At 43.5% G+C, this 72089-nt stretch overlaps 2 long non-coding RNA genes across 4 annotated transcripts; one reads left to right on the plus strand and one right to left on the minus strand.

Moving 5' to 3' along the window:
* Window positions 1-6485: 6485 nt before the first annotated feature.
* On the minus strand, window positions 6486-30256 carry LOC106730139. 3 transcript variants are annotated; one of them, XR_004320852.1, is made up of 3 exons: window positions 30149-30256; window positions 18998-19185; window positions 6486-10484 (listed from the first exon to the last, which is right to left on the minus strand). It is a non-coding gene; the product is annotated as an uncharacterized LOC106730139 (long non-coding RNA). The 3 variants fall into 3 exon arrangements; XR_004320853.1 differs by lacking the exon at window positions 6486-10484 and adding an exon at window positions 16148-17465; XR_004320851.1 differs by lacking the exons at window positions 6486-10484; window positions 18998-19185 and adding exons at window positions 24767-24858; window positions 27104-27194 and having other exon boundaries at window positions 30149-30251.
* Window positions 30158-37392, plus strand: LOC116664350. The gene is made up of 3 exons (XR_004320850.1): window positions 30158-30296; window positions 30400-30552; window positions 37187-37392. It is a non-coding gene; the product is annotated as an uncharacterized LOC116664350 (long non-coding RNA).
* The last annotated feature ends 34697 nt before the right edge of the window (window positions 37393-72089 follow it).

The following is a 72089-nucleotide window of genomic DNA, read 5'->3' on the forward strand; positions in this document are numbered from 1 at the left end:
TAGAGTGATTGGGGGGGAAACGGCTGGTGTTGAATCTGTAATTATTGATGACATGTTAATGAGTTGAGAAAAAGTAAGCTGATTGGCCCAAAGACTTAACATGGAAAGCTCATTGGGGAATAGCAGAAGGTGGGTTGGTCAACACTTGGGTTATTGTCATGCAGTTATCAAGTAGTAAGTGCTTCCTGTGTCAGCAGAAATAATGCCTGAGGGGCAGGCAGGGGCTTGCAGGCGCAGGGATTGTACTTTTTGGGGTAGTCTCTGCAAGGCGCAGGCAGCACTGTCAAGAGCAGCCTCTGCCTCTATCCTCACCCACCTGCAGGACTAATTTCGTCTTTGTTTTGGCTATTAGTGGCATCTTTCAGCTGCAAGTTCCCTTGTATAAAGCATGATGTTTCACAGGCACATAGAACACTTTTACATATTCGGATTCATTTTGTCCAATTTGCAAGAGTCAGAAAAAGACTGTTGACCTCCAGTTATGGATATTGAATGTAATGAGGAAATAAAGAGGGAAGCCTCTTTCTGGCTGTGAGGTAAGCCCTTAGGAGAAGTTTGCTGCCATTCTGTAAAGAGCTGCCATGCATTGTGGCCACTGCTCATCTGTGGAGGCCCCTTGCAGCCCCTCCAGTCACTCTGACCTTCCCGTGCCTCGGCTTGTCCTCCCTGCCGGCACATCTTCCTGCAGTGGCTACTGACATCTTGGCTCTAAGTTTCTCCTATCTCACGGCTTCTCCTGTCTGAGCTCACTCCTGGGTCTCTGAGAGTCTCCATTTCAGCACCCACTTGTCCCCACCGGTGGTGGTAGCACCTTCAAGAGAAAACTATGCCGCCCAGAGGATCCAGAGGATCTCTGTTGGTGGGACTGGCTGTGTAAGTGTGCAAACCGTTTAGTTGTCTCCTCTGGAAAGACTCTCAGCAGTGTGATACCTCCATGAAGACACACATTACATTGTAATGTCTTTAAAAAAATTTTTTTGTATTGAAGTGTAGTTGATTTGTAATGTTACCTTCAAGCGTACAGCAAAGTGATTCAGTTACATATATATATATATATATATATATATGTTTTCTATTCAGATTCTTTTCCATTATATGTTATTACAAGAAATTGAATATAGTTCCCTGTGCTATACAGTAGGTCCTTGTTGTTTATCTATTTTGTATATAATAATGTGTATCTGTTAATCCCCAACTCCTAATTTATCCATCCTGCCCTTTCCCCTTTTCTACATCCATGAGTGTGTTTTTGGTTTGTAAATAGAATTTGTATCATTTTTTTTAAGATTCCACATATAAGTGATATCATATGTACATTGCAATATTTTTATCTGCTTCTGTGTCTGTCTTGCCTGATACACCATTAGCTCTTGGAAAGCAAGAAACACATCTTTATAATTTCTGTGTCCCTGGCACCTACCTCAGTATTCAACATCCACTAGGTGCTCATTAAACAGCTGTGGAATGAAAATAAGGGTCCACAGTTGGTCGGCAGAACTGGGACTATAACCGTAGTCTCCCATCTCCCCACCTTGGGCTTGGACAGTGGCACCAAATGTGCAAATGGCTTTTCAGTTGATGGCTATTACAGAGGCTTTCATCTCTTTTTGTCTTTTGTCAGATGGATTCCTAAGCCAGCACAATCTCACCTGCCACTCAACTCTTCCTTGAAAGGCAGATTGTGTTCAGGTGAGCTTGGGATTTCCAGCTGCACAGACATGTCCACAAGGTGGTGGAGACTCAGAAGGACCCAGAGTGGTTTAGCATGGACCCCGCATGGCATAGTTACAAACAACAGAAATGGGCAAAGAAGAAAGCTTAAGGAAAATTCCAGTTTGGGAAGCTGAGAGGAAGTTGTGGGATACTGAGAGCTTCCATTCTTCTTGCTCTAAGGTTTCTTGGTTTCTGCCACCATTCTGTTATTTAATAATTGTGTGACCTAGAGCAGGTCACTAAACCTTGATGAAATTCACCCATAAATAAGATAATGACATCTCAGTTGTATGCTTCATGATATCTTAATAGGCTCAAATGAAAGTGCTTATAAAAATGCTTTGTAAAATTTGTAATCATGTTGCTCATATCATGCTGTTACTCCGTATTATTTCATGTAATACCATGTCTGTTATTCCCGAATTACTTATCACACATGTGACTTTCCATGAGGCCCCTTCACTGAATTTTGGCTAGTCTTGACAATCCCAACTGAACATTGATTCCCAGGGTGAAAAATAGAGATCTGTGGCAGTCAGGAAAACCCAGAAGTGCCTTTACTCACGTGAAATATAAATGGCAGGCAGACCTTGTGGTTGTCTCTGGGATGGACCAATGTTACCAACTTTGATCTTTATACCTCATAGAAGTTGTCTGCTGCTCTGACTTCTCACCACCAACCTCACTTCAAATAAAGTCAAAAGATATTTACTTATGACCTTGTAGTATGTACCAGCCTAAGAGATAATGTAAGATATCCTGTTTGAAGTCTTAGGAGAAAAACCAGACGCCAACAAGAATAATTATAACCCAAGGTAGACCATAAAAGAGGTAACAACAATGGTCTTTGACAGCTTTGAAGAGGAGAAATGACATCCCACTGGAAGTCTGAGGAATGATTCATGGAGTCTATCTCCAAATCTTTTGGTTCTTGGACCCAGTCCCTTTGAGATGGAAAAACCCTCCAAGGTTCTTACAGAGCTCATGGACCCATAGGGAGAAAGCTTCTTCAGAGATCTTTCTTTCTCAGAGCCTGGGAATAGCACTGTCTGACTGTCTCAGTCTCTCTCTCTCCCTGTGAGGCCCAGGGCTCTGCACAGTTGAAGACTGAAATGCTTGGCCTCCTAGAATCTGGATTGGGTTGCCTCTAGGCAAGCCCCTTAGCCTCTCAGCTTTCTCATCTGGAAAATGGACATAATAATACTTACTTCAAAGCAATGTTGTAACATTTAATTGATGTTTGCAAAACCTTCTGAGATCTGTAGATGAAAGACCTCGGAGAAGAACACAGCCTGATTATTATGCAGGAATTAATCCCTTCATCAGCCTTTGGGAGTTCTCTGTTTATTCAGTCTGTACCCTCTTTGGGGGGTCACTAGACTGCATTTCCAGGTGCAAAACATTCTTACAGGAAAAAACAAGTGGTTCTTGATTTTCTGGTCATCCCCTAGGACTTTTTCAGTTCAACATCATCCCTAGACTATCACCTTCTCTCTTTTTTCTCACTCTTGAGGCAAAGGCCTTGCTCCTTCACACCTGGACAGTGGTCAGCCTGGTCTCACCCTAGAGCATATTGTGGGTGAGAAGAAGCTGAACCATTAAGAAGTTTGTTAACTTCAAAGACTCAATATTTTCTGCTTTTTGTGCTACGGAGAAAATGTCAAGCCCAGTCTTGGAATCAGTGACAGTTTCTTAGACCCTTGGAAAACATCTCCTGTCTTGAATCTGGTCCTGTTCATCTCTTCATCCTGAAAATGAGATGAATGTTCTTGGCCTGTGATTCCATAGTGGGAAGAATGAGCCCCAAATGAAATCTGATCATTTCTTTTGATTTTATCATTGATTTTCTTCTCTTGGTCTTACCTGTCTTTAGATTCCTCAACTATAAAATGAGTATAATAACTCTTCTCAAAAATTTGTCCTGAGGAGTTAATGAGATCGTGTAATTGAAAGCATTTTGTAAAATCTAAAGGATGTGTAGATACACAGAAGTAGGGTATTATCTGATCTGTAATGTGGAAATCGATAGATACAGCCAATACTTAGAGAAACAGATTTGGAGTGAAAATAAAGTCATTAAGATCCTACTCTTTCCGAGTTTGCTGAAAGAATCTCCTTTACAAACTCCCTGTCTGTTGAACACCTGACGTCTGAACACCTCCAGGAATGGGAAGCTTGTGACCTGGCGAAGCGGTCTATTTCATACTCGGAAGCTTCTCACTGATGAAAAGATCTTTCTCTGGCTGAGATGATGTAAGTCTCACTGTCACTTCCAACTGCTTTACCAACTTGTTCCACACCAAGAAAATCAAACCCTCCTTCCCTGTAATGGTCCTTCAGATTTGTGAAATCAAGGATAATGTCTCTCCTGGGTTCTTTCATCACCGACTAAAACTCCTTAGCTGTTTCACTTTTCTCACGGCACTGTTTCCAGGCTTTTCACTATTCTAAGAGGTAGGATCAGTTACTTACCCAAGTAATGGGGAAGCAGAGACTCCAGGGCCAGCAGGAGAGCAGGGTGGGGATGGTTGGATCCCCATGTGCTCAAGATTTCAAGGCACAGCATGGAAAGGACATCTTTATCACACTGACTAGAGCCAGCTAGCTCAGCACCCAACACTGTCAGTGACTTGCACACCGTCCAAGCTGATACTGTTTGAATAAATACTGTGAATGAATAAATGCAGTGAAAGCTTTATTGTCCATAATAGATTCATTCTTTCATTCCTCCAGACTATTCTGAAAGTGAAGTGTCTTTTAATAATTTTCAGCTGTCATATCACTATGCAGGGACAAGACAGCTTTTAGTTTCTTCTTCAACCCTTAGGTATATTGAATTCCTCCAGAGTTCTGTCTTTGGGTCTCATACTTTAGGTGCCCACAACAAAATGGGGTACGAGGGCAAACTGGAGAGTGGTTCAGACAGGGTACCATCCCAAGATCTCTCCTACTGCTATTTGTAGCTCTTTCCCATACCCAGCTTAATAGTGACAGAACTTTTGACCTGGAACAGAAGTGAGGTCCCAAGGCATTGAAAAGGGGGTGGTCTCGAGCCACAAGTCCAAGTGGGAGAGACATTGGATGTCAGCCAGTCCAGACCAGCGCCTGCTGCTTGATCTCCTTCACAATGCCGGATCCTATCTGGTTAATAGTTCTGGGCAATTCTGATATGCCAAGCACTCTGCTAGATGCTTTTACACACAATCTCTTACCTAGTCCTCCCTTCTATGCAATGTGAAAGGTGTCACAATCTCCCAGAGTCAAGGTAGATTTGACATCAACGCTGACCTGCAGTTAGCTTTCTCCTATCTTCCAAGGGAGCATGTTTCATTCATTAATCAAGAAATGTTTGTGAAGACCTCAGCAATGGTACCCAAACTCTGGATTCTTTTAAGCCTATACAGTTATTACAAGAGAATCTCTGAACCCATGTGTGTGCTCAAGATCTTCTAGAGACTGCAAAAGACAGGCATATTTTTACTCATATGTACTTGTATTTCTCAAGTGTACGTGGGCACGATTGTGATTATACAAATAAAAATTTTAAAACCAGGCTACTAAAACCAGGGTGTTTTGGTCATCATAGTTTATTCATCATAAGAATTTTAAAATTAATATACATCAATTTTTGAGTAGTTTTAGTTTTACCAAATAGTCAAGTGGAAAGTACAGTGAGTTCTCATTTACCCCTTTGCCCTTCCGCCCAAGTTTCCCGTATTATTAAATTCTTGCATTAATGTGGTATATTTGTTATAGTTAATGAGCCAATACTGATACATTATGATTAACTGAAGTCCACAGTGTACACTAGGGTTTACCCTTTGTGTTGCGTATTCCATGGGTACAACGTACAGCGACACACATCCACCATTACAGCGTCGTAGAGCATAGTTTCGCTGCCCTAAAAATCCTGTTTCACCAATTCATGTCTCCTTTCCTTTCTCTCAACCACTGATCATTTGACTGTATCTACAGTTTTTCCTTTTCCAAAGTGTCACATAGTTGAAATCATGCAGTATGTAGCCTCTTCAGATTGGCTTCTCTCATTTAGCAATATGCATTTAAGGTTCCTCTGTATCTTTTCATGGCTCATTGTTTTTATTGCTAAAAAAATATATATCATTGTATAGCTTGCCATAATTTGTTTATCCATTCCCCTAAGGAAAAACATCTTGGTTGCTTCCAAGTTTTAGCCATTTTGAAAAAGATTGCTATAAATATCCACGTCTATGTGGACTTAAGTTTTCAACTCATCTGAGAAAATACCAAGGGATGTGATTGCTGAATTGTGTGGTAAAAGCATGATTATTGTTGTAAGAAATTGCCAAACTATCTTCTAACATGACTGTACATTTTGCATTCCCACAATGAATGAGAGTTCCTGTTGCTCCACAGGCTCATCAGCATTTGACCTCCTCAGTGTTCCGGATGTAGGCAATTCTGGTAGGTGTATAGTGTATCTCATTGTTGTATTAATTTGAAATTCCCTATTGACGTATGTTGTTGAGCATCTTTTCTCATGCTTATTTGTAATGTGTATTTTTTTTTTAGTGAGGTGTTTGTTCAGATCTTTTGCCCATTTTAAAATTAAGTTGTTTGCTTTCTAATTGTTGAGTTTTAAGAGTTTTTTGTATGTCTGGGATACCAGCCCTTTTTCAGATACATCTTTTGCAAATATTTTCTCCTAGTCTGTGGCTTATTTTTTCATTCTCTCAACAGTGTCTTTCATAGAGTAGAAGTTTTTAATTTTAATTAAGTCCAACTTATCAATCTTTTCTTTCACAAGTTATGCTTTTGGTGTTGTTTCTAAATAGTTATTGCCAAATCCAAGGTCACCAAGATTTTCTCCTATCTTGTCTTCTTGAAGTTGAATGGTTTTGAGTTATATTTATGTCTATGACCCATTTTGAGTTAAGATGTAGGAAGATGCGAAGTCTGTACCTAGAGTCAATTTTTTTTTTCCACATGTGGACGGTTAGTTATTCCAGCACCATTTGTTGACTGTCTTTTCTCTACTGAATTGCCTTTGCTCTTTGTCAAGGATCAGTTGACTATATTTGTGTGAGTCTATTTCTGGGCTCTCTCTTCTGTCCCATGGGTTTGTCTATTCTTTTGCCAGTGCCACACTGTCTTGATTACTGTGGCTTCATAGTAAATCTTGCAGTCGGGTAGTGGCAGTCTTTCAACTTTGTTCTTTAACATTGTGTTGATTATTCTGGATCTTTTTTGCCTTTCCCTATAAACTTTAGAATCACTCTGTTGATATCCACAAAATAACTTGCTGGGATCAATAATCCCTTGACTGATATTGCTTTGCCTTTATAGATCCAGTTGGGAAGAACCAATTTCTTGACAATATTGAGCTTTCTAATCCATGTACATGGGATATCTCTTCATTTATTTAGATCTCCTTTGATTTCTTTTCATCAGAGTTCTGTGGTTTTCCCCATATAGGGTTTTTACATATTTTATTGAATTTATACCTAAATATTTCAGTTTCGTGGGGTGCTAATGTAAAGGGTATTGTGTTATTAAAATTTGAAAGTATAATTAGTATCAAACTGGGCGTCTGTGATATTTTTCAGGTTAAAACGTGGCCTGTATAATCCACAAGATGAAAAAGTGCTGGCTTATGTGATGTTGGACATGAAGTAACTGACAGTAAGGCTCTGAGCCCCCTGCTGCCAGAGGGTGTCTAATGGTGTTACTGTGGCAATGTCACGGTACCCTGGAAGGAGAAATCTCATTTGTAGCTCAGACTCTAAAAATGAAATAACTTTTTCCATCCAAAAGAGTTTAAAACTCTTCTTCCTTGTCACGGATCCCATAAAGAGGAGTGGGCAACAAACAGTCCATGAAGGAGGTCCAGGTTAGAGGAATGGAGAACTGTGGCAACTCCTAATCTTTTTTTTTTTTTTTTTTCCACTCCCAGAGCAAACTCAAAATGCTCATGGAATAAAGGCAAAAATTCTTACTGTTTCCTACAAGCCTGGAATGGTCTGACCTCCACCAGCCTCTTAAACCATATGCTCCCTCCTCTGCTTAGCCACTCTGGCCTTACACCTCCTTGTCTTTGCTACACTTCTTTCCTGGGGGCTTTTTATATGCTGTTTCTTCCCCTCTTTAGCCAGGTCGCGTGGCACTTCCTTGGTCCTCCCAGCCCAGGCCTTTGAAAGCACAGTGTACTTCTGAGCACTTTCTGCATGGTGACTTTACATTTATTTATGTGATTAGCTGATGACAAGACCATAAGTTCCTTGAGGGGAGGCACTGTTTTGCTCACCATTATGGTCCCATTGCCATAGCTGTTGACTAAATGGATGATTGATGGACATACTACAGAATCAGGAGCTACATGTATTTCTTGTTTTAGAGTACGGACACCACTCAGTGAATCATTTTGTTGTTCTAAAGGGCTCTTCTGGGTATTATGGTATGTAGATACCTGGTATGAGTGGTTCCCTAGCCAAACACTGTAATCAATATTCTGGTTCCCAGAACAGTGGAAACTGAGTCAATAGCATACTGTTGGCTTAGTGAAACTTATGGTGGTTTGGGTAAACATTAGATTCTTTTAAAGTTTATTTAGCAAACATTTATTAAATGTCCATTGTCTATCCCATAGGGTGTTAGGTGAGAACCATGTATGGAACCCTGCAGCTGTGGCCTCTCTCTGGGAAGACTGGTGTGACAGTGTTGGGGGATGTTCATCAATCTGTGCCAAGCTGAATGCTCAGGGGTGGAGTTACGGCTGAAACTCTTGGACCGGACTGTCTTCAGCAGGTCCTGCTCTGTTCCCTCAATCTCCCACCCCTCCCTACTGTCTCAGACTCAGACCTGGCTTGGGGTTTCTTCCACTGCCTGCTGGCTCCCTCAGCACACCCAGCTGGTGACCCTCGCTTGAGTCCAGCTCCGCTCTAGGGTCAGTGGCTGGCCCCAGACAGATGGACTGCATTTCACATTCTTATTTTGCACAAGAACGGTGGGAGCCACACAGCTGGATCACACAGGCCCTGCCGAAGAACTCACAGTCCAGTCAGGGAAGTGACATGCACAGAAATGGCCAGAACACTGTGTCCTAGAATGTTAACAAAAGCAGCTGGGAGAAGGGCAGTGACTGGAACACATGCTTCTGACCTGCCTGTTTGTGGGTCCTGATTGCAGCACGGTGGAGGGGCGGGTGAAGCCGAGGCAGAAGTCTTGCTGGCTCTTAGCTCGTCCTCGGTCGATGAAATTAACTGTGCCTCCTGCTCTAGGTCCCTGGGCCAGTTACTTCAACATCACCTCTTTGAGCCTCAGTTTCTATAACTTTAAAGTGGAGGTGTTATTCGGGGGCAAGAGAGTTGTTGTGAGATTTTAAAAAAAGTGCGTATGAAAGTGCTTCCTACAGAAGAGACAAGCAACGACTGCTGAACATGAGTCCCGCTTGCTGGCAGCCTTTGTAGAGACTGGTGCAGAGGGTCTTTTGGCAACTCCTGGGCCCACCTTTCACAGGATGCTTAGTAGGGGATCGGGCAACCCTCTTTCTCGCCCAGCCATCGGCTGCATAGGACACACTGTGCCAGCAGCAGCCCGGCCATGTGACCTCTTCTCCTTCTTGGCTGTTCCCACTGGCAGGCCATGAATAGCGAGAGACACCCTCCATCGTGCTGAGAACTTTTCCCAAGGAGCCCAGAGGGAAGAATGTTCTGTGTTTTTGCAAAGCCTGACCCTCTTCTGGAGCCAACTCTGGTGGAGATACAGGAACCTGATTGTTTAGTGTGTCCCCTCCGTTGGGGGCCACTTAAGCCCTCTTTCGACACAATGAACGGAAGGCTTCCAAGAGTCAGTAGCCAACACTCTCAGCTTCCAATGGTTGCAAGAGCATCAGGAGTTTCAGGTTTACACGTTCAGAGAGTGTCAGAGCTTGTTTGTCCAACCCCCCTTTTGGGCATGGAAATCGATGCCCAAAGAGACCAAGCCAGAGAAGACCTAGGCCCCCTGCCTTCCAGGCCTGGGTTTCAGCCATGACCCCGTGCTGCCCTCCAGGTACGGAGTGAAACACTGAGCACAAACGTGCATGTGCGATTCCACTAGTGCCCGTTATCACAAAGGATAGAACATTGGATTCACAGTGCCAAAAAAAGTGTGTGTGTGTGTGTGTGCAGGGGGATTTATGAGGTTCTGTAACTGGGACATCCAGGAGGACCTCTGGCACCGGCAGGCTTCTTGGGATCCAGTTTTGCTCTCTGCATCTCCTAGGTCTTCTCTTTTCCCTCAAGAGAGCCACCAGAAATTTCAGGATCATGTACCATGGGGAAATATGAATGCTTCCCGTCCCTGTTTTGTCTGCAGAAATCCCAGGATTCATCCTGATTGGGGTTCTTGTGTCCCGTGCCCTGCTGTAAGCCAATCACTGGGGCCGGAGACGGCAAGGTGTGAAGGGATGCAGCTTGGGCCATGTGCTTCACCACCCCATGTGCTTCAGACCCTTTGGATTGAGAGTGGGGTGCTGCCCAGAAAGGGAAATGGGGCTCAGTGGTTCACAAAATGAAAAATGTCCTCTGTGCCCATGTCCACAGAGCTCCCATGTCAGATAATAAGTTATTGTGTCTATTGTGTTTCAACTCTTCCATCTCCTCAAATTAGGGAGTGCTTCGCTCTCTGGCAAACAGTGCGGTTGTGACAGCAGACATGAACGCAGGAAAGGCTGGGGCGTTTCCTCGGGTAGAATGCAGGGCCAGGGTTTAGGTAATGTCACAGCCTCCTGCTGAGCTAACCCATGTCTTATTCTTCACATGCAAACAAAGAAAAATCAAAACCAATCAACCAATGAATAAATAAACAAAACTCAAAGCTTGATTTTTCAGATTGCTAAGAAAGTCGGACTAAACATATCCCAACATAAAACAGGGGCTATTGTAGTTACGTAAGGAGCTTTCTTGGTGCCTGGAAATATGGAACCTACCTCACTGAGCATCAGTTTATTCACCTTGTAAAAGTCAGGTAATGTCTAACACTTGCAGCTAACAAAGCTAGAACACCACTATGTGTTAAATACAAAAAAAAATTATAGAACGATGTATATACCATTAGAACATTTATATAAGAAACAAACTGCAAAGCACATAGAGGTTTTTCCATATGCACATATAATTAGTTGCATAAAGTGAAGGGTTAAAATGATACTGACAGTACTAATGGTAGCAGTGAGGGGTGGGGGACAAGGAGAAGAAGAGCGGGGAGTAGCAGGGAGTAAGGATTGGGATCAGGAGGGACAGTCAAAGGGACATTTGCTTTTAGATAGTTGAACTTTCTGCTGTAAAAATATACTCACATTCTATTTGTGTAATTTAAATTATTAAAATATAAAATAGTTTGAGGTTCTTACTAAAACATATTAAGTCATTTGAATTAAGAAATCTTTGATTGATAGCTGAGTTTAGAGGGAAAAGAAATGCTGATTCTTTTCGGTTTTCTGATCCTTATGAATGTTTATCCAAAGCCTCCTCCTTAGTTCCAGGTAGTCGTCCACCTTTGATGAATTTGTAGATCTGTAGAACTGTAATGCTAGAAGGAACTCAGAGATCACCGCTGTTCACCTTAAAGAGGCAGGCCACTGGGGACTGAGTCCAGTTACCTTCCTGGTTCTTTTCCAGATGACCCATCTGACAGTCAGGTCAGGGCCCCATGCCTGGGAGTCCAGATCTAGAGGGAAGAGCTAATCATAATGCTTCCTTCCCTACTCTGGTGTAAGTTTTAAATCAGGCAGTGATTATGAAATTATCAGGGAGCTGTCAAACATGATAAAAAGGCTAGAGAGTGATGTCATTGCTCGTATCTCCGTTTTCCTGAGCCTCGGAGTTGATACAATTTGCCCAAGGACTCATAGCTGCAGGACAGCTTTAGCTCAATCATTGTCGCAGTCCTGGTGGCACTTTGCAATGATGCTCATGTGACATCGTCCACAGATTGTGAATGTGCTTGCGTTCTCTACTAGGTGGAGAGTTCTGTGATGCCAAGGACCAGATCCCAGTCATCTTCTCACCCAGCATCTATCTAACATCCAGCAAGCTTTCAGGGAATGTTATGTATGGAACTCTCTGGACTCAGCTTCTCCTCTGAATAGAGTCAGGAGCTAAATTGTTAATATCCTTTCCAGTTGTGAGGGTCTGTGATTAAAAAATCGAGATGTTCACTTCAACAACACTCCTTATCTTCAACCAGATGGTCAACTTCCACCAAGTCTTCCAGAGCTTGGGTATTTCAGCTGGATGAGAAGCTGAAGGGTCAACTGGTCCTTTCAGGTCTGAGGAGAGAGGTTTCTGCAGGAATCACAACTCTGATGTCCTTGGCTGCTGTGGGCTTGGAGGTAATAACACCTTGTGTTTATGTTGCCTCTCGCTTCTGAGAAGCTCGAAGGGCTTCCCAGACATTATCTCACTGTTTCTCATGATCATTCCTTGGCACACCCTGCACCAATGGGTTATATGGTTTTCCCACAAGCCTCCGGTGGCAGAGTCAGGACCAGGACCCAGGTCTGCAGACCTCTCATTGCATTGTGCAGCTTTCAGATGGATGCCCTGCCTCTGCCTCATGGAGAAGAGACAATTTACCATCACTGTTGTAAGAGTTTGGACATCTGCTGGAGAGCCCTGGGGAATAACTCTTCTCTCCTCTCCTGCTCCAGCCTCATGAAGTTGATAATGTATGAGCTGATTATAGAGGAAAACTTGAGCATGGATGACTCATCCTCTGGAGGAATCTGGCAATGAATCCGAGACACCTATTGATGTCAGAGTGGAATATGGGGGGACATTGGAAGCCTGGGTGGTCTTGTAGGCTAGGTAGGTATTGTTCTTCAATAATGCAACATCAGAAACCATAGTTGCACCATCCAGTTCGTTCCAGGATTATTTCCTAAATGATAAAATTGTATTAGGGATGCTGGGGAAAAGGACTGGCCTGGTGGCCAAGAGATCTGGGTTTCATTTAAGCGTTATGTATTTGGTTGCCATGTGGCACTGAGATAATTAATCTCTCTGTTGTTCAACTTCCCCATTCGTGAAAATGGTCCATACCTGCCTCATCAGTTTGTTATACAGAATAAATAAGAGACAATGAGTGTCAGTCATGGTTTTCCAAACACCTGGGATACTCGTGAGTGCCAGGGAATCCTCTAAGCCGTAGTGATGCCAACCTCAGCAAAGATTTGGGGGAAATTAGTTTTATATTAAATAAGGATAAATTTATTATCAAGTAGCAAGCTAACATTGAATACATTTTAAAGATGAATTTCACTTTGCTCCAGAGGTGGAGGAGGGCATGACTGGTCCTCTACCTCCACATCCCACAGGGGGGACTTCTACCTTCTCTGCCATTGGGATGCTTTTCTCCTGGATGGAGAAGTTTGAGAAGTGTTTGCTTAAGTCGTTCATTCCTTTGCTTTTTTCTGAGTTATAGTCTTACATCCATTTTGGTCACTTAGCTGATATTAACTCAGGTTCCTGTAGCAATGACTTCACAACTTAAAAAAAAAATCGTGTCCTCAGATTTTTATCAAGTGTCAGTATAACAAATGGTTGTGTGGGGAATGATTCTGCATTGCCTGCAAAGCCACTGTGGAAGATTTGGTCCCTTATGTTACTTACCGCCTCCTATATAAGGATGCAGATGATAAACCTTTTTCTCAAATTTTCTGCCCAAGAGAAATTTGTCTCCTCTGAAGAATGGGTGTACTTTTGATCAGATGGTAAAAGCCAGGTAACTCATGACTTTTCTATTTTTGCCTTAGCAGTCAGGAGGCTCAAGAGCTGTTTTTTTTTTCTTCTTATATTTAGTAAAAATTGAATCCATGATTCCTGGCATGATTATCTCCGTTCTTTCATAGAGTGGCACGTCTGTATATTTAGCCATCTGGTGTTTTTACTATAAGATCTCTCCAGGTTTTGTTTTTTGTTTTTTAGAAATAGGGTCTCAATGATAAGGAACCCAGTTCTGAGACAGAGCAAGAGGATGAGGCACTAAGACTCACATTTAAAATGTAAAACCAAATTTCTCCGGAGGACAAGCCCGGGGCAAGCTTGGGAAGGAGCCTGGTGTGCCTGCAGGCCTCTGAAGTGCCCGCTTGGGAAGAGCATCTCCACTTGGCAGCCCACTCTTCTTCCTGCCACCTTTCCCCGACGTGGATCCGTCACAGCCTGTTCTAAGGCAGACAGCCCCCCACCCCAGCACGTGCAGGCCAGGTAAGGGTACAAATGGAGGCTGCTGGTCATTCCCTCGTCCCCACCCCTCCCCACTCCCTTCCATCCCCCACCCTGCTACACACCAGCATTGATGGGCTTTGGCACCCCAAAGACAAACACTTTGCCAACTTTTTTACCCAAGTATTCCTGAGGACAGGAAAAGGTGGGATGTGGAGGTAGAGCATCACTCACGCCCACATCCCTGGACCACACCCAGTCCTAGGGGTGTAGTACCTGGGGCTGTGATCTGCTCTGGGTTTGAAGAGCTGGGGAGAGATCAGATAGGGCCTGGAAGCGAACTTTGCACAGGCTATTTGCACAGGTTATGTCAGGGTCCAGGTACCCAGAGTTTGCCCTGGAAGGGATATGTGAGCCCCTTGGTTCATGGCCACATGACCTCTCCCCTGTAAGGAAGGCCAGAGCCGGGTAGGGGGAGGGGGCCCTAAGGCATATGGCCCAGGGCAGGGGTGGTGGTTGCCTGGTTCTACTATTATCTACTGAGAGCCTTTGTGCTTAGAAAGACTACCGTTGTCATCAAAACTAATCTGCTCTGTGTCTTCTTCAGTCATAGGATCCTGGAGTACTGATGTTGGAAGCGGTTATGGAGACCAACTGTCTAGTCCCCCATTTTGAAGATGGGAATATTGAGGGCTAGGGAGGCAACCAACTGGCTCAAGTCCTTTAATTAAAAAAAAATTTTGTGGCCATTTCATTTTTATTTTTAGTGGAGGGGAAAGTAGTTAGATATTTATTTATTTATTTATTTAACAGAGGTACTGGGGTTGAACCCAGGATCTTGTGCACGCTCTGCCACTGAGCTATACCCTCCTCCTGCTAAAGTCCTTTAAATTGTACTCTAAATATTTGTACCAAGTTATCCAAGGATTAGGGTTGAGTAAGGAGAGAGAGATTTATAACCTTATGTAATGGGGATCGCATAGCCAGATCCGTGTCAATTGAACACATCTGAGATTAAAAATTCCTAGAGGCTTGTAGATGAACAAGGTGTAAGAAATGAAAGGTGGGAGGCAAAAAAATTTCATATTCAACTTCCACGGTCAGAAAAAAAGTATTTTTTCCCCTTGGTTATATTGTATTCACTCAAATGTGCTATTGCAGGGCAGAGATAAAAATTAATAGCTTTGTTTCCTGTGATCTCTTTATCAGTCGAAGTACAGGACTGTGGCTCTCAGTAATTTTAATGGAAAAACTGAAGTTGTATTATCAGGTGATAAGGCTGTGTCAGGTGTTATTTTATTCTGTTATCTCCCTAGTTCAAGGTGAGGTGTTCTAGCCCTGATGGATGAACAGGGCTGCCGTGACTGTGATGTTCCCTGTGCCTTGACCTCACTCCACCATTTAAGATAATGGTGGCAGGTGAGAGAGGACTCTGGGGCCAGCTGAATCTGAGCACAGGTCCCAGGGGAGGCTGTGACAGCTGGGGTCCTTGTCGTCGGAGGCTGGGGCAGGTAACTTGAGAGTGCTGCAGACTCCGTCACATGGCCCAGGTCACCTACCTTGCAGAAGCTTTCATGACTTCTTAAGGAGAATTTATTCAGGGAGCACCAACTGGTGATCTCGGATGTTTCCGGCGGAATATATGATAGGCAGGCAAAGATGAGTCATGCCGGTTCCTGCAACCCTAGGGAAGCTCCTGCCAACAGAGGGCTGCAAGTTTTGTCACATCCTCCTGCTCTGGGCTTCCAGGGCACATCTACCTAGCCGTACTCTGGCTTCTGTCACCGGGTGTAGCCATTTATTTGTCTGCATGACTGTTTGCTCCCCTGTTAGAATGCAAGTTGCTCTGGGGCAGAGACCAGATCTTAGATGTGGTCTCTAGTGAAATCTCAGTGACAGCTGAAATGTAATCAGGGTTTGTGTACTAAGTTTATGTATGAGCACATTCATTTATTCATCTGTTCATTCATTTGTTCATCATCCAATGCCCAGTTGCTAATTTCCGTTATGTAACTACCTCTAGTCAGGCCTCTTACTGATATCAGAGGTCTAAAAAAGGAGTGGCTTTGCTCTGAGTGTCAGGTTTGGCTCATGGAGGACAGAGGAACCTCCTGCCCTAGCTCCCTGGTCACGTGTAAAGAAGCCCCTGGCTTCTCGTCATTTGTCAGCCCTCGCGGCAATTCAGAGCTGGTTGTGAACAAGACCCCCTCAGGTGTTGTAAAATGAGTGCTTGCTACCCATGGGACAGGCTGGGTTCTGACTGCCATAGTTCTGCCACTTCTCAGATGGGCGAGAAGGGACAGGTGGCGTCCCCTCCCTGAGTCTCAGTTACTTCATCTGGGAAACGGGGGTAATACAACTTGGTCTTTCCTTCTTCACAAGGCTTTAGAAAGAGTCATGGGTGTGACTAATAAAAGTGCACCAGAGAGAGCAAAGATTATTACAAAATAAGACAAATCCCTCTTCACTCTACCCGGGGACCCATCATGTGCTTTGGGAAAAAAAGCTTTCCATAGGCATACACCCTGCATTGCTTTTTGTGTTTAGCATAATTATTTCTTCTCTTTATTATGTTTCTGACACCCTGTAGGAGTGGCTTGGCAAGCAATGGAACCAACCCCCAAACTGCCATCCTCGGACAGCATCCAATTTCACTGGAAGCCCACATGGAGCTCAAGAAGAGTGCATCCTCAGCAGGGGCTTTCTTACGGGGATTTTATGGTCGTTGGCTAGAAAGCCAAAGGAAGTCTTCCGGCCTGAGTGGCTCAGCCCTAGAAGCGTCTCAGTGCCTGCTAAAATCAAGGGGCGTGCCGAAGCAAGGAAGGCGCAGGAGACCATCCGAGATGAAAGACAGCATCTGCCAAGACACAGTTTCAGCCTCCTCTGCTCACTCCTGCTGGAACGGAGTTGAAATAATGGTATCTCCTTTCAGTTGGTCAGAGTCCTAGAGCCCTGGGTCCTAGAAATGAATCTGCAGGAGTGATCTTGGACAAGTCCTTGGCCTGTTCAGTTTTCCAGGCTCTCATCTGTCAAATGAGCAAGCTGATTAATTCCCAGGGTCCCTGCTAGCTCTGACATGTAATGATTCTATAATATCCAACAGTTTTATGATTCCTGGATACTCTGAGTTGAATTTACAGCCATGTAGCCCTTGTCTTAACAAGTCCTCCAATGTACTTCTGACCCCTGTCTCTACATAAGGACCCACTTATTCATCAGCAGGGCCTGGGGACCAACAGGAGCAGGCCTTCTCCTCCAGGGCCTGACCTTGCATTACTATTGACTGCTGTCGGGTTTAAGCTGAATATTGGACCAGGAGGCAGAACTTGGGTTCTAGGCTAGATCAACTGTGACTCACTTAATCCCTTTAAGGCGCATCTCCAGTGAATTCCTTTTTGTGAAGGTTTCCCAGATTCCCATCCAGAAGATTCTGTTCCTTCCCTGTTCTCTTCTTAGTCTGTGAGGGTGGTGGGGGCTGGCGCCGTCATCTAGCTTCCCACAGATCCCGGGAGAATTTTGTACATGGTCAGTGCTCAGTAAACATGAATCAGCGGCCTGAGGAATTTGAGGCTGAGATTTGAATTAGATAGGGATTTAGACTGACAGATAGAACAAACACATTTCTGTGTGATCTCCTTGGTGCTTGGTTAATGATCCCTTGAGTCCAGAGAACTATTTAGGTAGTTATGAGAGTAAGGAGGGAGTAGATAGAATTATTTGGTTGTAAGTGACAAAAGCCCAATTCACACTGGCTAAAGCAAAAATGGGGTGCTTCTTGGGGGCAGATCTGGCTTCTGGTTTGACAGTCAAGGCACAGGTACTATTGTCGGCTCCTGCTCCCGGGCTCTCATCTTTGCTTCCTTCCCTGTTGGTTCTGTGCTCAGACACACCCCCCATGGTGGCAATATGGCCAGTAGCAACCCCAGGGAAAATGAATCCTCAGCTTTTCCAAAAGAGTGCTGGGCCTATCTCTCAAAGCTTATTATTAGTTAACAATACTTGTAGCCAAAGACAAAGTGGCTTCTGACGGACTTTGGTCTAATTCCATTCCTGGAGTTGGGGGAGATCTAGGGGCTGAGCTGGGGGGAGGGTGTACCTAAAGGGAAAGGCAGTGGTGCTGTAACCAGAAGAAATGGAATTGATGCTTATGGCAAAACCAATGAAGTGTGTCTTCAAAATATTCCCAGCGTTTCAAAAGCCTAATAGAAACAGTCTATTAGTCCTAGACACTAATGAAAATGTCATTTTTTTTGCCTTTGTCTGAAATTAGATCAGCTCAGTTCGAAAACACTGGAAATCTCTTATGGACTGGAAGCCCTTTGCCTCGCAAAGAATGGAAAGGAAAGTTGATTTCTGGCATACCCCATTTAATGACTGATTCGTGTTAACCTTAATTACTGTGAACTGTTTTCCTTGACACGTATATTCTACATGTATCATAAATAGCTTTACCTGGGGTGGAGGGCTGATGTGTGCTCTCAGCCGGTAAAAGCTGAATAAGCCTGACTTGCTCTTTCAGCCAGTGCTGACTGGCTGCCCTGCCCCGCAGGTGGCTCTCAGTCAACGGGCACTCCACCGGCACTTTGAGAACTGAGAGTTGTTGACAAAATTTCTTTCCCTCTCTGTGGCCCTCTCTTCCTGCCATATGTGTTGTGTTCTGGTCAACGCTTTGCCATGAGAGTATAATTATTGGAGGAAGAAAGTTGAGTAATGCACTGGAGCTTAAAATGCAAGATGCAAGAGGTCTTCAAAGAAAGTGTCCAGAATCTAGATGTAGAAGCAACTAGGTAACTGTGGAAATCTTTTGACCTTAGGGAGGGCCTGAGCACATCTGAGCCCAGGGGGTAAAACCTTGTAATTACAGGTAGGAGAAGCCATGGCCAGAGCAAGTCATAGCTTGAGGGCATTGGAAGGAACCAGAAGACCCACTGCTTAGGAGAGCCCGAAGCTGGGGACAAGCTCCTCTTCTGGCCAAGCGACAATATTTTGCTCTCCAATTTTGAAGATTTACAAATGTTAAAGAAAGATTTTGTAACTGCTTCATGTAATCATTAGAATATCTTAAGGAAGGAAAAAGAACATTTCTGCCTAGCATCCCTTACCTTTAAGGGACTCACTCTCTGCTCAGGTTTTGTTCTTTTCTCCGTAGTTCAAGTGGATTCATCTGGAGCACCATCCTGCCTAGTGGGCTGTAGATCTGAGGCAGGGACAGGGGTCTAGAGAAGCAAGCACTTCCTGGACGTTCCTGCCTGTGGTCTGGCAGAGAGTTGGGGAGGCACCATCCGAGGACCTGCAGTGGTGAAAAGGAGAGCAAGTCACAGAGAGGAGGCTGTGGATAGCATGCAGCAGGGAAGAACTAGTGGGGAACCCCTGAACCCGTCCATGGTTCACATGGAGCTCTGTGTGAACCAGTACCTGTATTTGAGTTAAATGCTCCTATGAGTACGTGGCCTCTCTGGGCTACCAAGTTCACCCAGAGCAAGGCAGGGATCCGGCCCATTCGTTCTCAAGTCATGAGATCTCCACTGCCTGAATCAGGAAGCCGTTTTAGAGATGATCCTTGCCCAGTATCCTCATTCCACAGATGGGGACATTGAGGCTCAGGGAGAAGAAGATGTGCCCACAGCAGTTAGAATTTTGGTATGTTTGTTCTGCCATCTACTTCTATCAGGATCAAGTAGGAGTGCTGGTTAAAATGTGGATTCCTGGGAGCCGAGTCGGACTTATGAGATTAGATGCTCCGGAAGTGCACCTAGGAATCTGCATTTTAGCAAGTATACCAGGTGATTCCTAGACACTCCAAATTTGAGAAGAGCTGGTCTAGATTCAGCATGGACCCTGCAGAAGGACTCCTGGCTCCAGGCTCAGTGCTGACCCTGGAGGACTGCCAAAGCTGGTGACTGTGGAGAAGGACTGATCCAGGAGAGTGAACTGGGGAGCTACCAAGAGTGAGGCTGTGTCTCCATTCTTCCTGCAATTTGAGGAGGCCTGGTTGCCTTTTTTTCAGACGAGTTAAAAAAAAAAGAAATTAACCAAATGGTTCCGTTTGCCTATCCGGCACCATGATGTTTAAATGAATGTGTCTTGAAACTGTTACTCCCTAAACTTTAACTGATCATTTGACAGATGAAAAAAGCTCACAAAGTCCTCCTCTCTTTTTTAAGTTAATAGCTCCTCTTTAGTCTCCAATACTGCATGTGTAACAGTTTAACAGATTGGCACGCAGCCTTCTAGGGCGTTCACATCTAAAACAAGCTGAAATTGCTGAAAACTGCAAGAGATGATCTGTAAATCTTAACTACAAAGATTAAAATGAAAAGAATCAATCCTTTTTGTTGTTTTTACAATGACTTAGCTCTTTACTGATAGTTAAAACAATAGTTACCTCTTGCTATAAAGTGGTGTGCATTGTCTTACATTTTACTATGTGAAGACTTGTCTTAGCATTTTAAGCCGGATTACTTTGGGATGTCCTAGGACCTCAGTATGACTAGAAGCTAGTTTCTAAAATTTTAATTTTCAACTATAAAAAGTTAATAAAGAGTTCACCAAGTTACTAATAAAGATTAAACAAAAGAAGAAGTTTTTTTTTTTTTCCTTTAAAAACTCAGCTTGTATGTACATGCTGCTTTAAAACATTTGACTGGGATTCAGGACAGAGATCCGATGCCGGCTCTGCTCTACATATGCTGTGCCAAGCTGGACAAGGCACTACCCTCCTCTGGGCTCAGTTCCTCCTTCCATAGTTTAAGAGGGTCAGACAGGTGATTTCTGAAGATCTCTCCAGCTCTGAATGTTTCAGGATAAAGTACCCAAGAGGGTGATGAAATGCCCCACAGTGTGGGAGGGAACAAATATGTCATGATTTTGTTCCAATTTAATCTGTTTCACATTTAGTGTGGTCCAATCTGAGGCAGGTCCTCCGTGGAACACAGATGACTCACTTCCTGTCCTAAGTGGGGCCTTCTCTGAGGTGTGGAACGGATCCTTCCTTTAGACATCAAGCCAGACAAGGGGATCAAGTCTGTGGGCCTCTGGACAAATTCAGCATGCTCTTTATCTGTCTAAAATTAAACCTGGTAATCAGCACACACACACACACACATGCACTCGCACACATGCACACACAGGCATATAAGGACACAACAGTTTAGAAGGTAGGTGTTCCTGAAAAGGGTGCCCTTCAAGTTTTTATGAGCACAAGCGCAACTGAAATGAAGATTAGGGCAAACATTTTGTCAAATGACAGATACCTTTTGTGTAAGTAATTATGAAGGCTGGAAAAGCCCAGCATATTTATCACCTCGTCCAGGGAGCCTTCCCTGACTGCTACTGACTCCTGGTGCCTTCACTCATCTGCCCTCCCACTGAATCCCGCTTTGCTTTAAGAGCTGGGCCTGCATAAGAAGGTATAAAATCACACTCTTAAAGCTACAGACTCCTAAAATGTTAGCGCCAAAAGGGAATTTTGAAATGTCAGATCTCTTCACTTCACCTTTATCGTTCAATTTATTCATCCATTCACTTAACAAGTATTTACTTAGCGACTACTAGGTGTTAAGCACTGCGCTAGGCAGAATACATAGTGCAAAAACAAGGCATAAAAGGTTCCTACTCTCACGGAATTTACATTTTGTATGTGCAGGGAAGGCGAGTCATAAGCAAATAAGGGAAGTCTGTGATAATTAATAGGCTGATGGAATGAGGAATTACCAGTCAGGGAGGGAGAGCTACTTTAGACGGGATAGGCAGAGAAGACTTCTGTATGGTGACATTTAAACAGGTATCTGAAGAATGAGAAGGAGCTATTGATGGTAAGAGCTTAGGGATGGAGAGAAAAAGTAGCTGGTGAAGGTGGATGCTGAGGAAGAGTTGAGAGGAGAGATGGGTCAAGAAAGGTGTGGGACTAGGATGGCTGCCATGGGATGCAGGGAAGTGGGTGGTTTCAAATAAATTTTGGAGGTAGACACCGGGCTTGTTTCTGGATTCATCAAAGGGGTTGGGAAAGGGATCAAGGGTGACACCTTATCTTTAGCCTGAGAACTGGGAGGAAGGCTACATGGAGATGGGAAGATTGAAGGAATACAATCCTGCTTTCGCAAGAAATCCAAGAAACCTATTTTGGCTGTAGTGAGTTTGATTTTCTTATATAGATATTCTTAATAGACATTCTAGCAGAGATGTTGGAAAAGGCATTGATTCTTCTTGAAAGGCCCTCTAACTATTTTTTTTAAATGAGTGCATCTGGGTTGTTTTGTTATTGTTGTTTCTTTATTATCGTTTTTAAATTTTATTTTTAGTGGGGAGGTAATTAGGTTTATTTATTTATTTAACGGAGGCACTGGGGATTGAACTCAGGACCTTGTGCAAGCTAAGCAGGCACTCTACCTCTGAGCTACACCCTCCCCGCAGAAACACCCTCTAATTATTTCTAAGGTGTTAGCTTTTATCTCCTGAATTAGACCAAAATTCTTCCAAAGGCAGGTAGGCTCATATTTCATATTTCTTATGTCTCCTCCATAGAGTTCTGAGTGAGAGGAAAGTAACACAATTCTGACACTTCTCATGTTCTGGGATTAGATAGATCTGGTGTGCTGAGTCTGCTTGCACTGTCTCCCAAGAGACACCTGCTAACATTTCAGAAATATTGGGGGTTGACAGTTAAAGTATCCTTGCATTAGGCTATGGCAGTTTCTCACACATGGAATTTGGCAAACCATAACAATCAGGACTGTTTTTGTCACAGAGTCAGGTTACCAGTACATCTCAGTAAGACCCTAGAGTTACCAACCAAATGCCCTTTGAGGACAGGAAGTAACCTGTATAAGTGATTTGTCCAGATCTAGAAATATTTCTCTTGATGAAATACCAAAGCATGCTGTCCCCTTGCTAGGCTGAAATTAAAACTTAAGGAAGCCCAGAAACTTAACTGTCTCAATATTAAAATATATATATATTCAGGTTTATATACATATATACACAATATATATAGTATATATATATAAATACATATATACTATATATATATTATATATGTATATTACAATATATTCAGCTCCCTTCTCCCTCTCTCCCATAAATATTTTAAAATTTGGATGATAGGAAAAGCCATGATGGACTTTATACAGTCTGCCTTGAGATGAAGCCAAATTTTCCCCTCTATTTAGGGAGTGATACATCCCCTCTAAAAGAGGAAGCTCTAAGATGTCAGTTGCCATTGTAGAGGTTCCAGCCCAGTGTTGCTACATCTTTTGCTTTTTCAAGAGAAACCAGAAGTCTGAGTTTTAATGAGAAGCTTCCCAGCTGCTAAAAGTTGACTAAATTTTTTTTTTTTTTTGAAAAAGCACTGTGGGCCAAAAAAGAAAAAACAAAACAAACAAACAAACAAAAAACACTTGCACGGTCTTCATCGGGCCCCAGGGCTGCCAGTGTGCAAATCTATTTGAACTTATAGATGGTCATCCATCTGGGGGAAGGGAGAGCCCCCTGCCCCGAATATGCCCGAAGTCAACTTTCCCGTCAACCCCTGGCATGTGGCATTTAGACATCAAATTTATTTGATTAGGAAACGTTGTTTAAGTGATGTGCATGCATGGTGGAGCAAGTGCACATTGGTTAGATTTGTTCTTCCTGCTTGGCTGTGGGCTCCCCTAGGTAAGCACCATGATAGTATCTTGGTGTCCTCCAAAGCATGGCGTCCTGAGGACAGTAAATAGGGGCTTGCTATGGAAGGAGCCTTGCAGACACTTGCTCAGTCTCTTGAAGAAATTGGTGCCCAAAGAGATGAAGTCACTTGTCCTGGGCCTCAGGAGTGAATTAGTAAAGAACTAGAACCAGAACCCAGATCTCTAAACAGAGGATCCTGGGGCTGGAAAGGACCTGGGGTTTTCAGGAAATATTTGCTGAACTGATGAGTATGTAAAATAGTGACAGAAAGTTCAAGTGAATGTATGAACTGAGTGAACACAATCTGAAATGACCAGCTGGATTTATGGAATGCAGTTTAAAGTAAGGATCACGTGACCTGGGACTTGGTTTTAGTTTTTCTACTCATGATCATGTTGCCTCAGGCATGTCCTTTATCCTCTCTGGTCCTTGACTTCTTTTTTAATCTATAGGCTGTCTTATAATCTCAGTGTTATTTCAAAAATTGTAAACTAATAGCAATAGTCAAAATCATTGAGTGCTGCATGCCAGCCATTGGGCTAAATGCTTTACATGAATTTTGTCCATGATTATTATAATAGTTCTCTGAAGTGAGCACTGTTTTTATTACCTCCATTTCATTGATGAAGAAACTGATGCACAATATTATAATTAATCTGTCCAAGTACATAAAATTTGTAAGTAAACAGCAGATGAGATTTGAAGCTAGGCATTATGCTCTGGATTTATAATAGCAATAAACATACTTGTGAGAAATAAAAGGATGACACAAATGTATGACTAGAATGTTTTGGGGAACTTCAATGCCATGGCATTCCTAATGCTCTTGGAAAAAATGATGTTCAGAGATGATACATTTTTTTCCTTTGTTTCACAGTGTAGAATTGACATTAGCATCAACCTGAGTATTGGAATAAGTGACCTCCGGGGAACGTTTTAGGGTAACAGAGATCTGGTTTCCAGTCCTAGAACTCCTTTGGGTAACTTTGAGCAGATCCTCTCAGTTTCTCTATATATGCACATGGACTCGAACACACTAGAAATTATTTCGGCTCTGATATTCAAAGGTTCTATAGGATTTGATAAGAAGCTAACAAGAGTCAGGATTATTTTGGTTGCAAATTACAGAAACCAAACTCAAAGTAGCCCGAACCAAAGAGAGTATTTATGAACTCAGCAACAGAAAAGCCTGAGTAGTCAGTAGTCTAACTTGAGGCTTGGGTGTATCCAGGGGCTCAGATAATGTCGTCCGGGTTTCTTCTCTCCAGCTCTCTCCATGGTTGGGCAGGACGATCACCTGTAAGTCTCACATTTATCAACTAAATAAAGCCAGTGGGAAAAAATAATCAACTTTCCTAAAAGCAGAAAAGTCAAAGTAAGGAGTTGGATTGATTTGCTTTGGTCTCATATTCACATTCGTCATGATTTTCATCTTCATATAATGACTCAGCTCAAGATATGTTTACCTCTTTGGCTATGTGGGAAGAATCTATCTCGTACATAGTACACGGGATGGATTTTCCACTGAATGAGAACTTTCTGCATGAAAGGAAAGAGAGAGGGTGCTGGGCATGAAGCACAGAAGTTGACTCCAACCAGCTTCATCCTCCCACTTAAGAGGAAGACTGACAGAATGGGTATTTTGGGTCTGAACTCTCAGCTCAGAATCTTATGATTCTGCTTACGCTGCTTATGCTCTGTTGTTGGTCTTCAGTATTAGAAACAAGTCATTGCTATATATGTCTCTTGGAAAGTTTCCCTCCATCTTCAGGGACATTTGGACTCAGTGACATCAACGAATGTCATAGAGTCGTTATTTTGCCCTGTAGTTACAGTTCCTTGGAGAAATACAGATAGCAATGATCTCAGCACAGGTAGTAAATTAGAAGATAAATGATCAGGCTTTGAGCAAAGTTTGCCAGAGCTGTATTCATTTATGAGGAATCAGCCAATTAGACCACTTGGCTAATGCTTCTGATTTAACCCGCCACCCCATGGTTGGTATTGGAGAGGGTGACCAGCCTCTTTGCCCCTTTTAGCCTGCACAAGTGGTTACCTGTGCTAATCAGCAGTGGGGCATAGGGGCAGAGGGCAACGGGGCAGGAAATATCCACCAGCAAGATATGACAGATGACAAAACCACTCCTTTTATGACTTCTTTGAGGCTGATGGACACAAAAGAATTTGATCAGTCTTCCACTCAAAAACACCTACACTTACAGTTTGGATACTTCTAGTGTTTTAGAGCTGGGAGAATGTTTAGACACTACCCAAATACAACTCCTTTACTTTACAGATGAAGAAACTGAGGCCCAGAGAGGGGAAATAACTTGGTCAAAGCAGTACCGCTAAGGAGTCACTGAACCAGAACTTCAACCCAAGGCTTCTTATGCGTTTTCCAAGTGCTCCTCCCCAAGTGGCAAGCTCTTTTTGGTTTGTCTTCAGGACTCTTGTAAACATTTTAAATTACGGAAGCTTTGCCCAGGAGGAAACTTCATTTAATTTTATCTTTGCTGGAAGTGCAGGAAGAAGATTAAGAAGTGTCTGTTGCAATGCCTTAGACCCGAAAATTCTCAACTCTCACTTCTCCAAGCTCAGGGAAGGAAGTAATAGTGTGGGGTTCCCCAACATTAGAAAATCAAAAAGAAATTCATGAATCTTTGAAGGGAAGAGATATAAGTTACGTTTACTTTCCTAAGTCTGTGTTTAGTTCATATCAGAAGAATGCTAAAGAAGGAGTTTGGGGACCTAACCTCTACTTGGTTGTGGATCTTGATGAGTAATCTTGGCCAGCTCATTGTCTCTGGGATTTGATTTCCTCATCTGTAAATTTAGCTGAGTCTTAAGGCCCTGATCAACCTCAGGCTTTAGGGAGGTCTAAAAACATTTCTATGCTTTGAGTATCATTGTTATGGATGGAGAAGGAACTTTGGCGATGGAAGGTAGCCAGTCTAAAGTCAGTCTGTATCTGCAAATTAATTGCCCTCCTTAGTTATCTGGCCTGGTGGGGCAAGAATAGGAGCCCGAGTCCAGGACCTGACTGTGCTTCCCTTTGCTCCATGAACTTGGGCAAGTCCTTAACTTTCTCTAGGCCTTTAAAAAATAACAAATCTCTAAAATGGGTTTACCACTGTCGCAGGCTTGCCTCACAGGGCTGTTGCATGGAGATAAAGGATGTAGAAATGCTTGATGGTATGAAGCTCCTTTAGACGTGTGACTGAGTTTGCCCTTGGTGACTGAAAACAGGGTAGAAACAGCCTGTAGATCTAGTCAAAATTTCAGTGTGGCCAAGATCCCACTGGTGGAACTGATTTTTTTTTTCAGGGTCATTTTGTTTTCCCAGTAATGGTGTACACTGAAACAGCGTTTAATAAAATGTCCATATATCAAGTTTGCCTGGTACGGTCCTGTTTGCCATGGTCCTCCTGGTATAACTAGCAATCATTTTTCACTTTCAAAAGTGTCTCTATTTTTTTTGCAGTAAGTTACATTGTTACCCCCAGATTTAAACATCATTCTATTCCACCTCTTTATTTACATACTGGGAAAAGGAGGCTCAGAGAAGCGAAGTGATGTCCCAGATTCACCTAGTTGGTCCAGAACCTGGACTTGGCAAACCCCTTCTCTTTGTACCTGGGAAGAAAGTGGAGGGGAAAGCAGGGTGAGAGAATGCTCTCTTTGTCTGCCCTTCAGCTTCTTGAAACAACTCTCCTGAAGGAGCAGCCCCACCCCTCTCTTGATTTCCTGGAAAGTGATCAGCAGTCCTGTGGCTGCCAGTGGCCAGGAGGGAGCTGGGGGATGGAGCGAGTGTTGCAGGATGCTGGAGAAGGAAGCTTTTTTCTTTCTGTACCCAGAAGAACAATCCCAAGGGAAGAACCACTGCCTATTAATAACTAGCCCTTATTTAGGCTAAATATTTTTTAAAAAATTATGGTTCATGGAACACTTCTATATCCATAATCGCAATTTGTCTAATTCTTACTTCCTTTGGAAATTATCTTGGAGGCATCATTATTCCCATTTTGTGAGAAAATGAAGACCTAGAAAGACAGTTGAGTTTCTTTAGGATTCACAGTCAGTGTCAGAGTTGGGAAGAGGGACTGATCTCCTAACTTCTGGCCCAGTGTTCCATCTACTTCTCATTGCTTCCTGCAGGGTCTAGCTTTACGCATCTCCTAGGAGAAATCTCACTATAATTAGGTATTTTGGTGTTCAAGTAACTAAATCCTTTTGGGTGAAGCCCAAGGCAGACCCCCCTTACATACTGAATTTGGCTCTGTGACAAATCATAGTGTTAGAACACAGTTCATGATTAACTGTGGGCTTTGTTCTGCCAACATCATTGCTGAGAAAATGAGTATGTGGATGGCGGAAAGGGTATCACGTCCCGGGATAAGATTTTCATCATTAAAATTGTTGCTAGGTTCATGGGGAATAGGATCTCACTACAGTACTTAACGGTGCTGTGCTTGCAAATCACTGACCTGATAATTTGCAGAATCCCCACTTCAGAAAGATTTGTTCTAGCAGAGACTGAAATTCTTTATTTGGAACTTGACACATCCCAGGCCCATAAGGACATAGCTTGACAAGGTACGCAGCTACATCCATCATTACTCAGCCCCAAGCAGGCGACAAGGCAGGGCAAGGCTTTGGTGGGCAAGAGTCAGGGACCCCAGGTATGTCCTGACTCTGTGTGTGACTCATGTGATGTTAAGAAAGCCACTTTTCTGTTAGGATGATCAGCTGCTTCAACTGTCACATGTTGAGATTGAATTATTCTATGTGCTTCTAATTTTGCAAGCCACTGGATTCTTTTTCCTGAGAATGCTGTGGGAACCTAGCATGGAGAAGTGGTGAAAGAGATGGGGCTGAGGACTTGTAGCCCGTTCATTTAATCAGCTTGTGTTGCCATGTGATACGTGCATGAAAGATGTCGGGGTGGAAACGATTGGCTAATTCCCCAAAGCCCTTTTAGTCCCCAACACTAAGCATCCTAAGGACCACTAATGTCTTAATAATAGATGCTGAGCACCTGAGGGCTTGCAGGGAGCCCAGAATTCAGGATGCATGCCTAGGCAGACAGGGAAAGGAAGTAGAATGGTGTAACAAAGAGTAGAGTTTGGAGTGGAGGGAGGCATGATTCAGTTTGCTAGCCTTCACAGGTGCACAGTGCTTTATAGATTACAGAGTTATTTGCACATCAATTGTCTGTCTCTTTAGAGCTTGCCCAACACTGTACATTCAGGTATTCATACAGCGACCTTTTATGAATCAGCAGTGGTGTGCCCGATATGGTGGTAGAACTCGGTGGTAGAACTCCTGAATATAAAGAGGATTCATTTGAGCCTCAAGAAGCTCATGCTCTGATAAAGGAAAAGGCATGTAAACATGTGATTGCAACTGCAAAACTGAAAGGCTCTCAGGGGGGTGCATGCAGATATGGAAGGGAGGAAAGAAATGATTCGCTTTCCCGGGGAAGGGGAAGGAGGTACACCTAGGGTGGGACTCTGCGGGTGGAGCTCCCTCAGCATTGAATCCGGGTCCTTCAGCCTGGCGGCAGGGGTGGGGCGGGGTTGAGGCTTGGAGAACCCGGCCTGGGGGTGGGCAGGAGAGGCGAAGCTCAGAAGCTAGGCTGATGGGCAAGGGCTTTGAATGAAATGCAAAGAATTCGGACCCCGTGGCAATGAGCTCTTGGTTCTCCAGAGAAGGAGACGGGCTCACCAGAGCCTGAACCGTCTCCCGAGGCACAAGCACAGGTGAGGGAACCACAGGGCCTGTGAACCCGGCGTCCTGATGCTCCGTCTGCTACCCTGTGCTGCCTCCAGCAGGCCTGAGCCAGGCAGGCCCCACATGGGAGAGGCCTCCGGGCTGTTTATCCGGCTCGGTGGGGCTGGCTCTGGCCCGGAATGGAAGTGGGTGGGGTGGGGGCCGTGGAGGCGAGGAGGGGCCTGACAACAAGGGCGACATTCAAGGCCTGCGCTGGAGCCGGGTGAGGAGAATGGAAAGCTACAGTCTGCTGGAGCGTCCAGCCTTGGCAAGGCGGACGGGGCCTTATAAGGAAATGTTGTTCTCTCCCAGCCAGTGGGGCTGGGACGGAGCCCTGTGCCCACAGGACAGAGCTGGCCTTGTGGGGGGAGGCCGGGGTGCCACCCACCGCCCGGCCGCTGTGAGCAGCAGCTCTCAATGGGCCGCTTCTGCAGGCTCAGCACTCCCTCTGCCCCGCGTGCGCAGCCCCCAGCCCCCCACCCTCCCACTCCCCCGGGCCCGGGGCTGATTGGTGGAAAGGGAAAAAACAAAACAAAACAAAGACTTGGCCAGTTTTCAGGCCTCAGTGTTGTTTGATGCCGAATTACCCCGAAAACAGGCTCCAGTCAAATTCCCTCTCCTTTCCCTGCAGGGTGCACGGGAGATGGCTCTGTACCCTCTGTCCCTGCCCTGCACCCAGCTGTCTCCTCCCTGTGACCCCAGAACTCCCAGCGCCGGGCCCTGAGGACCTGAGGCCAAGTGGGGAGGAGGTGGCGGAAGGTGGGCAGGAGCCTCTGGCACACTCTTAGGAGAAGGGCGACTCTCTTCAGAGTCCTTACCAGTTCCGGGCAGGCCAGAGGGCCTGAGAGACTCAGGAGGGCGCAGAGGGAAAACACAGCTGGTCTCCAAAGCATCCTCCTTGGGAAAGGACAGTCAGCATCTATCAGCTCCTGGAAGGAGTGCCTCTCCACAGGGGTGCTGTGAAGGGTGATTTAAAGCATCGATCCCTGAGGGATCTCCCTGAACCTGAGACTGGGGGTAGGAGCAGAAAAGATGCTCAGTGTGGGCCTTTTGCTTTGCCTATTCATAGACTCACAGATGCATGAAACCCTGGAGCTACCAGGAAACAGGTCAGCCAGCTCAGCTCTCCACCTCTAGCAAATTTGGCAGACATTCAGGTGGCCTGTGCTCTCTCCATGACCATGAACTCAGTCCCTCAAGCCAGTCCCTCCAGTATCCACAGGTGAGTGCCATCCGGGACCACCCCGAGGGCACCGTCTGGAGCCCCAGAGGCACACAGTGTACAAAATGCAAAGGAGAAAGTTATGAGCTCTGAAAAAAGCTCAGAGAAAATGCTCTTAAAGTTGAGAGAGAGGGACATTCTTCTTGAATAGGTGACCAGAGTAGTGGACAGTAAAGGTCAGGACAAAGAGAAGACATTTGGGCTGGCTTACTAGGTATGGAGGGGTGGGCTTGGCTAGGTGTGCACCCCTGGGAGAGGGGAGCTTTGTTGGCACGTGGGTTAGCACCAGACCTTGGAGGCCCTGAGTGTCAGAGGGAAGAGGAGACAAGTGAAAAATAGCTGGGAGCCACTGAAGGCTTTTGAGCATCAAAGAGGCTGGGCTTTAGGCAGCGTGGTCTGGTGGCACGGTGGAGGGAGAGGCACCCTTTCTCCCCATTTCAGTGAAGTCAGGCAGAGCTCTGGATGGGCTGTATTCCCCTTCCCGGGGCTCGGAGGCCTGGCTCTCTAGAGGGCCACTCAGACCCCAGGACTTCAAGTGCTGCTGGGTTGTAGAGGTGCTTTTCGAACAAGCAGTGATGCTTCCTCAGGAGAGGATTAGGACTGGCTGCTTTGGTTCACTTCTCTTCCTGAATTGAGGCTTTTGTACACAAGTCATTCGTTCAGATGGGGTCAAGAAACCCCATCTTCAGTTCTTTTTGGCAGGAGGTGATCCAAAAGCCCCCAGGCTTAGAAGGCAAAGACACAGTGATGCCATCTCATCTCAGAGAGCCTGTCCTTTGCTGGCACCCACTGTTCACACACCTGCGCTTGTACCGCTGCTGATGGCGGACCAGGGGCCTCCTCTGTTTCCCCATATTGCTTCTTCCCTTCTTTTCAAGGCCTGCTGCATCGAGGCACCACCACACTGAGGAGGCAGGGCCCTTTGCAGAGTGCCTCGGGCCCCTGTTGCGAGGAGAGCAAGGATGACTCCTTGCTGGTGAGGAGCGCCCGAGGGGCTCTCGGGCAGAGGGTTAAGCTTGCTCAGTGCACCGGCCCTGGGTTCTGTGGTCGCTGGCCCCACAGGGCTGTCTCTGCAGCAGGCTTGGGAAGAGCTTGAGTTGATCCTCACCTGATCCTGCCTCGTGGCCTTGAGAGCTAAACTGGAGGAGCTGATGCTGTGAATCTTGGCAGCAATTCTTGCTTCCCACCCACATTTCCCTCCCCCTCAATGCAGACACTGACCTTTAGGGTCACAGAGATACAGTTCCAGTCACCGAGGAACTGGCTGCTCCCTTGCCCATCCTGTAGGAAGGCTTCATTTTGAATTTGTATTAGACAAAAGTGAATTTATTTCTTCCCCTTAAAGGTACATGAGACCATGTTATGGTGTGATAGTGTCTTAACCCTAAAGAGTAAATTTCAAATAATAAACTCAGAAGGTGGCTAGGGTCCTTATGTGAACGAAGTCTTCTTGTCACCCTTTAATTTTTGCCACCACCGTTTAAATTGTCTGCTGGTCTCAGTCTCTAGTCCAGGGAGATGTCATTGGCAAATCTCTTCTGTAGATTTTCATTTTGTTTAATTTTACCTAACTGTTCATTCCTTATTCACCTGTTTATTTGATTTGGTAATGAGTAGTTCACAAAATACAGAAAAGCATAAAGGACATGCAGTAAAGGTCCTCCTCTTATTCTTTTCCCAGTTTCCTGCTGTCCTTGCCCGAAGCAGTCTGTGCTGCAGTTTGCTTATGTATCCTTCTCGTCTGTGATGTTCTTATGGAAATAATTATCAAAGACTTCCTTCATCCAGTAGGTATAGGTTCAGATTCAGAAAGACACAAGCCTGTTCAAACAGAATTTTCTCGGAGCAATTGCTTTCCCAGGTTTGCCTGACTGGGGGTGCCAAGCCCTGATTCCGGACGTCAGAGAGCCCTCACCTGATCCGGGTGTCTACGGGTGTCTACAGAGCGATTCCTGATGTCCTTCGGCCCAGCCCTTTATCATGATGTGCTGAGGATGCCCAAGCTCACTCTCCAGAATGAGATTTAAACACCATGCCCCGCATGATCTTATAGAAAATGAATCTTACACAGACCATACAGTGAGTTCAGGTACCAAATTAGGGAGGTACTAGGGAAGATCTGGCATCCAGGTGACTAGGGCTGAGGGGAGAGTCCTGGTGGGGTTAGCATCCTCTTCTCGGGGCCAGAATTCTCTGGTTCCTCATGGTCTGATCTGGACTGAAATACCCATCACTTGCTCTAGACCTCTACTTGCTGGCCACAGAGAAATCTCAGTCTGTGTTTGCTCACCCTGGGACTGGCAGCTCCACCAACACCTTAGCTGTTCTCCGATCGCATGTGAGAACTTCCTTGCTTATGGATCTGGGGGCCATGGCCTGGCTCCCCCGTCATGCAGGGGCACTATCTTGTTCAATGATGATGCTGGAGCTGCGTTTCCTCAGTGAGGATCAGGTTTCATCAGTCCTGGCAGCGCTGGTCTCTGCATGCTGGTTGCTGGGAAGGGTTTTAAAGCCTCTGTGGTGGGAAAAGTCTCTTCCTGATTGGAGTCCAAACTGAAAATGGATCCTCCATTTGCAACACAGTGACACTTCCAGCTTGGTATCATCAAACATCTCTCAAGCAACAGCAGCTTGGAACATTATTGTTTAAACACTCCTTGCCCCAAATTGTGTGGGTTTCACTTACAGAAGGACTGACATGCTAAGTGAGGCAGGAGCAAGTCAGCACAAACAGAACTATAAATAACTTGATAGAGACAGATGTATGATATCGAACTGGGTGGGGAAAACAGATGTGGATAAACAGCTGGATAAGAATACAGATTTGAACCTACTGAAATACTAAGATGCTTTTATATCGTACATAGTACATAGCTACTAAGAGAAAAAGTTACCTATGGTTCTTTTATCTTTTGCAATCATTTTTATTTTCCATAGTACCTTGAATCTTCTGGTCCGTATACAATGCACCTTTTAATGTAGCTGCAATCACATCACGTATTATTCACAGTCTGGGTTTTTGCTTAATATTATAAACACTTGCCATATTGCTCCAATCTTTATTTTATGGCTGCAGAAATGCCATTGTGGTGATTCACAATACCTTTCTTGCTTTTACCTATTGTTGCAATTTTATGTCTCCAGATGCTTAGCGTTATGGATAATTTGGTAAAGAACATCCTAGGATACTTAGCTTTGTGCTTTTGTTGATTTCCATTGGAGCAATTTCAAGGAGGCAGATGACTTGGCCAAAGGGTATGGACCCCCTTAGGAAGAGCAGCATTTCCTCTGGCACAGAGCTAACTGTGTCGGGCAGAGCTCTGAGCCTCAAACTGATCTTATTGGCTTGGTGCTCTCAGCCAATAAATAGCATGTCACCTGGCAACTGAGCAGAAGAGCAGAGGTTTACTAGGCCCTGAGGGAGACCTGTTTCTCTACAAGTTCTCTACTTTTGACAGCTAAGCATACATGACTGCCATTCCAGGGGTCTGCTTTATTGGCAAAGGGTGCTCTCTTTTGGTCGCCATATAAGGGCCTCTGAACCAATGATTCTTTGGGAGGAAAAGCAAACCAGTGTGAGACCCCAGTTCTGTCCTGTGGCTGCAGGAGTGAGGGTTGCAAGTCACTGTATTCCCAGTGCAAGGATACCATGGTCCTCATCAGTGGCACTGCCCACGCGCTCAGTCCTTGTGGCAGATGTCCGGTTACGTGCAACCCAGATGTTAGCCAAGGCCCTTGGAGAGTCTATTAAACTTGACCCAGTCCCCAGTGCCGAGCCTTGTGGGAGCCTCAGATCCACAGCCCCACTTCTGCGAGCGCCCCTTGTGTATGTCATCACGCCTCACTCAGCCTTTGTGCCCTCTCATCTGAGTGTGTACGTGGCTCTGGCCCACATCAGTTCAAGGGGCAAAACTCAGTTCCTTCCCTAGTCTTCACAAAAATTCACTCACCCCAGGCCTTTGTGAGTTTGGTAAGTTTACAGAAGATAGAGGGTCTTGGGGAGGGGTCTCATCATAGACTGGGCAGCCTTTGCTTTCTTTTAACCCCTCCCATCTCTCTTTCTTAGCATCACTCCCCTGGGCAACACCCGACTGGCTTCCCTCCAGCTTCCTCAGGATGGTTCCCCCACATTCAGGCTCCTTCTGTGCCATCCAGGTAGATACAAATCACTCTCCAAAAGGAAGTCTGCTAGATAATATTTCCCCCTCTGTCATCAGTACCATGCCCAGTAAGGAAGGTGGAGGGTAGGGAGTTTTATTTTGTTTTGATTTTTTAAGCGAGATTGAACTTCACACAATGAAGAGTTTTTTGCAGCTTACTTTATAGAAATCTGCTCACTCAGGTCTCCCAGTGACTCTGACAGGTGATTAGCTGGACAGGCCTTGTTATCCTGCCTTAGAGGTGAGGTAGCTGATAAGGAGAGGGCAAGGATCTGTTGCAGGCCACACAGTTGATCTTCTGATGAGCTGGAGCTGGAACTCAGATCTCTCCTGTGCTCAGCGTGTGGTCCTTCTTCCACATCACACTGCCCGGCCATCCGTTTGGGTGCCTCATGGGGCTTTAACCACGGCAGACATCCATAAATGCCCATTCAGGAGGCATTACTGAGCTCTCATTCTGTGTCTGTCTTCAAAGAGTGCAGAATGAAGGATGCATGAGTAAACTGAGGGACTTCTTAATACCCTAGTACCAACTCGTAGTTAAAACCAGGTGTGACAGACCAAGTGTGGTATATGCACAATGGAATGTTAGTCAGCCACAAAAAGAACTGAAGTGCTCAACCCAACCGAAAAATGGGCAGAAGGCCTAAATAGACATCTCTCCAAAGAAGACATCCAGATGGCCAACAGGCACATGAAAAGATGCTCAACATTGCTAATTACTAGTGAAATGCAAATTAAAACTACAAAGAGGTATCACCTCACACCAGTCAGAATGGCCATCATCAAAAAGTCTACAAATAATAAATGCTGGAGAGGGTGTGGAGAAAAGGGAACCCTCCTGCACTGTTGGTGGAAATGTGAATTGGTGCAGCCACGCTGGAGAATAGTAAGAAGATTCCTTAAAAAAGTAAAAATAGAGTTACCATATAATCCAACAATCCCTCTTCTGGGCATATATCTGGAGAAAACTCTGATTTGAAAAGATACATGCACCCCAAAGTTCATAGTATCACTATTTACAATAGCCAAGACATGGAAGCAACCTAGATGTCTATTGACAGATGATTGGAATAAGGAAGATGTGGTGTATATATACTAAGGAATATTACCTAGCCATAAAAAAGAATGAAATAGTGCCATTTGCAGCAACATGGATTGATGCAGAGGTTATTATATTTAGTGAAGTAAATCAGACAGAGAAAGACAAATATCATATGATATCACTTATATGTGGAATCTAAAAAATATGATACAAAAGAACTTATTTACAAATCAGAAATAAACTCACAGACAAAACAAACTTACGGTTACCAAAGAAGAAAGGTGGGAGGGAGAGATAAATTAGGGGTTTGGGATTAACAGATATGCTCTACTATATATAAAACAGGTAAACAATAAGGACCTACTGTATAGCACAAGGAACTATATTCAGTATCTTGTAATAACCTATAATGGAAATGAATCTGAAAAAAATACATGTGTATAACTGAATCACTTTGCTGTATACCTAAAATATTATAAATCAACTATACCTATATATATATATATATACTATATATACTATAACTATATATAAATTTAAAAAAAGGAAAAAAGAAAGGTTCAAGTCTTCATTCCATCATTTTTAAAAAACTTTTTCTTTGGTGGGGGAGGTTATTTATTTATTTATTTTTAACGGAAGTACTGGGGATTGAACAAAGGACCTTGTGCATGCTAGGCATGCACTCTGCCTCTGAACTATGCCCTCCTCCCATTCCACCATCGAAAAAAAAAAAAAAAAGAAATGAAATGCTGACACACTGTAACATGGCTGGATCTCAAACACATGACACTAAGTGAAAGAAGCAAGGCACAAATGGCCACATATTCTAAGAGTCCACTTACATGAACTGTGCAGAAATGGAAAATCCATAGAGATGGAAAAACTGCTGGGTGCCAGTCCAGGCGGAGGCAGAAATTGACTGCTTAAGTGATTCTTTCGGTGGTGAAAACGTCTTGGAACTAGATAGGGGTGGTGGTTTCACCACATTGGGACTCTACTAAATACCACTCAGTTGTAGACTTTGAAATGGTTCATTTTATATTGTGTGATTTTATGAAAAAGGAAAACCACGCCAACAAACATAAGCCAGGTGTGAATTTCATCTCCCTGCCCTCTGCTCTCCCCTTCCTTGCCTGGTTCCACATCATGATATTGCCTCCCTGGACAAGGAATGAAAACGCAGACTCAGTTCTCTACTCTGTCACATATCGGCAGAGTGGCCTTGAGTAGCTTAAGCCTTCCAACCTGCAAGATGAGGAAATTAATTCATAGTTTATCCAAAGTCCCTCCCGGGTCAGTCTTCTGGAATCCAGAGGACAGAAAGGGGGATGAAATCCACCGAGGGGAGGGAAGCACTTTCTGAGTTCTTTTGAACCTCTCTCTTCTCGGCTAGTAGAGTGCAGTGACTTTTAATTTCCTCTGTCCCCAGGCACCAGGGAAACAGTCACACAGATAACAGCCTCGGCTCCTGACCTGGCTGGCACTGCTGGAGCCCCCACCATGCTTCATTGAGCAACGTGAGCCCCTCGGTAATCCTGTTAAGCCTCCAGGGCGGTGAGTCATTTTCCTACCACCCAAACACCTTCCTGTCGTGTCCCGGCAGGGAGAGGCGCTCCAGCCAGAACGTTAAGACTTGACCTGCAGCAACATTCTGAACATAAATTGGAGCTTTTAATTGGGTTGTGACTTGGAAACCCATCATGCCTAAATTAGTGTTTAGAAGAGCTCCAACTGTGCTCGTTTGTTCACTTATTACCCCTTTTCTGGGCCCCTGTGACATCTCAGGCTGGGATTTGAAGGATAATGTGGGCTGGGTTTTGAAGGATAATGTGAGCTTCCGTGCTCCAGGGTGTTCCAAGGGCGTATGATGTTAAAAGTGGGCTGCCTGAGTGGGCAGACGTGTTTTGTCACTGTCTGTGTTTTGAGTTGCCAGTGCAGGATGACAGTAAATTTCAGTTGGTTTAGTTACTGATTTTAAATTCCTACAATTAATACGTTCCCTTATTGCCCAGTCTGAGCCAGATTGCTCTTCCCCCCACAGCTACCAGGCATACAAGATAGGAAAGGGCATTCAAAACATTGGGAACAGCATGTGCCCAGAGCACAGAAGTATGAAACTTCAGAATATGTTGATGGAATAGCAAGCACCTTGGTATGATAGGACATGGGATATTTGGAAGAGGAGAGCTGGAAAGGAACTGAAAATGAAGCCTCTTTTCTCGGGGGCACAAGTTACTGTGCTACTGGGCTTTATTCTAGAAGGCAATGGGGAGCCATAGAGGGTTGTAAGGAGGAGCATGATGTAACTGACTCTGCTGTAGATGCAGCCCTCTGACAGCTGATAGGTTAGGATGGGGATGAGCCTGGAGGAGGGAGAAGGTCTTAGCTCTGACGGCTCTTCCACAGGGAACCACCTGGTCTAGTTGCTCACACCCCACTCCACCCTACCCTGCACAGTTACTCTTTGTTTCAGGCCCTTTCCAGACCTGACACGGTCTGTTGATCTGTTTGCTGACTTACTTATTGTTTCTCTGTGCCCAGGAAAATGTGAACTCTAAACGCAGGGATTTTTTTCTAGTCTGTTTACTCCACTTTTCCAGCACTTAGCACTGGGCCTGGCACATAATACATGCTCCATAAGTATTTGTTACATGAATAAAACTGTGGAAAGTAGACACAGAGGTCGTTAGTCAAATGAGGATGAAAATACAGTTTTATCCGCCGCTTGGTAATCCCTCATATGCATCTGGCTAACTGCTGGAGAAGGTAGCTTGGAGGGGAGGCCACTGTGGGGCCTCCAATTCCAGCCCTGCAAGTCACAGGTGCACTGGTCAGTTCACTTGCTTACTCAGCCACAGAGAGAGAAGCTGGACAAGGGAGAGCTGGAGGGCCAGACCCACCCCTAGAAGACGCTTGTAGCAAGGAGGCAAGAGGTGAAGAGAGAGAACAGGCCGAAGACAAATCATCCGTGGTTGGGGCCTCGAGCATCCACGGTGGCCCAGGGAGCCTGCCCACAGAAGCATGTGGTCCAGAAGCTGTTAGCCTCCACCAGATTGGCTCCTGCCCCTTCTCCTTGGGCAGGGGGGATGGTGGTGGTAGGAGCTGGAGATGGAGGTGAGGTGTAAGTAAGGGATATTGAAAAACCTGAACATGTTCAAGCCACATGGGAATCTGGGGTCTGGGAAGAGATCTGGGGTCTGGGAAGAGGTGAAAATCTCCTTCCTTATGAAGAAAGTGGTCATGGTTTTCCTTGCAAAAGGAATCGGTCCACAGAAGCAGTCCCAGCCGAGGGGAAAGGCCAATTTCTCCATCTCCTCCTTTCTCCAGAGAGAACGTTCGTTGTGGATGCTGTGACACCGTGCCTGACACCCCCCCCCCCCCCGCCGCCGAACCGAGGCACTCATTTCTGCCCCTCACCACTGCTGGGTCGCAGCTGCTCCCCACCAGGAATTGTCTTAGGTCAAAGGGAGCTGCCATACTCCAGGTAACACCCCCATCCTGGGCACAGTGCACATTCAATGTATAGATGATGTGGGTACAAAAGCCCGGCCCCTTGCGTCAACAGAGGATGATTCCGAAGGGCAGTTCTAGAGCCAGGTCTAGACCAGCCTTGCCTGCTGTCCAGTCCTCTCCTTCTGTCCAGTCCTGCGTCCTTCACATTCCCAATAAACTCCTTGCTCACAAAATCTCAGAGTCTTCTTTGCAGGGAACCCTAAGACAATCTGTATCAGACTCTCGCTGGCTCCGTCCCCCACAATCAGTTGCCATGTTGCCTAGGCGAGAACTAATCTCCCACTAAGTCTTTTATTAGATTTGCTTCCTGTACTTGAAGCTGAGACAAGCCATATACAAATAAATGACATGTGGGTGCACCTGAAAGAACTGGTGGATCATTCCTTTGAAACTTCTCAAGACAATGAAGGTTAAAATGAAAGGAAGGCAATAAAAACAGTACAGTAACGTTTCTGTAGTAGTTGTCACTTTCCAAATCTGTTTCACATGAAGCATTGGACCCAGTTTATGTGATGCCCCGTTTGCTTGGCCCACCCATCCCCCGGGCCCTCCACATACTCAGGGGAGAGCCCCGCATCTCCTACCCCTGCCACCTTTCTCAGACACCCCCCACCCCTGTCACACCGGGACTGGGCTCTGGCATGACCTCCAACACGCTCAGTGCGTGGCAGCCCCAGTGTTGCAGCTCCAGGGCCCAGGGCCGCCAGATAGGACCACTTGAGCCTGTCTCCTCTTGCTGTGTCTAGATTTAGAGACCAGGTCAGATCTTGGATGGCCAGTGGCTGCCCAGAGGAACAGGGCGATGCCACCTGGAAGTCCAGAAATCTCCTCCATGGGATAAAATTTGTCTGTCAAGAGACTGGTAACTGTTAGACTCTCACCTTTCCTCTGCCCCCTCCCTGCCCCAACAATGACACCTAACAGAGGTTCCATCTGTCCTACGTAAAGACATGGCACAAAACAGCCCTGGATGCGTCATCTGGCGATGCTGTGGCCATAATGGTGCTCATCTTTTTGGACTTGTTTCCCCTCCTTTCTGCCTCCCTTCCCTTTTCCCCTCTTGCTACCCTGGGATTACAACCCCCACAAAAAGCATCAGCATGTAAGCTTTGCTTCACATATTTCTCCCTATTTAACCCAGATGAAGACACAGACATTTCCTTATTTGACTGATGTTCACAAGAAGTCATTCCTTGTGGGTAGGAGTTATTACTGCCATTTTTTGGTTGAGTAAACTCGAGTTGAGTGAGCTACCCAAGACCGAAGCCACGCGGTAAGTGGCAGATCAGGGCTCAGCCTGCCTGTTCCATCTTCACATGGGGTGTTTTTCGTACACTTGAATGTAAGTTTCCATCGAGAGTTACAAGAACCAGTTAACCATGTCTTTTCCTCTAAAGATGGTGTCTAGGGGAAGGGGTAGGCTGTAGTCACTAGAGAGTACATTGAGGAGCCCCCTGAGAGGGGGCAGATGAGTTGAGATGAGAGGCCCATAGACTCTGGCTGACTTTCACTTCCCACCCATTCAGGATCAAGCGTGCACTGTCAGGACTGATGGAAGTACAGAGAACACTGTTGGAGGGGATATTAGTTCCCCAGGGCTCCTGTGACAAATGGCCACAAACTGGGTGACTTAACAGCAGAAATGTATTCTTTCACAGTTTTGGAGGTCAGAAGTCTCAGATCGAGATTCCGTGGGGCCATGCTCCTTCTGCAGGCTCTAGGGAGACCCTCTCCCTTGCTTCTCGCAGCTCCTGCTGGTTGTCCGTAATCCTTGCCTTGTCGGTCACATCTCTCTGCTTAGTCTTCATGTGACTGTTCTCTTGTGTGTGTGCGTGATCTCCCGTGGCCTTTCTGTTTATTAGGACACTTGTGATGGCATTTAGGGCCCACATGGATAATCCAGGGTAAATTCATCTCAATATGCTGAATTTAATTACATCTACAAAATCTCTTTTTCCAGAAAGGTAACACTTATAAAATCTAGGCATTAGAATTTGTTGTATTTGGGTGGCTATTATTCAACCTACTACCCTCTGTAAGGGGCCGCTTTGCCTAGAGACATTGGAGTGTCCTTAAACAAGCTTATAACCAGTTCTGAGTATTCTTTGACTTTACGCTATTTATCATATCTACTGGTGTGGCGGTGGAGTATTCTGGGTGGTAGAGATAGCGGAAGCCAAGCTTTCCGCGGATTCAGCAGTGAGCTGGAAGCGGCACCAGAGTGAATTTGCCCTGCCCCACCCCCCAACCTTAGGGATGGGAGAAGTTTGCTCAGTTACTGTGTCTGGATAGGGATGCAGTTCCTTTCCTGCTGGGATCATAGAGAATGCTGGGCTGTACTGCCTGTGTTTGAATTCTCAGTTGCCATCAATAACTCTGATCCAATATTTATATTTTGCAGAACTATTTCAAGGTATGTTTTGGAGGGAAGAATCTCAATCACAAATATTTGCAGTACTCAACCTTGTTGCGCTCTGGTCAGTGATGTTGGAAGCGGGTCATGTGTAGCACTGAGGCACCCTACAGACACGCCTGGTTGGACAGTTTACCGGCAGTGCTGTCTTCTTAGACGTCTTGTAGAGAGGACAGAAGTGCTGAAGGAAGAGAACATGCAGTACCTAACGGAGGGCCGCATGCCATGCAGACGGTCTTTGCAAAACCCAGCTTCCTTCTTTTGTTTATTCTTAGGCAGCTGCCTCTTCATTTTCCTCAAGGGCTTCATCTAATTTTACTATGACCTGTTCCTTCAAGTTCCCTACCCAGTTCTCAAGTCCTTGCTTCCAGAAGTCAGTATCACTTCCAATTTCTTGAAAATTCAGTCACCTGAATTACTCCTTCCTTCCTCCCCCACTAGCACCTGCAAACCTACCTTCATACCTGTCCTTTCCTCCTACTCTCAGTCTTGGAGCCATTCAAAGTCAGGTCCTATGCTGACATGGATCTTCAGCCTTTCCTACATCCTCCAGGCCTTCCTTCCATCAATTAGCCCCACTTTTAATAACAGCTTTATTAAAATATAATTTGCATACTATAAAAGTCCCCCTTTTTATGATTTTTAAAATTGAATTATAGTTAATTTACAATGTTGTGTTAGTTTTAGGCATACATCAAAATGATTCCATTATACATATATATTCTTTTTCAGATTCTGTTCCATTATTACAAGATACTAAATATTGTTCTCTGTGCTATACAGTAAGTCCTTGTTGTTTGTCTATTTTATATATAGTAGTATGTATATAGTAATGCCAAATTCCTAATTTATCCTTCCCCTCAACCTTTCTTCTTTGGTAACCATAAGTTTGTTTCTTATGTCTGTGAGTGTATTTCCATTTTTTGTATCATTTTTTTAGACTCCATATAACCTATATCCTATGATGCTTGTCTTTCTCTGTCTGGATTACTTCACTTGATATGATAATCGCTAGGTCCATCCATGTTGCTGCAAATGACATTATTTCAGTCTTTTTTATGGCTGAGTAATATTCCATTGTGTATATATGTTTATACATATATAAAATATATATATATACACCACATCTTTTTTACGTATTCTTCTGTTGATAGACATTTAGACTGCTTCCATGTCTTGGCTACTGTAGATGGTGCTGCTGTGAACATTGGGGTGCATGTATCTTTTCAAATTAGGATTTTCTCCAGATATGTCAGGAGAGGGATTGCTAGATCATATAGTAACTCTATTTTTAGTTTTTTAAGGGACCTCCATACTATTCTCCATAGTGGCTGCACCAATTTACTTTCCCACCAACAGTGTAGGAGGGTTCCCTTTTCTCCACACCCTCTCCAGCATTTATTATTTGTAGACTTTTTGATGATGGCCATTCTGACTGGTGTGAGGTGATATCTCATTGTAATTTTGATTTGCGTTTCTCTAATAATTAGCAATGTTGAGCATCTTTTCACGTGCCTGTTGGCCATCTGGATATCTTCTTTGGAGAGATGTCTATTTAGGTCTTCTGCCCATTTTTTGATTGGGTTGTTGGTTTTTTGATATTAAACTGTATGAGCTGTTTGTACATTTTGGAAATTAATCCCTTGTCAGTGGCATCATCTGCAAATATTTCCTCCCAGTCTGTAGGTTGTCTTTTTGTTTTAAAATTCCCCTTTTGAAGTATAAAATTCAGCATTTTCTGGTATACTGATGAAGTTTTGTATTAATTCCCGCTATCTAATCTTCTAATATTTTCTTCACCACAAAAAGAAACCCTGTACCCATTAGCAGTCTGTCCTCATTTCCATTCCCATTATTTCTGATTCTCAACTTTATTCCATTGATCTCTATGTCTGTTGTCAGTTCCCACTGTCTTGATTACTGTAGTTTTGTAGTGAGTTTTGAAATCAAGACTTGTGAGTTCTCCAACTTTGCTGTTCTTTAAGATCGTTTGGTTATTTTGACTCTTTTGCATTTCCATATGATTATTAGGATTAACTGCCACTTTCTACAAAAAATACTAGAAGATAATGAAGCAGCATCGGACTGTTAGCCTGGGAAAGATTGGCCATCTCTGCCCGGAGGCTCGTCCTCCCCACACTCCTCTGACACTGAGTCCTGAAGTACCGCTGAAATGTGTGTCACTGTGTCCTGAAGGCAATAGGAAAATATACATTAAACAAACAGGAAAAAAAAGGAGGCCCAAAGAAAAACCCACCAACAGCCATACATGGCAGGTGTACAGACTCCTCCTCATTCTACAGCCCTCCCCAACCCTCCCATCCTGTAACGCTGCTGAGGTCGAGGTAGAACAGGAACAAAGAGGGACTTCCTCAGGGTAGAGGGCACAAAACTCTTCTTACACTTCTTCACCTGCTCCAGGGCTCCCTCTTCCCTAAAGACTCTCATTTCTTCTTCAATAGGAAGGAATCGCTCCCTCCTCTGCTTTTACAAGGCACTCTGATATGTCTGAAGTTCTCAGGGCATTTGTTCCCGGGCTGGCTGTGAATCCAAGGGCAGGACTGTGTTATCCATCGCTGTATTCTCCTTGGTGTTCAGGCTCCTTAGGGCAGTGATCTGCAAAACGTGTGTAGCCTGGGGAGATACAAAGACCAATCTTTTGGAGAGTGGGAAGAAAGTATTGGAACCTCATTTATGCTTATTTCTAATCCAAGATAAGAAAGAATTCAAGCTTTATTATTCTTTAATACATAGATCGACAGGAGTATGCACATATAAAACATAAATAAATAATAAATGAGGAATGCTCTAATTTTTTTATGGCTTAGATTTGGTTAGGAATGTTTGGGACCACACCACTAGGTGCTGAATTAATTATTGTTGCATGAAGTAACTCGAAAGTATTTGATGATAAATAGGAAACTTCATTTGCAAAGAAGCAGCTGAGTTATTAAATGTGTCCATTTATTCCCACCAACAAACAAATACAGATATTACTTGGTGTCTTTTATGTATAGGGCAATGTTTTAGGCCCTGTGGGTTGTTTTGTTGCTCAAAGATGAACATAATATGTGTGTAAGTACCTTGAAGAAGTTTTAACTCCACATTAAATATAATAGCAGAACGTATGTGAGGTTATAGGGGAGTCTGTGGGGAGATAGGCCCCCTCATTGTGTCCTCAAAAATCTTTAAAAATAAAAAGTTCATTCATTGACCCAGCAAGTCTACTTCTAACAATGTATCTAAAGTGTAATTAAGGATTTGTGTGAATATTTAGCTACAAGAATGATCATCACAGCATCATTTCTAACACTGAAAAATCAGAAACCATCCAAATTTCCAACAACATGGGATCGCTTACACAGTAAGTGTTAAATCCATTCAATGGAGCACAGCCCAATTATTAAAATTGATATATAGATGCATATTTAATTACATTGAAGGCTATTTAGAACATTTAAAATTAAAATGTTGCGGGGGGTATGGCTCAAGTGGTAGAGTGCATGCTTGGCATGCACAAGGTCCTGGGTTCAATCCCCAGTACTTCCATCAAAAAAATGAACTAAATAAATAAACATAATTACCTCCCCTCTGAAAAAAGAAAGAAAGAAAGAGAGAAAGAAAATAAAAAGAAAAAATAAAATAAAATAAAATAAAATAAAATAAAAATGTGTTATACAGTATTACTGAATACAAAATGATTCTATTAATATACATGCATATAGGAAAAGATTCAGGTGGAATGTGCTAAGATTTTTTTTAGTTTTAGTTTTTAAATCAACATACTGTAAAGTACAGTTGCTTGAGTTTTAACTCTGTATAACTTTGTGTAACCACCACAACAATCAGGACAGACAGTTCCATCACTTGAAAAAAAGAAACCTTGTACTACCCTTTGAAATTAAACCCAAATCCCTGGCAACCACTAATTTTCTGTTGCTAGAGTTTGGCCTTTTCCAGAATGTCATATAAATGGAATCATAACTTAAGAATCATAACTTAAGCACTTAACTTAAGAACTGACTTCTTTCACTCAGTATAATGCGTTTGCGGTATGGCAGAAACAGTTATTTTCTTTTCATTGTTGATGAACATCGGTTTTTTCTGTAAGCGTGTTTTGCTGGGTCATAAGGTAAGTGTACGTTTTACTTTATAAAAACCTATTAAACTGTGTACGGACGATTTTACCTTTATACTTTTTCACCGGCAAAGTAGAATACCAGTTCCTCTGCATGCCACCACTTGGTAATGTCATGTTTCTTTTCCTTTTTTTTTTTTTTTTTCTATTTTAGCCATTCTAATAGATATGTAGTGGTCTCTCATCATGGTTTTCATTTTTATTTCCTAATGGCTAATGATGTCAAATATCTCCTTATGTGTTTATTTGCCATCTGTAAATCCTCTATGATGAAATGTCTATTCAAGTCTCTTACCCATTTTGAAAAATTGGATTGTGTGTTTTCTTATGGTTGAGGTTTGACAGTTCTTTATATATTCTAGCTACAAGGCCCTTGTCAGATATGTGATTTGCAACTATATTCTCCCAGCCTTTACCTTGTCTTTTCATTCTCTTAGTATTATCTTTCATAGAGAGAAAGCTTTTAATTTTTATAAAGTCTGATCAATTTATCAATTTTTTTCTGTCATGTATTGTGTTTTTTGTGTCATATCTAAGAGACTTTGTGTCATACCTAATCTTAGGTCATGAAGGTTTTCTCTTAGTTCACTTCCAAAAGTTTTATAGCTTTATATTTTATATTTGTATCTGAGATCCATTTTACAGTTTTTTTCTATAACTTGTAAAGATTAGTTGTAGTGGCTCATGTATTTGCATATGGTCCCAGCATAACTTTTTGATAATAAATTAAATTGCCTTTGTGCTCTGTAAAATATCAACTGGCCATACATGGGTAAATTTATTTATGGACTCTGTATTCTGTTCCAATGATCTCTGTGTCTATCCTTTTGCCAAAACCACACTGATTACTTTATAGTAGGTGTTGAAGTCGGGTAGGGTGAATCCTCCATTTTTATTCTTCTTTTTCAATTTTGTTTTGGTTATTCTAGTTCCTTTGCCTTTCTATATAAACTTTAGAATCAGCTTCTTTGAATCTACCAAAAAAACTTTCTAGGATTGTTATTGGAATTTGATTAGTTCCACAGGTCAGTTCACAAAGAATTGACATCTTAACTATACTGAGTCTTCTAATCCATGAACATGGTATATCTCTCCATTTGCACTAAGATTTTAGCAAAGTTTTTGGTCAGATTATGGTTGTTTTCTTTTTTCTTATTTGCTTACTGTGATAGTGTCTTGTTTTCAAAATTTATTATTTTTACCTTAGAAATTAAAAATTTAAACATTTAAAGGCCTTTCAGTAGGCAATGTTCATGGCAGATCAGGAGAAGAGTGGAAATGGAGATTACGGGTGTCCATCATGTAGAGTTGGGAGCAGAGCCAGCTGCCAGTGGGGTGAGGGGTTCTAGTAGATAGACGTGACATCTGGAAGTATGGTGTGAGGTAGCTCTTGTTCAGAGTCAGGGAGTACCAGGCAGAGGTGGAAGTTCTAGCAGAAAGTCTGCCAGTGATGAGGTAATGCCACATACTGATTCAGGGTCTGGGCATTGTAGGGGGTTAATGTCCTAGCTATTGGGATTCAGGAAGGGGAGCAAGGGCTTGGGATAGATGGCAAGCATTCCAGACACTAAAACTGGAGCACACACAGAGGCTGTGAGAGTGGAACAAGGCAGCAATCTAAACATGAACTTGACGTGACTATGGAAGGATTGGCCAAGTACTCTCAATTCTGAGTCTTTTGGGGATCTGGGGATCTAGACTAATACTCCTAATATTCTACTTGACTAAGTCCAAAATTGATCCTAGGAATGATATAATGTTGAGCCTGAAGGTGGAATTCAAGTAGCCTCAGTTGTGAGAAGAGGAGGAATGTTGGGGTAGAAAGTCAGGTGGAGCATTGCTCATTTGTTCACTTAGTCACCCAATATTTACCACATGAAAGGCATTCTCACTGTCATTGCTACAGTCCACAGTAATGCTGTCTACTTGTGGAATGAGCAGATAGTATGCCTACACACGCTTGAACACACCCACCCGTTCACACACACGTGTTGCTCATGCGCACACGCATGGGTTGTTGCACAGGAGGAATGGCAAGCATTGGACAAATGCCAGCCGGGAAACCCACAGTGATCCTGAGCCTCGGGCACTGGGAGCCCCATGGATCAGTTCACAAGGTAGCCGCTAACATCAAAGAGCACTGGAATTATTCCAGAACTGGGACAAAGGTAGCTGTAACCCTGAGGTCTTGTGACACCAGAGAATAAGCGGATGCATTTCCTTGGGACTTAAAAAAATTTGTAGGTGGCATTTAACAGCTGAGCCTAGGGACATAAAGAACTGACCAAAGAAGGGAAGGGGACTTATAAAAATATATTAAATAGTTCTTGATTTAGGTAGCAACATGAATGGGGTTACGTTTTTTTCCAACAAGAAAAGGGATTAGCAGCTTCTTTTCAGCATCTAAAAGTGAGAAGACAGCCAGTCTTCTGAACTTAAACTTGCTTATTAGAAGCCCTTATCACAAACCATCACTCTCTGTGTATTGATTTCTAGCCAACGATTAACCAGATGTGACCTTAGAGCCTTGATAATAGCTGGAGAACTCACTCAACAGAGAGAAGCCTGCTAATTTATGAACAAAGCAGGTATTTACAGACCCCTTCAACCTCAGGTGAGTACTTTTCCATCCAGGTGGCATAAGAAGTCACAAACACAGAGCTCTGATGGGCCCCTGAACATGAGCTTGTGCTTGACCATCTGGAAGGATAAGGCGGTCTAGACCTGACTGGAAATGACTCAATGCCAAAATCCTGAGACCAGCCACCTGCTATGGAGTGTTGAAATTCAATTCCTACATCCTTATATAATAGAGTTACTGATAATAATGCCATTCACTTTTGTATATAGTGCCCTTTACAACATTCTTTTACATCTATTATCACGAACAGTATTTTTTCTGTATGATTCCATTTATACAAAGTTCAAAGATAAATTCAAGTAAACTATATTGTTCAGAGATGCATGCTTAGGTGGTAAAACTATACAGCAAATTAAGAGAATGATCATAGTAATGTTAAGAGAGCGGTGACTCTGGAGGGCAGAGAGCAGGTGTGACTGGGAAGGGGCCCGTGCCAGTTTTCTGGGGTGCTGGCCATGCTCTATTTTTTCACTTGGGTGGCATTTACACAGGGATTCACTTTGCTGTATAACAAATTCATGCTACAGAACATGTGACTGTCTTGGTGGTCTTTTGGATACATTGATCTTTCATATCCATTAATTAAAAATATTAATCTCTCTACAGTCCCAGTCTGAGAGTCCCATTGCAGGAGTAAGAGACTTGTTCAAGGTCACCAGCTAATGTCAGAGTTAGAATTTGATCCCAGGTGTTCTGACTCTACATCTAATGCTCTTGGGTGATGAAACTAGTATTCCTTTCCCAGCTTAAAAAATTCCACAAATCTTTTTATTTCAAATGTGACTGAGTTGGGTACCATGGCAAGTGATGGTATTCTCCACTGGTTTTCAAACTTGCTTTAAAGGATAGAGAATACTTGGCTCTATACTAGTAAGAGATGCCAAAGAAAGGTTCACTTAGTATCGAGAGTTAATCCAGTAGGAAAGATGTGCCTGATTTCCTAGTCATCACAGCATTTTGAACAATTAGAATCTTTTACACATAAGATTCAATCTCATTATAATATTTTTGTACACTAAATATATTATGTGTTTACTATAAACATTTAGAAAAATTCAAGAGAGGTAAAGAAGGAAATAAAAATGACCCACAATCCCAACCTTCAGAGATAAGCATTTTTGATGTATTTAATCTGTGTTTGTTTAAAAAGTGTTCGCAAAATTGATATACTAAAAATACTGTTTTGAACCTTTTTTATCTTAACAGTATATTACAAACATTTTTAATAATTCTTCTATAACACGTTTTTAAGGCCTGCACAATATAACATTGTATAAATGAGTACATCATGTTTTTTAAAAAGCCAATTTCCTTTTGTTGGCGATTTATTTTTTTCCAATTACTTCTATTGCAAAGAACATCACAATAAGCATCTTTGTAAGTGAATCTTTGCACACACCCATTATTATTTCCTTAGAGTAAATTTCTAGAAGTGAAAACACTGGGTCTGGGTCAAATGATATACACACTTTAAAGGCTTTTGATATATTTGCCAAATTGCCTTTCAGAAAGATTGTCTCAAGTTATGCTCCCACAAGGAGTATATATAAAAGTGTTTCCCCAGCCATGCCAACACTAGATATTCTGATTTGAAATGTAAAAAAAAAAAAAAAAAAAAAAAAATTGTGTCTACTAGTAAAGTTCCGTTTTCTCATGTGTTTTCTAGCCCTCATGTTGATTTGACTCTTTTAGTCCTTCAAGAAAAATTACATGTTCTCTCTCCGATCGGAGTCTTGATGGTCAAACATGAATTACAGGACAGAGATACCTTGCCTGTATATACAGATTTAAGATTTTCCACTTAAAACATGATGGGAATCCATTTTTAAGAAAAAGGAGAGTGGATTTTTGTGTGTGTTAACACTAGAGTTCTCAACTGCATCACTTATTTACCTAGCTCATGCCCCATTAGGCGTTCTAAGCACATTCACGTATTGTTAAAATACCTAATGATCATTCATAGAAATGGGAAGTCAAACAAGCCCAGTGGATCAATTTGCCAAATTCAACAAACTCCTTGGCAATGTGCTTACAAGACCCTACGGGGGACAGCAGTCATGAATAGGTTAGACAGCCCATTAGCTTATGAAAAGAGCTGTCGATGCAATTATAATCTATTTGCCTGTGTTTCACTGACGTTTTTTCTGAGCTTATGGGCCATCGAAAGCTATTTCCCACATTCCTACTTAGGCACTCAGCAGAACGATGAGCAGGTTAAATCCCAATGAAACAAATATTGCTGTGATGCAAGTTTTTCTATAACTGAAAGAATGTTAGGCCCCAGTTGGAATCCCATGTATTTGAAATATTTTTTTGTATCATAAAATCCTAACACAACAAAATAATTGGGACAGTGCTTTGACTTACGTTCTATTGGGATTTGACTTATTAGAGACAGCTTGATTAACAAGGCTTCTGGAAAGAAATCTCCTTTGATTAAAACAGCCTGGGGGAGAACAGTTTGGGAGAAGTATGGACTTGTTCTTTGTTATTCGCGAACTCTAGAGGGTAGAGCTAAGGTCAATGGGTGGAAGTAACAGAGTCTGATTATTTATACATTATCTTAAGGAGTAAATTTCCAACAACCAGAGTTGTGCCAAGAGGGGCTGCCTTGTGCAGTAGGAAATGCCCTTTTTCCTGTAAGGGTCCTAGCTCCTGCTGGAGGAATAGGTGGGAATGCTGAAAAGGAGCTTCCTTTATTGTGGGGCCTCAAGCCTGTGCTTTCGGAGGGGGTCACATGGACATTGTTGGGATGGGTTGCTCTACAACAAGAAGAAATGTGAGAAATTCCAAGCTCATGGTCTTCAGATGGCTTATTCTTTTTTTTTAATAGCATGCTAGTCAAATACAGATGGCAAAGGTGAGTGCCATCATTAGCTGAGCGAGGCCAAGGGTTAGATTATTCTCCCCAAATCTCAAAAACATCTATTTCTCTCCTAAGGAAGCTTCAATGAGAGCTGAATGGTTCTCCAAGGCAGCGTCCTTTTGATCAGTGACTTAAGGGTCTGATCTGCTTTACTTTTGCACCACCCTATCTCAGTATATGACTTCTAGGGTCTCATGGCAAGCGAAGAGAAAGCATGGTAGGCTTACATACACTTTTCTACCCTACTTATGTCACCTTTGGTCCATTGGTCAAAACTAGTCACATGGTCCATTCTAGTTGCAAAAGAGAGTGAGAAATACAGTCTTCCGTGTCCCTAGCAAGAGACAAATGAAATGGGTCTTGTGGAACCTATACATTATTATTATTTTTTTTTTTTACCAGGGTGCTCCTGAGTTTTCTTTACTATTATATTCTACCTTGAAGAAAAATTTGTGAACTTTATCCTATCATAGAGCAAACTCTAGCATGACTTATGCTTTACCACATAGACAATTGATTTCATATAGTTTTAGCAGTTGGTTTACTTTCTCCACAGTTGCAAAAAGTACGTCTTGTCTGAGAAGCTGGCGGTATGTTTTATCCATGTGCATTCTTACCTTCTCTCCTGATGCTTTATTTATTTGGAGTAGGATTATCAAGAGCCTCTAACATAGTTCTAATATTTTTCTGACTTTCAGCTCTGGATTCCGTAGTGCTGGGCCTCCTGGACACTCTGTTGAGGAAGAGGAGTGTGTTAGTTTGCTAGGGCCATCAAAACAAAGTGCCGCAATCCGGGCGGCTTGAACAGTAGTCATCTGTTGTCTCACAATTTTGGAGGCTAGAGAGCTGAGATCAAGGTGTTCTTTCTGAGGGCTGGGAGGGGGAATCTGCTCCATTCCCCTTTCCTAGCCTCTGGTGATTTGCTGGCAGCTCTCGGTGTTCCTTGGCTTGAAGAAGCATCTTCTTGATTTCCGCCTCCATTGTCACATGGCGTTCTGCCTGTGTGTGTCTCTCAGTGTCCAAATGTCTCCTTTTTATAGGGACACCAATCACTTTGGATTAGGGACCACTCAAATGATCTCATTTAAACTTGACGACCTCTGTAAATACCTTGTCTCCAAATAAGGTCATATTCTGAGGAAAGAGACCTGAGTTTAGACCTACTTTCCTTTTCTGAGCCTCTGTGCTTTAATGTGTAACGGAGGAGGTTGTGCTGGTGAACTTTGAAGTTCTAGCCTGCTCTGAGCCTCTGTTACATAGTTGGTGCCACTACAAGCTAGACAGGCATTATGATAGAAGAACTCATGACTAGAAGGATCTATGTGACTTTCTGGGTCCCTAATTCCCTATTGTAGCACAGCTTAGGTGAGGGGAAAAGACATCACCAACTGTGGCTTCTTATGTGTTTAGGGTCTCACCCTGGCAGGCAGGCTTGAATGCAGTCTCTCTCTCTCTCTGTTGTTCTCATATGCATACAGTTATATGCACACGGCTTTGTTTTTGAATAGGAAATGGAGATATTTCTAATAGAGTTTTTATCCCCCCCCCCCTTTTTTTCCTGGAAAAGATGAAATCATCTATTTATTCTGGACCAATTATAAGCACTAGAAAGCACAGGAGGAACAGCAAGCTTGATCACAGATACACACACACTGGGGGGCGGGGCGGTGGCGCAGAGGAACCTGTTATTGATTGGCCTTGTAAAACCTGCTGCTGAATCAATAGCAATTTCTGGAAATGCCAGACATTTATTTTGTGCGGCTTGAACAGGAGGAGATAATAATAAACGTACTTACAAAGCAGGTCTCTTGACTATATTTCCTTGAGCCCCTTATAAGAAACACACACATAATGGGTGTGTTAGCTCTACAAGCCATAGTGAAGAGGCTTCAGATTTAAACCCCAGGCTGAGCTGCCCACCCCCTGCCTCGTCTCTGTGCTGAACATAGCATTTGAATAAGTGTCTATTAAGGAAACACAGATGATTCATCCTCATGAAAAGATGGGAGAGGTGTCCTCATCAGCTGTGGAAAGGCAAGCCTGGGCTTGTTCTGATGTTTAGGGGAGAAAAATGAGATGCTGAAACTGCTGGACCCTGCCCTGCCATTCTGAATTTCTAGACCTGCTCTGTCACCCGTGCTTCATGCAGCCCCTCTCGAAGCTCTGTTCATTGTTTCTTTCTAACAATGAACAACACACCTCATGAGGATGCTGTCTCATCCCTACCCTTCATCCTCAGCTAGTTCCTTCTCCCTATTGCTTGTACAACGGCATTTGATAACCTTGCCAAGGCCAGTAGGCCTGAGAAAAGACTCGGGGGGTTACAGGAATAGGACAGTTGCTCAGTGTGCTTCAGCATAATAAAAATAGCTACTGTTTATTGAGTAGTTAATATGTGCTATGTATTTTGCACTCATGACCTCATTTATTTCTCAGAACAACACTCTGAGTTATTATTATTCTTTAAACAATTTGGGGTTTATTTTTGGCAAGAAACTGAAGCTCATCAAGGTTGAATAAGTTACCCAAGATCATGAAGTTGTTACAAAACTGAGTTAGATTTGAACTCAGATCTGATTCTAAATTCGAGATGTTTTCCATTCTCCTTTTGCCTACTAGGTGTGTAACTGGGATTGTAGGAGGTGAAGTTATAACATGAAGAAGGCCTTGGACGTCTAGTGAAGGCATTTCAACATTGTTCCTATGCAATAGTCTTCTTTAAATGTTTGAGAGAATGACAATAGCAAGGTGAGGCAGTGAGAAAGCATAGAGTGTCCAAGGAATCGCAGAGATGTATCCAATTGATTGAGAGTCCAATTTACTGTGACTCATGGAGCTGGAAGGGAAGAGTAAGAGATGGAAGACATGGGTTAGAGTTAGATAGAGAAGACTTTAAACACCAGGCAGATGCAGCAACTCTAAATACAAAAATTTGACCACTTGGGTGAAACAAACCAATTCTTCAAAAACTACCACAATTTATCCAATATAACATATAAATTTGAATAGTCCTATAATTATTACAGAAATTGCATTCATAATTTTAAAAACTTTCAAAAACAAAATCTCTAGTCCCAGATGGTTTCACTAAAGAATTATTTCAAACATTTAAAGAAGAGTTAACACCAATTTTACACATCCACTAAAAAATAAAGGGGAGGAAATAATCCTCAATTCATTTTATAAAGATAATATCACCCTGATATTAAAACTACGGAGTACAAATAAACTACAGAATAACATTCCCTGTGAATATAGAAGCAAAATCTTTTATGTTTCTAGAGATGGAAGAAAAAGATCAGGAAATAAGGAAATAAGACTAAAAAAAAGAAGAAAAAAAAAGTCCTACTGCAGGGACACATACCCTGGAAAATGAGGCATAAGCAAAACACTGTGGAAGTTTTGAACTTTGTGAGATGTAGAAGCAAAATCTTTAAAACAACAACAACAGAATAGAACAAAATAGAAAAAAAATATAAACTAGAATTTCTCAGTTATGGAAAGAATTATGAACCATGACCAAGTAGGGTTCAGAGATGCAAGGCTGGTTCAATATTAAATAAGCAATTAATGTTAACCCACCATATTCATTATCTAAAGAAGGCAAATCAAATGACCATAACAATCAATGAAGAGAATACATTTGATCATATTTAACACTCATTCATGATTAAAAACTCTCAGAAATCTAGGATTAGAGGAAAATGTCCTCAACTTGATAAGGAATATCTATAAAAACCCAACAGCTACTATTATTAATGGTAAAAGACTGACTACTTTCCCCCTTAGAACAGGAATGAGGCAAGGGTGTTCACTCTCACCTCTCATTCATAATGCTGGAAGTTCTATCCAATGCAATAAGTGAAAGAAAGGAAATAAAAGGAATAAAGATCAGCAAGAAAAAAATAAAATTGCCCCTATTTGTAGATGATATAATTATCTACATAGAAAATTAGGAGGAACCTAAAAGAAACAAACAAACAAACAAACAAACAAACAAACAAAACTCTTAGAACTAATAAGTGAGCTCAGCAAAGCTGCAGGATACAAAATAAACACAAAAATCAATTGTATTTCTGTATACTAGCAATGGACTTTGAAATTAAAGATACAATACCACTTTACCGTTGTTCAGAAAATGAAATACTTCGATGTAAATGTAACAAAATATGTCAGGACTTGTACACCAAAACTATAAACTGTTGAAGAAAGGAATGAAAGGAAATTTAAACAAATAGAGAGACAGTCATTAATTGGAAGACCCAACATAGTTGTATTAGCTTCCTATTTCTGCTGTAACAACTTAAGGACAAACTTAGTGGCTTAAAATGATGTAAATTTATTTTCTTAAACAGCTATGGATTTCTGAAGTCTGATATTGGGTCTTATGGGGCTAAAATCAAAGTGGTTAGAGCTGATTCCTTCTGGAGGCCCTGAGGGGAGAATCTACTTTCTTGCCTTTCCAGCTTCTAGAAACTGCATTCCTTGGTGTATGACTTCTCCCTCTATCTTCAAAGCATAGTACCTTCTAATCTCTTTCTCGCCTCTGCTTGCATTGTTATATTTCTCTTCCTCTGACTCTAACCCTTCTACCTCCCTTGTACCAAGACCTTGTGATTATACTGACCCTGCCTAGAGACTCCGCAATAATCTTCCCATCTCCAGGTCCTTAACTTATCACATCAGCAAAATCTCTTTTCTCATAAAAAGGTACATATTCATAGCTTCCAAGGGTTAGGAAGCAGAATCTATGAGGGGCCATTATTCTGTCTACCACACTAGTAGAGATATTAATTTACCTCAAACTGATATATAGATTTATCAGAGTTCCTCTCAAAAATCACAGCATGACTTTTGGTAGGTATTGATGAAATTATTCTGAAATTTATATGGAAAGGCAAAGGAACTCAAATAGCTAAAACAATTTTATAAAAGAATGAAGTGGAAGAAATGTGTTCACTTGATTTCAAGACATACAGTACAGCTACAGTAAGCAAGACTGGTATTTACAGAGAGACAGACACACAGATCAACAGAACAGAACAGAGAGCCCAGAAATAGACTCACACAAATATAGTCAACTGATCTTTGACAAAGGGGCAAAAGCAGTTCAATGATGGAAAGAGGCTTTTCCACAAATGGTGCTGGAGTAATTGGACATTCGGAGGCAAAAACAAACACGGAAACTAACAAAGGAACAAATCTCAACCTAAGTCTCATACCTTATATGAAAATTAGCTCAAATAGATCATGGGCTTAAATGCAAAATATGAGGCTATAAAACTTTGAGGAAGAAAAAAAAAACATAGGAGTAAATCTTCAGGAAGTAGGCAGAGAATTCTTTGACTTAATATCAAAAGCATAAGCCATAAAAGAAAAATTGATAAATAAGACTTCATCGTAATTGAAATTTTTTTCTCTGCAAAAAGCCCTGTTAATAGGGTTAAAAGACAAGCTACCTACTGGGAAGAAAATATTTGCAAATCAGATATCTGTTGAAGAACTAATACCTAGAATGTATATAGACTTTTCAAAACTCAACAGTTAAAAAACAACCTAATTTGAAATCAACAAAAGACATGAAGAGACATTTCCTCAAAGAATATGTACAGGTGGCAAATGAACACACAGATAATTCAACGTCATTGAAGATAAGGGAAATGCAAATTAAAAACATATGAGATATCACTGTATACCTATCTGAGCACCTAAAATAACAAAAAATAGCAACAACACACACTGTGAGCAAGTATGCAGAGAAACTTTTCTCCCTCATACATTGCTGGTGGGAATGTAAAATATTACCTCCCTGGAGAAAAGTTTGGCTGTGTCTTAAAAAAACAAGTAAGCATGGAACATCATACATCTCAACAATCACACTCCTGAACATGTACCTCAGAGAGATGAAAATTTATGCTCACACAAAATCCTGTATCTGAGTGTTTACAGCAAACATTCATAACTGCTGTAAATTGGAAACATCTCAAATATCTTTCGTTGAGAGAATAAACTATGGTACATTCATACATGGAATACTACTCAGTAGTGAAAAGGAACTAACTCGATGCACACACAACGTGGTTGAATTCCCTGATAGGAAGGAGCGAATTCCAAAAGTTTACATATGGTGTCTCTCCACTCCTAATTGACAAGATTTTCGAAATGGAGAACAGGATGGAGGTTAGCAGGGATCAAGGTGGGGGTGGGAATGAGAAGGAATTGGGTTTGTCTATAAATGGACAACATGAGAGATCCTTGTGGTGATGAAAATATTCTCCATCTTGACTTATTGACATCAGTATATTGATTATGATATTGTACTATAGTTTTGCAAGATGTGATCATCGAGGGCAAAGGGCACACAGGCTCTCTCCGTATTATTTCTTACAACTACATGGGAATCTGTAAGTACCTAAACATAAAAAGTTTAATGAAAAAAAAAGTGGTTCAGAGGAGACCCAAACTAAGATGCTAGTGGTGGTGAGGGGGTTGTTTCGGTGGGGAGAGTATAGACTGGGGTTGTTCATATGTCTCTGGAGTGACAGCCTCTCTCATTTGCTCACTTACTTGATAAGGAACGGTGAGAGACTTCTCCACCTAGTGTCCACTGTGGACGTGGAGTATTATCCTGTTCTAATCTATTTCAGTAGCTTCTGGAGGCAAATCAAAGAGACATGCATCAAAAGCTTTGAGGGGCCCAACTGGCCTCACATTGGTCCCTGTGTCCAAGTTTGGGGATGCCACACAGAGAAATTATCTACAACTCTGTAAGCCACTGAGTAGGTCCCAGTGGAGGCAGTTCAGGCGTGAATTAAATATGAGCTTGCCTGTTAAGCCCATAGGATTAATAACAAGAAAGAACAAAAAGTGAGGGGAGGGAACGTTGGCTTCTAGAGTGATTGGGAGGCGCTTCTCTCCCCTCTCCTTCACACCCGTGTCCGTGCCCACACACATACTCCACCCTCAAGGACGAGTCAGGGTCAAAAGCAAGGGTACTGTGGACTCCTGAGTTAGGGAGGGGGCTTCTGCAGAGCAGAGCTTGGGGGTTCTATCCCTGCTGCCCTGGGGCAGGGCTAGGGTGGAGGGTTGGGGGTGTGGAGGATTAGAGGGTTGTACTGCTCCCAGCCTGCAGCCTGAGCACAAGGAGGCTGATGAATCCCAGCGGCCCAGCTCCACAGGGACTAACTGGGGTCTGGGGCCTGGGCCCAGGGGTCAGAAGTTGCTCCTCTACCTGACTTTGCTGCTGCGCAATGCCCTCATAAGAGGCCATGGCAGCTGGTTTGGATTCTGGATCAAGGTTCCAGATGAGAGAGAGAGAGAGAGAGAGAGAGAGAGAGAGAGAGAGAAGAGAGAAAGAGAGAAAGAGGAAAGAGAAGAGAAGAGAAGAGAAGAGAAGAGAAGAGAAGAGAAGAGAAGAGAAGAGAAGAGAAGAGAAGAGAATATGGTCACTTCTTCCCTTTCTCTTTCTTTCCTTAGGCCTCTCGCTTTTTCTTTCCCTCTCTGGTCCTTACCTAACTTTAATCCCCTTGACAGGCTTTTGTTATTCTTCTTATTGTTTTATTCTGCATTTTACTCCTTCATTAAGTTTTATGTTAGTTTTGTCATTTTGGGTGGTTGGTTTGGTTTCGGTTTTGAGTAAATGACCGCAGATTCTCCAAGTCAATGCCAAGTCTTTCTAATGGCCCCCACGATGTATTCCGAGTCTCCACTCCCCACTTCTTCCCCCTCCCCCTTGACATTCCAGTCCAGCTGCCCCTGACCCCTTGCCAGTCCTCATGCCTGCCAGGGAGGTACTGCCTCAAGGTGCCGGCCCCTGCTGTTCTTTCCACTGCCCCGTCTGCCCCAGCTCCATATATCCCCGGGGTTTACTGGTTCACCTCCTCAGGTCTCGGTTTAAGCATCACATTTCAAGGAGATGATCATTGGACAATCTGTAAAATTGTTTCACAACCCCCCAACACTTCTCACACTCTACTTCCTTTATTTTTCAAAGCAGGTTTAACTCTCTAACATACTCCGTATTTTACTTTTGTCTCAGTCACTGTCTGAGTTCCTCAATTAGAGTGAAAGCTTTAGAAAGGCAGAGCTTTTGTCTGTTTTGGTCACTACTGAGTGGGCCAAGGACAGAGCAGGGCATAGAGTGGGCAGTCAATAAAAATTTGATCAATGAATGACTGGTATGAGTCGGTAAATGAAACTCTTCCTAGTGCTAGGAAGATGTGTATATTTAATACATAATTTAAATTAAATACATCAGTAATTAATGTAATGCTTTAAAATGTTTTAAATAAATATAGTTTATTTATTTATTTAAAGTTGGTGACCTTGAAAAGAACCTTGAACTGGAGTTCAAAGAGTTGTTTTCAGCGTGGCGTCTTTAAAATAGATCTGAAGGAGAAGCAGCATTTCATCTCCCTGCCTCGGCATCTCCCTTGTGAAATAGGTATAATATTCTCTTTGTACCTTGCAGGATTATCGTGAGAATCAAATAAAACATTGGACAAGGATGTGTAAAAACTGAAAGGCAAATCACACATACACTCAAACCTCTGCAGGGATAAAACACGGTGATATGAATGTTTAGTTCTCATGTAATGAAAAAATTCCAAACGTGATCTTCCTTATCCTCATGGTGATAGAAACACGTAATATGACAAGAGAGCCGAGCAGGCTGTAGGACTTAATCTTCACGCGATAGCGTGAGGCTGTCTGAGGAACTATCTAATGAAACCTGAGTGTTATTTGGGAGCTTATCAGGAGTGTCTCATGAGGGGAAAGGAGGGCAGAGCCCAGCTGTGTCATGGAATATTCCTTCCTTTCTTCCATTGCCCCGAGCCCTGTACTGTTGCATTTCTTGCTGTGTATTATTGACAGAGGAAATGCTGATTCATAGGTCTGAGTTACAGGAAACCTTGTTTCCTGGTGAAGAAACAAGCCTGGTGGTGCTGCCAGCATCCTCCTCTGCCAGTTTCTGCCACATGCCCTTCTCCCAGGCCTGCACCAGACTCGCTGACAAGGGTAGAGCCAACTCACGCTTAACCAATGAAGTCACTTTCCCTCAGGACTGAATTTAGCACCCTGTCTCTCTAGACGCTCTGGCTCTGACCCCACCATACCTTTCTAGCTCGTCTCCCTCCACTCCCTTTTCGCACCCCGGGCTGCGGCCACACATGACTACCCCTAGTCCTCTGTGAACACTTTGTATTTTCCAGTCTCTGTGCTTTGACTCATGATGTGTCCTGCCTGGAATGGCCCCTGACCCAGTGTTGGCTCATTGAAATCCTACCCATGCTTCAATTCTGCTCAGCTGCTCCCTGCTACGTGAAGCCTGCTAGGTTTCCTTCTCTTTGCTTTTATTCTTTTTTTAAAAAGTCTATTAAAAAAGTTTTTTTTTTTTTTAAATTGAAGTATACTCAGTTTACAATGTTGTGTTAGTTTCTGGTGTATGACATAGTGATCTAGTTTTATATACACACGTACACATATATATATATATATATTTGCTTTCACATTCTTTTTCATTATAGGTCATTACAAAGTATTGAATATAGTTCCCTGTGCTCTACTGAGGACCTTATCATTTACTTTATATATAGTAATTAGTATCTACAAATCCCTAACTCCCAATTTATCCCTCCCTACTCCCTTTCCCCCCTGGTAACCACAAATTTGTTTTCTGTCTGTGTCTGTTTCTGTTTTGTAAATAAGTTCATTTGGAGTTATTTTCAAATATGCACGTAAGCGGACAGAGTTGATGAAATTCTGCGTACCCAGCTTCAAAATTATCTGATTTCTTTTAAAGAGCACTTGATCCCTCCTTCTTTGATCTCTTCTAGTAGCTCTTCTGCTCTGGGCTTAACCCATATTTGCTGAATTGAATGAGATGAAGCTGAATCAGTGGATTTCGAGTGCTCTCTTTCCCACCTGCCACAAAGGGGAAACCGAGGCCCAGAGAAGTGAGGTGAGTCATCCAGTGTTATAAGACAGAGTGGGAAGCTGAGACTGGCTTCTTCAGAAGGACCTCATGGTCTCATTGGAAGACGTGGATAATATACTCATAACAAGTATAGGCTATTGGATCTCAAGCACCATGGGAGTTTAGGTTAAGTGATTAGTGTTGTGTTGAATGAATACGTTAATCTTCCATCCAACTGATTCATAAGATGACCTCTTAAGCTTTGCCCTGGCAGCCCCCTGGTCCTCTCCATACTATCAGCTGATGTCAACACGCTGAAAGCATTGGAGATGTCTGACTTATACAGAGAGAGAAGTCATCTAATGATACAGAATGCTAAGGGTTAGTGAAAAGGTTCAATTGATAAATATTTTTAAATAGATTCTGTGTTATTACTCTCTGGGTTAGAGAGTAGGTAGTCTGTATCTGGAGAAACTAAGTGAGCCTAAGTTAATTTGGATTAGGAAGTAGGAAGAGGATTCAGGGAATCTTAAGTTTTGTGGTTTGAGTACTTTGCACATTCGGGAATTTGGGAGGAAGGCCTGAAGAGAAAGTGCGGAAAGATAGGGCAAGAACTAAAAAGCCAGGAGGGGATTAACGGCAATTTTTCATCTTGATCCAGCTGGGGCTCAAACCTAGATTTTGGAAGGACGGCGAGAGGTCATCTGGGTGTGTCTAGTCTGAGGCACCCTGACTTCACGATGTCAAGATAGGAGGCAGGATCTGGTCTTCAGCCAAGAAGCTGTTGCCAGTGGGGCAGAAAATAGAAAGTGTGTGTGGGTTTTCCTCATAAAGTGGAGCTAAAACACAATTTGAGATCCTTTCCTTGAAAAAAATGTCTTTAGGATCAGATTCTTTCTAAAGGCTGTGTCTACTCAGTGCATTAGCCCTGCCCTTCCTTGGCAGGGCAGGTGGGTGCGGGGCAGAGAGGTGTGCGGGGCTTGGACCAGGCATCCACGAGGCACTCCATCTGCACTGTCTTATTGGCCCATCAAGATGGCGGCAGTCGCACCATCACCCAGGCCCCAGGGAGGTCCTGAGGGTCACCTGAGTAATGGACAGAAAGTGACGTGTACGCTGCGAAGTCCCTCATGCAGGTCACGGCATCTGCCATTACTAGACGTGCAGGAGTAGTAATCTGATGACAGGGGTGTGGCGCTGAGGCAGGAGAGGTGGCTATGGAGACAAAGAAGAGTCGTTAGAATCGTGGGCTCACAGTTCACACTTCAGTGTGGGCCTGAGACCAGATGGGGAGAATGTAGGAGAATGTCTGTCCCTTCCCTACATTTGTCTCTGTTGATGTCCCCTGGGAATCTTATCATTAAAAGTGTCAGAGTGAATCCGTGGCCTATGTTGCTGTTTTAGAGACAGCAAGTCGAGGGGAGAGTGCTTGGGAGGAAGTGGGGAAGGGAGCAATGCTTTGCACTCTGTAGGTGGTCTGGCATCGTGAAGATAGGAGAATGGATAGAATTTATGGATCCTGTAGGGAGGAAAGAGGATTTAAGGTTTAATGGACAGAAGGATGGGGTGTACTCCCATCTGGGCTATGGGAATTCTTTCAAGTACAAGCAGGAACAAAATAATTGCTTAAAGGAGACCCAGGATAGGCACCAAAGATAGATGGGATTCCACTATAGCAGATGATGGTTCGCCCTTAAAATCCAGGAGAACACATTTCCTCATAAAGAAAAATAGCCCCCCCCGCCACCCCACACATGTTCACACACCTGTTTCATTTGCTTAATGAGCCTTTCTTCCAGGGGATATAGTGGCAAGTGAACCCAGCACTAAGTAATCATTACAAACTTCAAATGTGGTCCTAGGCACAGCCAATCTGACTTGAACTCCACCCAGGGGCAGGGTCCTTGCTCAGGCCTCTCATACATACAAACTGGAACGGGATTGGAGCTCTCAGAATGCTTACACCTTAGCGAACTGGTGTGGTTTGGAGCCTTCACAGAAAAGAAGAGGTAGGGCTTCCTTTCGACACCTGTGAAAAATTCCTCTCCTTCCATATCTTCTTTGCTAAGAGACAACAGTGTTTCCAAGCCAGACACGTTCATAGAGTGCTGTGAAGAGTGTGGTTATGTAGGGCCTGGAAGATTTCATCACCGAACTCAGGTGAAGGCCTCGGCCCCTGGGGTCTGCATCACCCGGAGGGAGCCCGGCAGGAAGAAAACGCTTTGGCTATGCTGAGCTGATCTCATTAGTGGTGGGGTTAATCCTGAGGTTAATGTATATTCGTTAGACTTTTTTGTTTCCTGGTATCATGTTTCCATTCCTAGGCTGAGAGCTGTTCTGTAGACTTTGGCATGGATTTAGCTGCGTTCTCACTGAAACTCAAGGCCAGTGTGTTTATACAGGAAAATTTCTGAGGTCTTCCTGTAAAAAGGACTACATTTGAGTGCTCAAGTCAGATGGTCAGGCCCAGGGAAGGTAGGTAAAAATGGAGGTCCCACCAGCGTGTCTGAGCTGAGGATCTCCTGGAGAAGCAGCCCTACTATAGTGTTTGCTGATTTTAGCGGTGTAGATAGTCCCCCCATGGCTGACCTCAAGCTACTACCATGATAATCACTGACCATGGTGTTGGGAAGAGATGTTAAGAATCAGCTTTGAGAGTTGGTAGGAGCCACCCCAGGACACCACCAGCCAACAGTCAGAAGAGACACAACAGAACTCTCTTAGAGGAGCAGGAGGAGTTGGAATCTGGAGTCCAGAGGAGGCAGTTAGGTAGGTGTGGGTGTGGACAGGCACCAGTAGCACATGAGGACAGGGAGGTGACAGGAGGCGGTCATCACCAAGCCAGCTCTAATAGATGGTCATCCAAAGGAAAACAGCTACTCTTCACTGAGCAATGCTGTGTATCAAACTCTGTGTTGTCACTAATTCTCACAGCATCTCTGCCAAGGTATTTTTACTCCTATTTTATAGATGAAGAAATTGAGGCCCAGAGAGATAAAATGGCTGGTCACATGGGAAGTGATGGAGTGAGACTTCAGATCTGGATTCTGTTTCCACTATGGCGTCAGACCAGGGGAGGCTGGGAGCAAGGTCTGTTTCTAAATGTGTCAGACAAGATAGGTGGCTGCTTGTGGCTGACGGATTCCTGGGAGGGCTGACAGTTTTGGTGGAACGAGGGTACCAGTGAATTATGAAATCGGGGATTCCGTTTCAGGGGTAAGATGAGTGATTGGATCTAGGGTACAAGGTCTGAGAGGGATGGACTCGATGCTAGGTCATAGTAAAGGCCGTTGGTCCTGGAGTGGGGCTGAAAATGACTAAGTTGGGAACTCTGAGTGTCATCTGATCAGTGTATCAATCACTAAGTCCTTTTTGTGGCCACTGGGACTTCTGAGGAAGGGCCCTCTGTAGGGCGACTATGACTACCTGTGTTTTATATCACTGTGGGCTCTACAGTACTTCAGAACTCTAATACAGTCTATGGAAGCTAATTTGAAAATGAAATTGTGTATTTATTCATAAATTACCTGTGACCCTACATGATTCAAAGACAGAGTTGAGGCTGTGGTACAGCTGTGCACCGTGTAAGGCACGGAGGTTGAGGGAGAAGCTGTGCGGTCCCTGTGGGCGTGTATTTCCCGATGAGCGAGTTATTGGAGAGGGTTGCAACAAAGTGTCTGGAAATTGGAGAGAAATGAAAGCTGGAGGATGCGATCCAGAAGGAGAGAAGGAAAACATAAGACCACCCTCCAAGGCCTCCAGGGACTCCATGTGAGGCTGGCTTGAAAGGGAAGCCTGGGTGGGAATACGTCACTGAGAAATCAGATTTAACTTCACCGGTATTTCTTATCTGTAGGTAGTTTACACTCTGAAGTTTCTTTGCTGAGTGGGAGGGTTTAGTAGTATCTCTTAACTCTCAGGATTTGTGTGTATTGAATTGTGGTGGCCCAAGGTGGGAAATTAGGATATTATTGAAAGAAAAACCAGTAGGTGGGTTTTGGAGGTGGGTGCTGTGATGTGGATGTCCTATCTATGAGGGTCTAACCTCCCTTTTCACTCTTGGGTACTAGTAGCCAAAGGCCCTGCCATTCCAAGGGTGCTTTCAATTGCTCAACCACCCTAGGAGGTAGGTTCTGTTACTATCGTCATTTTAAGTCAGAGAGAGGAAAAGCACCCTGATTATCAGCGTCAGGGGGAAGATTTGAACCTCAAACAGTCTTCAGAGCCTGAAGCTATATTCTTAGGGCAAACCATATCAAATGGTCTTTCTTTGAGCTCTTTTAGACTGAATATTCATAACTCCATATCGCACTGTTTTGACCCTCTGGGACTGAGAGTGTCCTAGAGGTAAGTGGGCCTTGCTGTCCCACGGAGCAGACCCAGTGATCAGCTCAGCCGCAACGTGGGGTGTTGCCTCTTGTCACAGGTGATGCCAGCAGCGGGAAGAGAGGTTTTTCAGAAGCAAAGGCGATAACCATGTGAGGCTTTCAAGCCTGCAGACATGACTTGAATGGCTTCCTCTCAGGTAATGGACACACGATGGAGACTCAGAAAGACTCACACGGTGAGCTATTCGAGAGAACCAGCGTGGTTCCCAGCACATAGGGTTGAATAAATGGTGAACAAAGAACTTGTGCTTGTGTAAGATTTCACACGGACATGATGTGATACTGCGGCTCTCGCCCGGTGAGTACGTACTTCTGTGCATTCACCACTCGCCAACTCGACCTCCTGGCAGGTGGCTGAGATTTTACACCGAGCAAACTTTGGCAGAGCAAATAAATGATGCTGAGGTGGGAGAGTCAGCGTTTATCTGGCTGAGCCAGGTGACTTCAGGAGCACTGCCTCCCCTTCCCACAGCTTCTGCCAAGTGGGCAGGTTTAGTCTTTCCAGCTTTCTTTCTAGATGGTTGGGAGGATCTTAACAACTTAGAGAAAGTAAGTCTTTGTGAGCTTAGAAAGAAAAAGAAAAAGAATTTTTTTCTGAAGTAGGAAACAAAAGGCTAATCTTATCAGTAAAAGAGAGAAACAGTATGGCAGCTAGCTTGGGAGTGTGGACAGGCTCACTGTCAGTGGGGCAGCGGACGTGTCAAAGGGGAGAGTGAGAAAGCACTCCTGACTCTTTGCCCAAACCTGACCCAGGGCCTGAACGTCCACGGAGGCCACATCCCGGTGCCGCTGACTCAGCGCCATCACCTGCTGCAGAGAGCGACTCATTCCAGTGCCCACCAGCACAACTGCGGGCTTCCTGCCCCTGCCTGCCCCCGGGCCTCTCTCAGCCTCATTCCTCCCGGCCTCCTCCCAGTGCCCCTTTTCAGAACAACTGTGCCTAATCCCCTCTCCCCTTCCTTCCCCCTTCCCCAACACTCCCACCTGCCCCTTCTGATTCGGTGCCAGCAGCTGGTCGGTGAGCAGTGCCAACTCAAACAGATGTGTGTGGGATTGGCCGGCACGTGTCACCAGGCTCCCTGTCCAGCCCCGTCCCCAACCAGGGCTCTCTGTCAACTGCTCCAAGGCTGGGCGCCCCCTTTCAGATGCCACTGCCTTCTGACCCTCCTGGTCTTTCTCGTCCTCTTGCAATTCTCTTAGAGCTGCACCCATCGCCTCCCCTTCTTTTTCACTTGTCCTTTATTCCATTTTTTAAATTTTTAAAAGGTTCTTTCTCAGTAATCAAACTCATGAGCCTTTTAAGGATTACATGAAAAAAAAAAAAAAAGGCAAGACACCATCTTTAAAAACAGGTTTTAAAGTTCAGATTCTCTTAAATTCATAAAAGGCATTACAGCAGGCCAGAACACAGCTAGAAGCTGAATAACAGCTGGTCTTCACCGCAGGCCGCCCCAGCCCAGGATCTTAAAGATGTCACTTCCTTCCTTCCTTTCTTAGTCAGTGGCATGCAAAATTCATGGTAATTCTCAGAAGTAGGTACCCTTGCAAGCAAACGTCTTTGATTTTTCTGTACAATTGGCTAATTCTACTCACTCCCACCCACCTACCTGTCTATGTGGGGATGACTTGAGAACAGCAGCAATTAACCCAAGAGAGTCCTGGGACAGATCAAAGCTCACTGGAGCACTGAAGTCTTGCTGAATAGAAGATTAGCAGGTCTAGCATAATGCTATGAAGCTTGCTCAGGGTTTTAAAGTGCATACAGACTTTTTTCTTAAAAACACAAGAAGTGAAACAGCATACACTCGAGCTGAGAAACAGTCCCAACAGAAATGATAAACAACAACAACCACCAAATAGTTTAAGACGTCATACAGATTTTTCCAAAATAATGGTCTTAAAGGTTGATAATGTTTAGTGCCTACCTCAATGTCTCAAAATTCCGCAGACAGGCATGCCTTTTGCATTTGTCAAATGAATAGAAAATACAAGATTACTGAATTAGGCCTTGCCTAGTTTTCTGTATCCTGCTTATGAGAGCTTTAGCATTTAGGAAATATTAAATTATAATAATGTGTTTCCCATTTTGCCCTGACTTCCAGGAAGCTGAGTTGAATGTGATACTTAATTTAACAATTATATTAGCCTTTGCCATTTCTTTTTACTTTCACCTGAATTTCTAGTTCTAGCTTTTTAAACCCCAGTGTATATTATCTTTAATGTTATAAATTGTCCAAAATTCTTTGCAGAAAAAGGATGGTATATTAAGTGTAGGGAATTCCATAAAAAAAGAGATTTCTAATAATGGTGAGGATAATGATTCATGACACTTCACTTTCTGCCTTTAATTAGTTATTTATGTACTTGTTGTAAAGTCCTCATTAGACTTCAGATTCCCTGAAGGAAGAACCACAGTGTCCCCGCATCTCCCTTGGGGTCAGTGTTTAGTAAGATCCTGTTGGATAAATACAGCCTGAAGATTAATTTTAGAGGAAATAGAATGGAGTTTTCTTCCCTTTTCCTTTTCTCCCCCCCCCCCCCTTTTTTTTCTTTCTTTGGAGAAGGCTCTATTGACGCAATCTTTGCACGCAGACAGCTTGGAGCTGATGTATGGGCTGCTTCTGCGGTGCTGGGTGAGAAGTTATTTTCTCCTCTTTCCCCTTTGAAGCACATCGTAAATTTTTTTTCTTTCTCAGTATTGTTCTCTCCCTCTTCCTGTATTATACTCAGTAATGTTCTCCTACATAAATAATAACCACTTACATTTACATAAGCACCGGCACATTTCTTCCAAAAGGGATTTGAGATGGCAGTCTTAGAAGGTTTTTAGGTTTTACAACACACTCTCAGATGCCGCCGCTGCTCTTATCAGCTGATATTTATCGCACCCGTGCCATGTGCCAGGCACCAGGCCAGGGCCTTTTAGGACACTACCTCTGTTAGTCCTTACAGTAATCCTATGGAGAAGTTACTGATAAAACCCCCACTTTCAATATGAGGAAACTGTGAGGCTCTGGAACTTGTCCAAGGTGGCACAGACAGGAGGGGGCAGGACTGGGATGTGAACCCTCACCTCCAACTACAGGACCCAGGCTCCTAGCCTCTGAATACATGTGATCCCTTCCGGTCATTATTTCAACCTAGTGAAACTGACAAAGCCAGGGGTGATTCACTCTGTCCTTTAGAGGAGCGGAAAGAGGAACAATATTTATTGAGTGTTGATCATATCTGGGGCTTGTATTTAACTCCCGGTGTTTCATTTGGCTCCTCCAGTCATCCTACAAGGTAGACATTGATTTCTGCTTCATAAATGAGGGGATAGAGGCTCCGAGTGTTTAGTTAACTTTCATTGGCACTCAGATGAAGAGGCAGGATTGGATCCTGGTCCCTTTGGCTCTAAAGTCCATATTTTTTTTTCCCACTGTACACGTGGTGATAGCAGCCCAAGTTCACATGGTGGTTTACAAAAGGGGAAAAAAGAAAAAAAAAATCACCAAGTTTGGTCAAACTAGCGTTCTTTAAACTGCCCTTTCCAAGTTCTGGTGTCCTGCTGGGGTCAGAAAGTGCAGTGTCAGTCTGGTGACTGAGTGTCTTTCCCCATGTGACCTTGAGGGGGAGGGAACATCTTATTATGATTTGACAAGGGGAATGCAATTGAATTTCCATCTCATTCAGAGCTGAGAGAGAATAGCTTTGGGAATGAGGCTAGTTTGAAACAAGGGCTCCTGAAGCTAATTAAAAGCGAGGCTGGAGCTGTGCTTTTCATTCCTTAAGAATGTTCGACCTCATTAAATAGGAAAAAGCAAGTGGAATTTTCTGGGTTTTTTTTTCCAGGTTCTGCAGGGGGTGGGGATTCTGAGCCTGTGAGACAGATTTCTAAGGCTTTCAGCCTGCACGGGTGTCGGCATGGTCATCACTGTTGTGATGAAGACTCACCCTTCTCAAATGCTCATCACCCTGAAGGACCGCAGCTTGGCACAGCAGACACAGAAGGACATCTGCTCCCTGCTTCCGGCTCCCGGGCCTCTGCACTCCCTCCCTTCGCAGTCACAGTGGGTCGAGGAAGGGTCTGTGGGCTCAGTATGGTGGAGCAAGTGGCTGATCTTTGTGAAGGCCTCCCTTGGGCTCTTGCACAGACATCTGGGGCTACCAGACACCCACAGGCATAAAGTTCCAGTCAAAATGAACAAAAAACCTTCACAGACTTTCCAAAGTGGCTTCTGGATGGAATAGAAGGCCCTGGTGCGTGGTTCTAATGTTTGGATTTAGAGCTCACAGCGGCCAGCAGCAAGTCAGGGCCGTGTGCTCCAGCCACATAGATGCCCAGGATGGCAAAGATGAAATATCAGGCTGGCAGACGCTGAGACAGAAATCTTTAGGTTTTGATTTTAAAACCTCCATTTATGGGGCACCTACTGGGTGCCAGACATGGTGCTATTATTATATATAATCTTTCCCACCACCCTACAAATTAGGTGTCATTATCCTCATTTTAGAGATGAGGAAGCGGAGGTGGCAGCTACGAACTTCCTCTTCATGGTTCTTGGTAATTCCTAAGTTCCAACAGTACAATCAGAAGACCCCTAGTTTTACAAGGTGTCAGACTGGAAAGAGTATTAGAGGGCATGCCTACTGTCTGAGGATACTGGTGAAAAAGATCTAAGCCAGAAACGTCAATTAATTTGCTCAAAGATCACACAGCAGAGCTGTCTCCTCCACCCAAGCCTCTGGGCTTGCAATGTGGACCTGTCTATTCTCCTCTGTGCGACAGAAGGGGAACACAGAGATGTCATTGCCATCAGGGAAGAGGGGAACAAATGTTGAGGGAGGGAACACTGTCTCTAAGCAGTGATCACCACAGACAGAGCCATTTTCAAAGGGCTTCTTGCTTGACCTGCTCAACATTCCTTAAAAAGAAGGGAAGGGGAAACTTTGCAGTTTTGGAAGATGAAGCAACTTGCCAATGATGAAAAGGGCCATGTCTATCAAATGTTTTAAGCCCCTCGGGAGAGAAGTGCAGGCAGAGAGTGAATTGTTTTGGTGTTTCCTTATTCCTGCCATCTTGAGATCTTGGGGTCACACCATGAAGCCTCCGCTTCAACACATGCAGTGGGTTTGCTTCTCTCACGCCTTGGTTTTCTCCAAACTACTTGGGGGTCCCAGTGGAAAGCTCTTCTAGAAATGTCTCTGTTTCATCTCACAGCGTCTCTAGGGAGTGTATAGTCTGTGTTCACAGCATAACATAAACTCCAGTCTCTTCAAGCCACATGCAGGATTGCCTGGATGCGGGCATCTCGGACCTGGGGTCAGGCTGCAGCACCATGTGCAGGATGGTTAAGAAGCGTTAGAGTTGAAAGGGATCTTTGGAGGCTGTTTCAAACTCTTATTTTCTGAATCAAATGGTACCTGTTTGTCATTAAATAGTGGCTTTCAAAAATTCTCAGATAGTGAACTTGTTGGTATGGGGACAGTCAGGGTCATTTGCAAGGGCTCAGAATAAACAGTTTTGAAACATAACCATTCTACTTTTCATGTTGAATGTCCTTTATGAGCCAGTTTTACTTATCTATTAAATCAGTAAAATAATGGATGAACACACTCTCCCCCCCTTTTATTATTGTTTTATTTTGAAATAATTATAGATTCAGAGTAAGTTTTAAAAAAAGTACAAACAGGTCCCGTGTACTCTTTATCCCCAATGGTAGCGTCTTAATAACTATAACAAAACCAGGAAATTGTCATTGGTACAATCCACAGATCTTACTTAGATCTGGCCAATTTTTTGCACACAAATTTGTGTGAACACATGTTTTTAAATGGAATGAAATATATAATCCACACACATTCAGGGTCTCTCCAAGTTAGTCATGTTCCTTATATTACAGCCACTAGTTGGCTTGTTGGTCCCTGAATATGTCATGACGATGCCCATTTGAAATAAGACTAATAACTTCTTCAATTTGCTACCAGTGCTTTACACTCTTATCACAAAGAATTGGAAGATTTGAAGCTAAACTTTCACATATACTCTCCTACTTAACCTTCAAAAGCACCCTGTGAAGTCATTGGGACAGAGATCTTTTTTCCCACTTTGCAGATGAGCAGACTGAGGCAGAGCCAGGTGAAATTACCAGTCCAAGGTCACACAGTGTGTTAGACACAGGAACAGTGGGTCTCCTGAATTCCGATCCAGAATTCTTTCCTCTCTGTACCATATGGGATATCTGCATAACTATCCCAGATTTGCAGTATATGTTTGGTCACTAAGGTTTTCTCTCAAGATGGGAAAAACACCTGGCTACTGCTTGCCACGTCACAGTAGTGACCACATACCCCATGTGCACCCAAGCTTCCTTGCCTTGATTCATTCTGTCCCCTCTGCCGGAAGTGTCCTCCCTCCCCTTCTCTGAATGACCAGCAACTCCTAATTGAGCTTCAGGCCAATTCATATCGTACC

Source organism: Camelus ferus, chromosome 1, assembly GCF_009834535.1.
Source record: "Camelus ferus isolate YT-003-E chromosome 1, BCGSAC_Cfer_1.0, whole genome shotgun sequence".
Lineage (NCBI taxonomy): Eukaryota > Metazoa > Chordata > Mammalia > Artiodactyla > Camelidae > Camelus > Camelus ferus.